At 40.1% G+C, this 68,513-nt stretch overlaps 1 long non-coding RNA gene across 5 annotated transcripts; it reads left to right on the forward strand.

The window, feature by feature from the left end:
• The first annotated feature begins 31,940 nt into the window (after nt 1–31,940).
• Nucleotides 31,941–57,830, forward strand: LOC125378576. Of its 5 annotated transcripts, none has more exons than XR_007220307.1 (3): nt 31,941–31,969; nt 57,160–57,278; nt 57,719–57,830. It is a non-coding gene; the product is annotated as an uncharacterized LOC125378576 (long non-coding RNA). The 5 variants fall into 5 exon arrangements; XR_007220306.1 differs by lacking the exon at nt 31,941–31,969 and adding an exon at nt 45,827–45,928; XR_007220303.1 differs by lacking the exon at nt 31,941–31,969 and adding an exon at nt 45,890–46,005.
• The last annotated feature ends 10,683 nt before the right edge of the window (nt 57,831–68,513 follow it).

The following is a 68,513-nucleotide window of genomic DNA, read 5'->3' on the forward strand; positions in this document are numbered from 1 at the left end:
AACACACACCCCTAGATTATCATTTTAGGTTTACCTAATTTACATTTTTTGGGGTCGCACTTCTTTATTTATTCATTATGCTTTTTTCCCCCAATAGTATAAGTGTTTCCCCGTGTGCGAGATACGCTAAAGTGTAATTTATTACACGCGGAAAGCGCACGTTAAATCTCCGAATGAACGAACGAGCACAGTCAAGACACTGACTTTTCTACGAGACTCACGGTATGTAGTCATAATCATCAGTTTATTACATTGTTGAAGGTGCATTTTTATTCAAACTCAATTAAATGAGCAAAACTATACGTTTGTGGACATTAGAGATCTGCCTAGATATGCGCGTTTCGTTTTATTATTCTGCAATCCATTTTTAGGATTACCCGCTGGCCCGGCCCGGCCCGACTTTTCTTGGCCCGACTTTTAGGCAATCCCCCCACTGACGAGTGCACGCCTGACCTGTGACCTCGTTGCAACCCTCGTGATGTGTTTGCCGAAGGGAGAGGTGTAGGAAATGTGTGCTCCAGCCCAGCGCAGCGTCATCGATGTATTGACATCGAACAATGGACGGCAATTCGAAATTCTTATGGATAGCTTCAATAGGGACAGCGCCGGTGTCAGTACAATTTTCCTAGTTAAAATAAGTATCTACAAAATATAATCTGAAGCAGACAAGAACAATATTTTTTTATTAATGCTTACTTTCATGGATAGAATTAAGGCAATCTAGGCTTGCCAAATCGTTCTAGACTTGAGCTGGATTCCTTTTAAATTTATTCTGTATGGTCTGGGAGACGAACGGGGGTCAGTATCGCATGGAGAACTGGGACAGCCTTAATCAGTGTAATCCGATATGTTGTGGAGTTTCGGTTTTGGGCTGTTTGCTGAATATATAGAATTGCGAGTTATGTATACTCTGTATTCTTTCGTCATGGTAGCATATATATTTTCTATGTTGCTTTTTGAATTATCCACAAATAATGAGAACTACAATGTAAACCTCTCTCTGGAGATATGCAATAATACTACTGAAGGGCATATCTGACAAAATGGGACTTCTCGACAAATATTTCTTTCTTAAATACTACCCGTTACAGGCATTCTGATCATTATATCATACTTTGTACAGTTTACAAGTCAAATAATGGCAAATTGTGTATCTTTCTACATTTTGAATTAATTATATTTTCTGAAATAAAACCTTAGCATCAGATAGTGATATACACGAATATGATCTATACTATTATAAATGAATTATCAATTTCGTATTATGAATTAGATAAACAGAAATATGATAGTAAAACAAATGATTTTAATCTATTCTTGTGAGTAGGTAACGAGAGGTCTAGGCAACGCACTAACGTAGCCATTATGAAAAATCAAATATTAAAAGTTTAGGGGTTTGAACATGCACATTGAATGACAGGGAAGAAAGCAACGCAATAATTAAATTATGAATCAAATTATGTTATAAATATAACAGAATATTTAGAAAATATAAGTTTAATTTCTCATTGTTGGAAGGTGTTTAATAATTATATAGATTTTGTTTGATTGTTTGTTGTTTAACGCCGCACTCAGCAATATACCAGCTATATGACGGTGGTTCGTAAATAATTCAGTCTGGACAAAACAATTTAGTCATTATCATCAAGAGCACCGATCTACGCATTTGGGATACGATGACATGCATCAACCAGGTCAGCGAGCCAAGTCGCCTTCGTAGAAGCATGGTTTGTTGAATGCCTATTCTAACCCGGATCTTCACGGGTATTTTTTTAAATAATAAGGTACAATGAAATTCTGTATATGTCCATAATAAGTGTGTATAAGTAGATGGATAATATGTCCATACACGCCAAGTAAATGGTATATGCATTAATTTAAATGCAAATGATTCAATGATGAGTTTATTCACAAGTCCATATTTCAAGGCATGTATTTGATATTCATAATAACTCCACAAAAGCAACACAATGGCAACAAAACGGTACCAGCATCACAGATACCAATAATACATGAGATACATATAATTACTTTAAAGTTAAAACATGTATCTAAATAGAAAATTAGAAGGATACACTTCCGACATTTTTCGTATTTTGTTTTGGTTTGGAGAGAGAAGTTGTGATTGGTATCTGATGGGTGCAAACAGGTGTTCCCTTCCGCCCAGGCCTTGCGGCAATGCTATAGCCCAAAATGAAACAAGCCTTGTTCAACAGGTTCAGACTCAAATTTCTATCCCACTTGGGCTCCTATTAAATTTAAATATAATTTCTCGTGTCGATATGTGTCAGAAGAAATGAAATATTACAGCACTGGTGAATAGGTTATATGCGCATGTCAGCGTCGATCCTATATAATATCCTTTTATGCAAAATACACATATACTGATGAATTAAGGTAGTAATACTACGCAAATATATGTCAAGATGCATACATCAGTATCATCTCGTGATCTTAATTCGTGCTTTGAGCCCTTTTTCTACCGGAGATTCTGGGGTGTTACATCACACCAGAAAGCCAGGTCCAAATTCAAGTCATAATTTCATGGTCCGTCTTGTATGTTGGAAACCAATATCGCAATATGGCTAAATATTGCTGAACGTGGTATTAACCCGATTACTCACATAATTATTCCATTTTCTACAGTCATCTACGAACACTATCTTTAAGGAGGTATATCTGTATCATCCAAATGTCCATACATATATGTCCACATTTATATGTATAAAGCAAGTCGTCCTGCACTCTTCCTTAAAAGATAAATGTTAAGCATTTCCTCTGTATGGATTTATATAATGTAATATCGTTTTAATGTAATGCTGATGCAGTAAACGTACCACAGACCTAATGCTAGAATAACATCTAATTTCTGAAATGAACATATTTTACAGAAAAAAACAGTTGTTTAAACAATACTTATAAAATATAAGAACAAGGAGCCAAGAGCCAAATATTGGGCTGTGTTGGACATATTTGTTTCGGGGTCTTATGACAGACAAACCTGAGGCCTTTAAGTATAAAGATAAGTAAGTATAGATGTTGTACATATTCAAATATGTTCGTGATTAACCCAACCTTGAAAAATATGGAAAGATGAGTGGTAACTATTTATGCAATTATTTCAAATTAGAATGAGAGCACATCAGGAAAGCATGGTACTTTAATATACGTATCTTGTTAACCCAATATTCTTTTTTAAGTAAGAGCAGCATGTATATCGAGAGTATAGGTTTGGTGCGTGACCTTTCACACAGTACTTTCAGAAAGTGTGCATATTCTGTTTATCGGTAATAAATAACATAAGACGATTCATACGGGTAAATACGATTTACTTCAGAACTAGTATAGATTATTTAAGGTTAGGAGGAAATGTATGTAATTCACAGAACTTTGGCCGGGTTTGAAGGATTTGGGTCCTTGCTTGGGCTTTGTGTTGGACGTGTAGACGGCATTTCCAGGTTTGACGTATCAATGACAAAAATGATGTCAGATGCTATTTTCTGCCTTTTCGCGTGAACAATTGGCTTGCCTTTGGATGTATTTGTGGCGGGTGCCACTAGTGGATCGGAATGAGCTCGCGTTTTTGCGAGCATCCAATGTCATCATTTATTATGATGAACCATGAAACATGCTCCTGATGTTGTCGCAATGGTGCAGTTGGCGCTACTTTTGGCAAGGGTTTCTCATGATAATGGAAATGCTTATGTCGCTTTTGTTGACCGATAATCATGAAAAGATATAATGTTAGTGTATATGGTCATGTAATTAAGGAACAAACGACGAGTGGGAGTTGTTTATTGTACGATAAACAACGACCGAGACTCGTTTATTTCTATATGAGATATCAACATTACGTACAGCCTCTTTTAGGGTGTTAAATTAGGAAAAAATACACGCTTTACAATATTTACCCGTACTTAAATAATGATGATTCCTTGAATAGAATCCGACAGCGGCCATGCTAGATAAATCCATTTTAGGATTTGAGTTTGGTCCCGCATATTCTCACAATTTTCTCGTCAATCATCTGTACCTTTTCTCCCAATACCGATTGTCATATCACTCTCATTTTCGGATTCTCCAGCAACATTTATTGGGAACAACTCACTAGACACATACCTCTCAAAAATAAGGTCAAATTTACAAATTTTACTTTTCAAGTTGCGAGTGCATGTTCGAATCTCAATAAATGACGTCATGATAGAACAATGTTTTATCGTGAAATAAATATCGCTTCCTTCTTTGTTCTTTGTGATTTATCGCGTAGCTATCTTATATCATCAAATGCCAATTTCTAATTGCTTTATAATGACGTATCCGTGTCATGTAGCAATAACATACACAAATATCGTTGACTTCGACGTTGAATAGTGTCATGAAATCTGATTATCCTCTTGTGTGCCATATTTCTGGTTGATAAATCTAACATATTCTAACTTTAAGAATAGCGACTATACATTATTATATATCCCTTATCAGGTCTCTGTAACATTTGCAAAATGATACATATATAAAAATACAACTGAACCTAAATGTAATGTTTTAATATCCTTACGTTGCTGAGTGCAGCATTTAACAACAAACAAACAAAACATAATATATTTAAGAATTATGTTAACAATTCCGATGCTAAAAATAATCTCACAATCTCCATACCTCTTATCTCTCTCTTTTTCTCTTTTTTTTTAATAATCTGAAGGAATAATAATGGCAATACTATCATAATTATCATCATTATTTATGTTACTTATCCTCAAGTGAAGTAGTCCTTCACACTATACATTCAGTGAAGAAGCCCATGAACATATGAACTATGTAACATACATTCATGGAAATTAGATGAACAGTTGAAGTAAGCAAATGATATTATTCGGTCGAACGTCTATCAGCCATCTATTCTATTCATGAAGAACATTTCACGTGGGACCAACAGAGGGAATTATGACTATCGACTTGCTAATTATTTTTTATATTCATGCCAGCTCAAACGATCTTTTGGCTTGATTTATTGTTATGGTATCCACAAAATAAGTAGCATCCGACTTTTTCCGTTTTTGTTGAAATAAAACTGAATAATATTTGCTGTTTACATATCAAAGTTTGCCAAATTGTTACAAAATGTTTGCCCACAGCAAGGCTACGTATCCCCAACATATTGTGCTAGGCACAGTATCACTGGACTGAGGGAGGGCGGTATTCCTCCTTGTGGGTCAGCTGCTTGGCAATATGGGACGGGAAAACTGCAGGGGGTGAGGGCAGTTAAGTTGATGGTACAGACAGATAAGAGAGATCATTTTACAAATGTGAAACCTCAGTCCACAATGGAAGAGGCGAAAGCTGAAACTTGGTGAGGTTTACCGAACAAAGGCAGTTATTTCTAGTTTCTTACTGACTCTCGAAGATACATTTAATAAAACAATTAATGCGTGTGTGTGTGTGTGTGTGTGTGTGTGTGTGTGTGTGTGTGTGTGTGTGTGTGTGTGTGTGTGTGAGGTAGAAGAAGAATTGTACACCATAAAAATGGCACACACACATCCCCCGCCCCCGCCCCAACACGCACGCACGCACACACGCACACACGCACACACGCACACACACACACACACACACACACACACACACACACACACACACACACACACACACATTCTTCTTTCCCCACCATTATGTCTACGTCAGCCATCATGGATCCATGCGCATGCTTTCATACATAATCCATCCTCCCTACATTCCCAAACATCCATCGAACTATAACTATATCCGCCCTCATGTGTCGGTATTCGTGCTTTCATACATACATACACCCCCCTACCTTTCCCCTACATCCATCGCAGTATAACTATGACTATAACCGCCTTCGTGCATCCGCACTTATGTTCACATTGCATTGCATATGCATCTAATTACACGTTTAACATATCGTAAATATTTTACAACATGTACATATTATATATCAGCAAACAGAGATTATTATAACGCAATAGATTTCATCCGTCAAAGCATCACAGAAAGGAATTTTACAATGGCATCTGAATGCACTAAGACGTTCAACTGGTCAGGAGGTGAGAGTTGCGGAAGATTACGGTAAACTTCAGTTACAGATCTCCATTACGAATATCTAAAGTTTGAATAAAGATCACAGCTTGCTATGACGTGTACTTCATGCCTGCAGAATTTGCAATGTCCTTAGCTCTAAATTGTATGTCTAAATACTTATGTTGACAAAGACCCAAATGTATATAGGCATGACCATATTATATTCTACGCAAATATCACAACATTTAAAAACAAAGCTAGATTGAGTCTTTGAAGGGTATTAAGAAAGAAGGAAAACTATTTATGGATGTCAACGGAGGAACACTGCGTTTCGGAATATATACTTTCTCCTTCATCAGGTGCATATTATTAAATGCTATGAGGCAGAGAACATATATTTGTACCTGTAAGAACAACAAAAGTAAAAAGATAGCAAAGAAGGGAACGCAACAAGGGAAGCCAACAGATAACTGGCATGGCGCTGATTACCCCGCCTCACGTTTGCCCACTGTCCATTTCCCATTACCAATCATTCATAAGTTAAGTTTTGGCTTTAATTTGTCCATTGATAATCAACCATCAACGTCTATTATCTCCACCCTAAAAATATGTAGTTTACTGAGAAAGTGGTATCCAAATATAATGTGTGTTACTATTGACCACTTTCTTAAAGGCATTGTTGGTTCAAAGCTTTCGGTCATAGAAGCCGTGCCATTTTTCTCTTGTCAGAGGAGTACACAAAGTATACGTCATCTGGACTAGCATTTTTGGTTCGGTGGCTGGGTTAGATCGCCAACTTTGTGTTCTGGCGATTGGGTGCCTCACTCACAGTGTGGGTTCAAATCCCGGACGGTACTCAACCCAAGAAAGTACGAGAATCTGTACTTTACTCAGAAAGTGTTATCCCAATTATAACATTTGTTGTCAAGAAAACACAATAAATGTATATTCGGCTTTGGATGGGTAATGATATCACAGACATATACGGATATTGATGATGACTTGGAGGAGCTTCGTAACGCACGTCTTCTCAATTCAGGGATTGGTAAATCCAAATATGTGTGTGCGCGTGCGTGCGTGCGTGCGTGCGTAAATGTGGGCCTGTTGGATGTTACATAAAACATTCATCTTGAGCGGGATGGTAGTTCGAGTTGGATTAGCATGTTAACTATATGATCTTCTTTAGGCAGAGAATGCCGCGCATGAATGTATTGATGAAATTCCTAGGTACATGGGGCCTTTTCGTCCCCAGGAATACCCACAGTGGAGACTTCAATGGGGATAGGGTGTACACAATGTGCTACCTGGTAGATTGTGTGTCATCAGACCGGACAACGTTGGTCTTTGACTGATTGTGGCGTAAAACACACTTATTCATTTACTTATATCGGAAATTGAATGTTCATCTTAATTGTTATTGTTGAACATGTAATATATTTTTAAAGAAATAAAACAGTGACATAATAACTACAACTTTATGTGAGCGCGAGTAGCTTTTTTGGAATGAGATGAATAAGTCTTATAAAGTTGTAAGCTTCTTCACAACCGTGTAACTATGAATTGACTTTATTGGGTAATCAAAAAAGAGATAGGACCTAAAATAGCCAAATTTCATACCATTTCACTTGTCCGCCATCTTGGATGCAAAGGCGAAAACATTTCAGCGCGTTTGAAGCCACTGAGAATGCCCCCTGCAGAGTTGGACGATCATTCTGCGGTGGCGCGGCTGCTGACCAGAGGCTATCAGCAGTATTTCCTGTCGAGGTTATTTAGGTCAGTTGTTTGTGTGTGTGTGTGTGTGTGTGTGTGTGTGTGTGTGTGTGTGCGTGCGTGCGTGTGTGTGTGCGTGCGTGCGTGAGTGCGTGCGTGTGTGTGTGTGTGCGTGTGTGTGTGCGTGCGTGCGTGTGTGTGTGTGTGTGCGCGTGTGTACGTGTTTGCGTGCGTGCGTGTGGGGGTGGGGGCGGGGGGGGGGGGGGTGAGATTTGGGGGATAGATGATAGATTTAGCAACATGTAAGGTCATCTTGAGTGGGAGGGTATTCGCAGATGGATTATCATATGAACTATGATTCTCTTTAGGCAGAAAATGAGGATCCACGATGTTCGACCTGGTAGAAGTGTGTTATCAAACCTCACATCATTGGTTTTTTGACTTACTGTAGCGTCAAAACAAACTCATTCATTTACTTGAACTGAATGTTCACCTTAATTGTTATGGATAGTCACGGAGCCATGATCCAGAGAACAGGGTGTCATTAGATAGAAATAAATTAAGTAATAATAGGATTACCAGAAAAACGGGGTTTTACACACAAGCCAATAAACTTCGCTCATTAACACCAGAGTAAGTCAGTACAAGATTGAAAACTGCCCCATAATTATGTATGACATGCTTTTCGGGTATTGCTACATATATATGTGAAAACAAAGTTATTAAAATGAAGAGCAAAACTGATGAAAGTTAACAATAAACGTGTATACGTGTCATATCGTCACTGCAAAAATAATGATTGTTTGTCTTTAGTATTAACATTCAAATACGTTATATCTGTATTAGCGATATTGTCTTTGTTCCACCGGTGAGTCAGCGTTAGCCGTACTATCTCGTAGTATAATTGAATTTCTGAAGACATCACGATACAGTTTTTACGATGCATCACGTCTACACTAGCGCTTGATAACAGCCTTGTGTTTGGGTGTTTCAGTGGTTTAAATCGCTGCTCTTGATATTGTTGATTAAACTTTGATACTATGAACAATATAATGTTATGTGAGAGGTTGACTTTAGAGCGGTAACATACTAATAGTATATAGGATGACATAAACAGAACAATGAGAAGTTCGTCCAGATTAGTGTATAGGCAACATTTAATAATTAAAATAATTACATTCAACAACACCCCTTTTAAGTCCATTTTCCTGACTAATAAGTAAATGCAAGAACAATCGGCCGGAATACAATGTATAGTTCTTGTCCACTTCCATATGACTATATAGCATACGATAAGCTATCGGGTCCCGTTTAGATTGGTTTGGGTGGCAGCCTAGATAGCCATAGAATAGTTTCATCTTGGAATCTCCCATATCAGTGGGGATCCTCTTCAATTTAAATGGAGTTACTAGTTACGATTCCGAACCTTCACGTGACTGTGTTTATGAAACATTGTCAAATAGTGGTGACATTAAATCTAGGAAACAATACGCGAAATCGCGCATGCACAGAACGGAAAATTTGGTCAAGGCATTAAGTAATCCGCATGCGCAGAACGATTGATTTCAGTACTTCCTCTAAGCGCTTCGAGTGCAGCGTCAAACGCGGGCCTGTAATCTAACACGCGGGACTGACCAATGAAATCTGAGAAGTAGAAACACCGGTAGACACTGTTGCTTGATTGACAATGTCAATCAAGAAAGGGAGAAGCTTAACGCTATCGTTCTCCCCCAGTAAATTCCGGTGTCAAATAACGACGTTATTTGGACGGAAAAACGATGGTTTGAAAACGTCCAAATAACGTCGTTTTTCCGTCCAATGACCATGTACGGAAAAAAACGACGTTTTCGTGTTTGCAGTGAATGTCACCTTTTATTTCCCCTTGAAACCGTTGTATTTCGACTTGGGTTTTCTGTGCACATGATATGTTTTCGTCTTGATTTAGCTTCGTTTGTGATTTTGTGTCTTTCAGTTCATTTTTCACTTGGACCGTTTCTTTCATCACATAGTCTAGCTGTAGTTTTAATTTTCTATTATCCTCTGTTAAGTGGTCCACTTTCTTGATTAAACAATCAATGTCTCGTGTGTATTCACCCTTCAAAGTGGCCATGTCTCTCTCCAAGCGGGCTATTGTCTCCGCAAACTGAATACCTAGGCTTGATTGGTGAGCGTCGTTCACAGACTCTGACGGGGTAGTGCGTTCATCCTGTGTGTTAACATCGAACGAGTCTTCACCATTATCTCCACAGATACTTCTGAATAATACAAAACAGTCTCTAGCATATTTTTTTCCCAAACATCCAATCAATATTCACGGCAGAACTAATGGGTACTGCAAACAACCAGAAACCCCAGAACACGCACTCATCCACTGCACACACTACCTAACACATCGAACCACATTACAAACCACCCTCAATCTAAACAAGGCTCTCACTCTAGAAGCAATACTAAACCCACAAAATAAACTAGAAAACTTCAAGGCCTTAGGCGTATTCTTAATAAAAACGGAACTAATAAAACGCATCTAAAAACACAATAACCTACCAAATCAAAATCACATAAACAAACAAACATCCGCCATACCCAGCTCCCTTAGTTCTACTCCCCAACCCCATCGGCATCTATTCCAAATCTCAAAATTCCCAAATTCTATATAAGCAACCCCTAAAGCCCCCTCTTGGGTTGCACAGACCACTTTCGCCCCTTTCGGAAACACATTAAATAGCCTGGCCGTGCCCATGTGCGAAATACGCATCAGTACTTACCTACTTACTTTGGAGATTTAACGTGCGCTTTCCGACTGATGCGTATTTCGCATCTATTTTTAGCCATTGATTCCTTTACTTTACATAATTATGTAATAAGCTTGAAGTTAGGGATATTGGCGAGATTATTTGCTTTTTGGGCGGGGTTGGTTGAGTTGTTAATGTTAGGTGTATTTTGATGTCGTTTTAAGCCTCTAATGGCGTGGATTTTGCGCCAGACCGTTCTGACATCTGTACGGTTATTTATACCTTTGTAGAATTTTTTCCAGTCTCTACTTTTGGCTATTTGGACTAGTTTTTGAACCTGGTTGTTTAGTTCATGGGCTAAGTTTAAATTTTTGTAGTCGCGTTTTGCTTTATTGAAGGCTGATTTACGTTTTCGTCTAGTCTGTTCTATTTCCTCATTCCACCATGGTACCGTCGGTTTGCCTGTCTTAGATGTTTTGAACGGGATGGAGGTTTTGGCTGCGTTTATTATATAGTCTGTTAGGTTTTTACAATAGGTTTCTGGATCATTATTTTCTATTTAGTTAAGTTAGCTTCGTTGCAGATATCCTCGAATTGGTCCCAGTTAGCTTTATTGTAATGGAATTTTGGTTCTTGGTTTTCTGTTTGTATTGGTACGTTTGTATTTCCTATGGTTATGTTTATGGGGAAGTGGTCACTACCTAGCGGGACGTCGTGCACTTCCCATTGAGTACTTTGAGCTAGATCTGCGGTGCATATAAGTAGGTCGATAGCTGACATTTTTTGGTTTATCTTATCGTACCTCGTGGGTTGGTTGCTATTTAGGAGTACTAGGTCGTTTGTTTCAATCCATTCGGAGATTAATTTGCCATGATTATCTATTTTATCATCTATGCTTCATGTAGGATGGTGAGCGTTAAAGTTTCCTAGGAATATAGTAGATTTATCACTTATTTGGAGTAGTTTGTTTAGATCCTCAGGTTGGACTTTTTATTCCGCCCAGTGGTAAATATTTATGATGTTTATGTTTCGTTTATTTAATGTGATTTTAATGCCGTTGGCTTCTAGGTTTGGCGTGTCTATTTTTATTTCTTCGTAATTTATATCTTCCCTGATAAATATGATTAGTCCTCCTGCGGCTCTTCTTGTTTTTGGTTTAGCTCTGTCAGTTCTAACTGAGTTGTAGTTAGGTAGTGTGAATTTGGATTTTTTTGAGAATTTGGTTTCCTGGATACAAGCAATGTGAGGGCCTGTATTTAGTTTAAATTTAGTTTTTAGTTCATGGCCGTGGGAGGTGAGTCCGTTGAGCCCTTCCATTATTGGGTTCGGGTGATTGGGGATTTAGTTTTTAGTTTTTATTTTATTCGGTGAGTTCTTTTGGATGGAGGTTAAAGAGGAAGAAGGGAAGATCGGTTAATTTTAGATTGAAAGCTACTTTGTGGAAGGATTTCATGCTAGCTTTTGGTGAGTTTTGACTATGCATGTATGCTAGGAGTAAGGTGAGGTTATTTAGGTTTTGGGTGTTGGCTGGTTGGGAAGTTTGGTTTGTTTTAGTTGGAATAGTGTCTATTGTTTCCTCAGTAGTGGAGAAATCTTCGTCATCGGTTAGATAAGGTTTAGCTGTTTGAGTTTCAATGGGGGAGGCATGTGATGTGGAGGGTTGTGTAGGTGTTTGCGGGATGGGTGTAGCTGATGATTTCTTAGTGTTTGTGTTTTGTTATTGTGCTTGCTTGTGGGAGAGTGTTGTTGCCATTTGGGATGTAGGGTGCTTGGATGAGGGTCGTGTTGTGGCGGTCGTTTTGTGGTTTGTTTTGCATGCGGGGGTTGATGTTTTGGCTATGTGAGATGTGGGAGGGTTCGTGGTTGATTGAGTGGCTGCTTGTGTGTGTGAGGTAGGTGCGGTTTCTCGGTAGTGGCCCCAGACAGAGCTGTCGGTTATGGGTGTGGTGTTTGTTTGTGGGATGGTGTTTGGGTGTGGTGTAGGGAGGAGTGGTTTAGATGCAGGTGTAGCAAATTTTCGTGTTTGGATTTAGCCATATCTATGTTTATGTGTTTGTTGGCCTGCTTGGTGCGTGTGTGTCTGTGTGGGCATTGGTTTGAAAGTGAAGTGTGTTTGGTGGATTTGCAGTGGATGCACCAGGGTGTGCATGTGCCTGGGCAGTCTGTTTGTGCGCATTTTTTACATTAAGGTTTAGGGTATGTGCATTGGGAGGCAGTGTGGTTGTATTTGAGGCACTTTGAACATTGCTTAACCTGCTTTATATAGGGTTTGACTTCTAAGTTGGTGTGGGCTCCGAAGGATATGTGTTTGGGGGCGTCAGGGAATTTAGCGGTTTTTTTTAAGTTGATTATGACAATGGAGGTTGGGACCGTTTTTTCGTTTCTAGTTGAGGTTATTATACGCGTGCTGGTGATTAGGGGTTGAGGGTTTTGGTCTTGGTTTATGTTAGCTTCTGGAGAGTATAATTGTAAGTCCTGAGTTGTTTCCCTTGGGTTAACCCTAATTACGCCTCGTGTATATTGTTGCCAATTAGGTGTTTGTTTGATTACCGTGACGTGGAATATTTGAGTTATTTTATTTGTTGCATTGTAAGATTCTCGGCTAGGGAAGATTATCTGGTATCCTTTGATCGCTTTTTTAATATTGTTGTAATTTATTTTTTCTCTTTTAAACCACCAGAGTCCTATTTTATCTGCCGAAAATTCTAGTGAGAGAGTGGTGCCTGAGCCTGCTGAGAAGAAGTAGAGGGCGAAGGTGGTGATGTAGGTGGCCGGAGAGGGTGTGGGCGATGGAGGTGGAGTGGAGGTGACTGACTGACTGATATAGGAGATTTAACGTGCGCTTTCCGACTCTAGCGTGTTTCGCACACGGGCCTGGCCGACCATTTATTGTATTCCAAAAAGGGTGAAAGTGGTGTGTGCAACCCAAGAGGGGGCTTTTAGGGGTTGCTAATATTGAATTTTTGGAATTTTTAAATTCGGAATAAATGCCGAGGTGGGTGGAGGAGGGAACTAAGGGAGCCGGGTGAGGTGGGTGTTTGTATGTTTATTGGATTTTGGATTGGTAGACTAATTAGTTTTTAGATGCGCTTTATTAGGTCTGTTTTGATTAGGAATACGACTAGGGCCTTGAAGTTTTCTAGTTTATTTTGAGGGTTTAGTATTTCACCTAGAGTAGGAACCTTATTTAGATTGAGGATGGTTTGTAGTGTGTTTCTGAGTGTTTGGTAGTTGGTGCAGTGGATGAGTGCGTGTTCTGTGGTTTCGGGTTGTTTGCAGTGGGGGCAGTTGCCTGTGGTGTGTCTTTTAAGTTTTTTTAGGTGGTTATTTAGGTTCGTGTGTCCTGTTTGGAGTTTTGTAATTAATCTGTCAATTTTTATAGAGGGATGTAGGAGTTTAGGTTTGGCTAGTGGTTTTCTGAGCACTTTTTTGATTTGGCTATTTGAGTTTTGATATTGATTATGCCATTTTTTGGTTATTTTTTGTTTGTTTACACTTTTAATTTCTGATTTTGAGATGGGTAGGTTTAGGCTTATTTCTGGTATTTTGAGAGATAATTTAGCTGCTTTATCAGCGCTTTCGTTGCCGTAAATTCCTACGTGGGCGGGGATCCACAAGAAGGTTATTTGTTTGCCTGCTTTTGTTAGGTCGTTGGAGCTTTTAAGTATTTGATTTATTATTTTAGGTCGTTTTTTGGTATTTTTGTTTTTGAGGGTTTGTAGTCCACTAAGGGAGTCGGTGAGAATTAGGATTTTATTGTTGTTTTTAGATTGTTGGTTATGCAGGGCTGAGGCCATGCCTATAAGTTCGGCCGTGAATATAGATTGGTTGTTAGGGAGTCGGTAAGATTGTGTGGATATAACTGGTTGTGTGGTATGGACTCCGAAGCCTGTGTGGTTGGAGATCGGGTCTGAAGATCCGTCAGTGTATATGTGACACCAATTTGGCCATTTTTCGTGTATGTATGCAAGTGTGGTGGTTTTAGCTATGTTTGGGTCGTTTTGTTTATTTATTTGTTTAGCTAGCGTTGTGTCTATTTTGGGTATTTTGAGTTTAGGGGTGAAGATATTTGATTTTTTGCAGTTTTGTTTAAGATTTTGTGTTTGGTGTTCATTGAGGTAGTTAGTTATTCTTTGGGATATTGGGGTGAGTAAGGGGTGTTTGCGAGCTAGAGCTTGGTTTCTTGGGCTAATGTTTTGGTTAATTAAGTTTTGGATGAGAGGGTTTGTTTGGGACGCGGCCCAGAAATTAAGGCTTAGATGTTCCCTGCGTAGATTTAGTGGCATTTCCTCTGTACGGGCCTGACGTGAGGTGTAGGAGGTGCCATGTTGGGTGCGTGTAATTAGTTTAAGGGCTTGGTATTGTATTGAGTCAAGTGTTTTAGATAGAGAGTTGTTTAGGGTATTGTATATGGCACAGCCGTAGTCTAGTTTTGATCTAATTAGTGCTGTATAGAGTGAGAGGAGAGTATCTTTGGAGACTTCCCAGTTAGAGCCGGTGAGACATCTTAGTGTGTTAAGGTCTTTGCTGCATTTAGTTGTTAGGTTTTGGACGTGAGCTTACCAGGTGAGGTGTTGATCGAAAATGAGTCCTAAGAATTTGGTTTGTTTTTGGAATTTGATTGTTTGGTTGTTTAGCTGGAGGATTGGGTAGGCAGGTTTCAAGTTTTTATGTTTGAATACTACTCCTGTTGTTTTATCTGAGTTAAGGGAGAAGCCCAATTTGTCTGCCCATTGTTGTATTTTAGTTAGAGATTTTTGGATTAAGTTTTCTGCCATTTTAATGCTTTTAGTGCGGATCCATAGGGCTCCGTCATCCGCGAATTTTGAAGTGTTTAGTTTAGGGGATATGCCCTCGAATAGATCGTTTATCATTATATTGAATAGGGTTGGGCTGAGGATGCTGCCCTGGGAACTGCCATTTTCTAGGGGACACTGGTCCAATAGCTTATGGTCTATACCCACGGTTATTTTGCGATTGATTAGGAAATCTTGGATGAAGTTTAATTATTTGGCCTTTTAGACCTATTTTTTTCAGTTTTTGTATTAGCCCGTGGTGCCATACCATATCGAAAGCTTTTGAGAAGTTGAGGAATATGCCCATGGTGTATTGCTTGTTTAGCTGTCCTGTTTTTATATCCTGTTCTAGTCGGGCGAGGTTATCAAGAGTTGATCGGCCAGGAGTGAAGCCGCTTTGGTCGGGGTTTATGATGTTGTTTTGGTCTAGGTAGAGCTGTAGCCTATTTTTAGTCATAAGTTCCATTATTTTGCAGAGATTTGAGGTTAGGGAGATGGGCCTATAGGAGTTAGCCTGATATGTTGGTTTATTTGGTTTAGATATGGGGATTACTAGAGCTTCCTTCCATGAGGATGGGACCTGTCGTTTAGGTAGACTAGGTTGTATAGTTTAAGTAAAGTTTGGAGTAGTTTGGTAGGTAAGTGTTTGATTAGGTGAGGTCTAGATCTAGGCCAGGGGCTGTTCTTTTTTTTCTATTGTTTAGTACATGATTTAGTTCTTCTATGGAGTAAGGTTGGTTTATTTCTAGGTTGTCTTGTCTGTTTTCTTTGGAGAATTTGGTTTCTTTTTTTAGTTTATCTTGGAATTTCTTACCGAAGTTACTGTTGCTACTAACTTTAAAGAAGTGTTTGGCTAGGTTGTTGGCCTTTTGGGTGGGGTTAGTTGAGTTGTTTATATTGGGGCTTTTTTTGTGCCGTTTGATGCCTCTGATGGTGTGAATTTTGCGCCACACCTTCCTAGCGTCGGTGTGGTGGTTTAGCTCCTCACATAATTTTTTCCAGTTTTTGGTTTTAGCATTTTTAACTAGGTTTTGGACTTGGTGGTTAAGTTCATGGGCTGTTTTGAGATGAGAGGGGTCTCGTTAAGCTCTGTTGAAAGCTGATTTGCGTTTTAGTCTAGTTAGCTTTATTTCCTCATTCCACCAAGGGACAGTGGGTTTTCCTGGGTTGGATGAGTTGAAGGGGATTGCGGATTTGGCTGCGTTGATTATGAAGTTAGTTAGGTTTTGACAGAATGTTTCGGGGTCTTTTGTTTCTAAATCGTTTAGATTAGCTTGGTTGCATAATTCTTGGAATTTGTCCCAGTTGGCGTTTTTGTACTGAAATTTATTTTCCTGTTTAGGGGTTTCATTTGTTTTTTTTAGATTTCCTAGGTTTATATTTATGGGAAAGTGGTCGCTGCCTAGAGGTACTGGGTGGACGTCCCACATCAGACTTTGTGCTTAGTCTGGCGTACATATTGTTAAGTCGATAGCCGACATGGTGTGGTGGATTTTGTCGTATCTAGTTGGTTGTTTATTGTTTAATAGTATTAGGTCATATTTTTCGATCCACTCTGATATTAGTTGTCCATGGTTGTCTAGTTTATCTGCAATTCCCCAGGTAGGATGATGGGTATTGAAGTCTCCTAGGAAGATGGTTGGTTTATTTCCTAATTGGTAAAGGATGTTTAGGTCTGTATCTTTAATTGGTTTTAGTGTTGAGTGATAGATGTTAATGATTTTTATTTTTTGGTTATTGATGGTGACTTGGATTCCATTAGCTTCTAGATTAGGAGTGTTTACTTCAACTTCCTCGTAGTTAATAGTGGAGGCGTCAAGTTTGCGCTTTTTAGTGTTCGCGTTTTGAGGTGGCGAGTCGGCTGGTTTGGTGGGGGTGGTATGTACCGTGTTTTCGCCATACTCGGTAGGGACGATGTTTTGAAGTGACCTCCCGGAAGTGTTGTGTGCTTCCGCGGGCGTGGGTGAATCAGGAGCTGGGATGTTTGCAAGTTTGTCTCTGCGGGTGTCAGTCATGTTGTTTTGGGTGTTTGAGTTGGAGTGTTTGTAGGCGTGAGTTGTAGTGCGTGGTAATCGGGTGGAAGCTGGGAGGGTTGTTTTGGGAGGTGAGTATATTACAGCGGGGTTTGTTGGTTTATGTGGATGAGTTGTGTTTAGGTGGTAGAGGTGGGCTTGGGTATTAAGTTTTAGGTGTTGTGTTGCGGTTTTGTGTTGTGTAGAGGGTGTTGTTTTTAGAGGTTTTAAGGTTTTAACTTATTTGAAAGGTGGCTTGGGTGTGAGTGTTGTTTGTGTGGAGTAAGCTTTGTATGGAAGGATGGATGTGTGAGATATTTAGTCGAAGGAGTGGAGGTATGTATTTAAAGAGGTGGACGTGGGTGGTGAGTAGGAAAGAGTGTGGGTTGTGTTTAGGAAAGGGGGGGATTAGGTGTTTATTGTTTTTAGGAGTTGGGACAAAGGGTGTGTTTGAGCGTTGTTATAGAGGTGAGTGGTGGGCGTGGATGGAGAGTAGAAATGCATGCGAGTTGTGTTAAGGAGATGGGGGAAGATAAGAGTTTGAGGTGAAAGGGTGTGTTTGAGTGTTGTTGTTTTTAAAGATTTAGGGGTTTTGTGATTAATTGTGTGAGAGTGATTTTAAGAGTATGTGATTAATTAGGTGAGAGTGATTTTAAGATATGTGAATAAGGATGAAAGGAGTAGTATAGGTGATGCGGGTTCTGGACCACTTCCACTGGAGCCAGATTTATATACCTATATTGCTACTACAGATGGAATTTTGTATGCCAAAAATGATGATGCGATTCAATGATAGTCATGAGTTTAAGTTAAATTGACTCTAGCTCACCACTACCTGGAGCCAATCAATGATATCATTAGTATAAAAACGATGATGATATTAAACTAAATTGTAATGAAAATATTCTCTATTATTTTTACTAATACGTATACCATTATTTCTAACAAAGTGATATTCAACATTCTTACTAAGTTCTTCGTTCACTTTACTAGGAGACCAGACTATATACTCTTCTTGGTAATTGGTAAGAAACAATTGATGACCGTATTTGGTTGGTTTGACATCACAATTATGATATATACCTTGTGGTAATTCTCTCCATTTGATAATTTTGTCCTTGAGCATAAATTCCATTATTATATACTTACGTAAGCATTTGTCTAAATGTGATCTAATGATAGTAAGCAATCTATTTTTAATCTCCAACCAGTTCTTTGGTTTTGGCATGGAATAATTGCCGCCCTTGTTGCCTCCCTTGTTCTATGAACTTTTTTTTTCGTCTTCGCTAATACCACTGGTCTTACGAGAATTTGACCGAATCTCCTGCTTCATTGCATTGTATTTGGTGAGTTCCGACAGCACTAAACGAAACTCCTCCTCGGATATCTTACAATCAGCCATTGCTGTTGAAATATGATCCTCAATGCTGTTCAACTTTGCTTCGGCGAGTATCCTAATATTATCGTGTTTTAATGCTTTCTTTTGCAACTTCTTGCAACGAGAAATGAATTTTATCACTATTCCTGCCAGTCCTGAGACTCCGGTGGCTATTTCCATGCCAAGTACGATAGGCGCGGCGATAATAGTTGATAATAAACCAACACCGGCTACACCGAGTCCCATGCCAGCTGTTACAAGCGCGGTGTCAACTCTGTCGAGAGCATTCACGGCTCTGCGATACTTTTTATACAATCCAAGTCTAAACTCTCTCTCCCTCTCTATTCAATGTTTTATGTCGCTTATTTGATGTAACCTAAATCCATCAACAGTTTCCTTCTTTTCAAATGCCTCATCGAGCGCCGGATATAAACTCATAGTGTATATTATGGTCATACAATAGTCTTTAATTTGTCTTGCTTAAATGTTGTGAGAGTATACATCAACCGTATCAAATTAATATTATACGGCATGAATATCTTAGTAAGAATCGCTATATGGCTGAAATATTGCCGATGCGATGTAAAATTTAACTCACTCACTCTTAGTAAGATAAATGCTGTCACTTTTAATAATTTGTACCCCCTCAAGGGTTGCAACGGGTGATGCTCCAATATGAATAATACTGCAACGTTGACGTTGGTGTTTCTTTAGCCATTTAATCGATAGACCTGGTAATATTTCGAAGGCCTCTTCCGGTGCATCTCCGAACAAAACGTCAATAATAAGCATAGAAATATTAGGTATTTCACTCAAGTTTAGTTTTATATCATTGAATTCTGTAACCAAATTTAAACTAACATTTTTTACTGCAGGACGACTATATAACATATGACCTGGGTTTTCTGGCAGGGGGGTGACTAGCACACTTTTTTGTTTTGACAGGATATAAGCCGCGAGTACGATGCCACTATTTATTATCTTAGTTAAATTATGTGCTTTACCCATCATCACATACGGTGGGGTAATGACGATATTCAGTAGCCACTCGATGTTTGCTTCGACCATAGTCCATTTATTATCACCGTTGAGAATAAGATTGTACAAAGTGTTTTTATGGAGTCTACTTACGTCGACATCACTTAAATCTACTAGATTACCTGTGAATGTAACTTCTTTCCGCTTGTATACATTATCCTGTAAGTGTAAAGCATATAACTTGCCATTGGTACCGGGTTTACCGAATCCTTCTGTGTCTCCGAGATCGGAAAGCGCAATTGTATTACATTTTCTGAGCATTCCGGGGCCTGATGAATCAACCATTATTTATAATAGTGTTACACTTAAGTATCCTATATGTACAGGTTGGTGTTTTACATCTAATACAGAAATTTTGAGGTCTGAAATAATACCTCGCTTTAATTTTTTATATTGTAATGTTGAGAAAGATTCCGTTCTACCACTATTGTATTTTTCATCTTTGACTGGAACAGATCTGAGTAGAGTTGAAGGACTTTCGAGTTGAATATTATCCGTCATGCTGATCTAAACAAGATGAATGCACAACTCTTTACAGGGAACTAAATCGGGTAATGTATATCCCTTATCTGATGTCTTGATTATTCTTACCTGTCTGCGTGCAAGTCCAAGTGTAATTCCTAATTTCCATACAATCTTTACACCCTTTTCTCCAGGGTTCAAAATCAGCATCCCATTCGACTCATTTAGTGTGAGACTAATTACATTAGGTTTAAAAATTTCATCATTGAGTGAGCATACACTGTAATACCCATCAGGTATAATAATGTTTTCAACAACAACATCGTTTTCATCTGATATAAACATCTCATTATTTTTTTCACAGCACCTGATCCACCGTGGGTAATAAGTTACATCGCATAGGGCGACTTCAAGTTGTCCATCCGAGTTATCGATAGTATGAAGCAGTTGAATAAACTGACCATTTGTTATTCCTGGGAGTGTGACAAACATATTAAATATACAATGATACTATATCATAACTTAAATATGAAATCAATTTACATTACTAATCAGTCAATTTTAGTAAGTGCCTCTGGTGCTGAGTTTTTCGTTGAATTCCCTGATAACTTTAAAAAATACAGGGTCACGACAACTAGCGATAAAATGGTGCACGATTGGTTTCATAATCCAATACAATTTTGGCAGAATCAGTTAAACTTTGCCATATGGTGTGCCACAACAGAATGTGGTGTATCTCTTTATGCTCCAGGATTTGAACTAAATAAGTCTGTTGTAACATTTCACGAGTACTATCAGATTAGACGTATACTTAAAGAAATTAGTGCTCAATTACCGCAGGATCGAGCATGGAATTCCACAAATACCTTACAATAGGTGGGCATTCGAACGTATTTGTCAGGAATTTAATGTTTCTACGAGTTAAGATTGGCGTATTAAAGGAATTAGCCATGGTCTAGGTGTTCCGTATGATGGACAAAGAACTGTTAAAGAAGTCAGCGATGATTTAGTTAAAAAAAATCATCAACCATTCAATCCATTTAATTTTTTACAGGTAGGCAATCTTATTTTAAGAATGCATAATCTTAATCATGGCTGGGAACTTTCGAGTAACGATTGGAGAGGGGATATTATGAGTTTTAAGCATGGTTTGGCTTACATTGTTACAAAATTTGTACAACTGAACGATACCGCAAATGCTTGGAATGAATTTCTTAATGATAAAACAGAAAATAATTTTACTAACCCAGGATTTGAAAGAGTTAATGAATCAATAAGAACTTATATATGGGCAATTCTCGGTGCACAATCGCAAACACGAACGTCCATTATTGGTTCTGGGATGGCGCTCGATGCGCAAAGACAGTTTGTCGCAAATGTGGAGGATGCTATTAAATCACCAGTTGACATACCATCTTCTATAAAACGTTATTAAGATGTATTACAGTACGCTCAATCCAAGGTAGACTACGTTTATGCGCCGGGACTATACATGTCTCCTAGTAATATGAAACTTAAGATTGGTCAAGTGATAGGCTATAATAATAAAATTGTTATTGCTACCGATCAACAAAAACCAGGTATAAATTCAGATATCAATACCGAATTAATAACGCAAACAAACACAGGCGAAACGGGAATAGTCAAGCCACACATTGTAGCTAAAAATCAACAGCATATCGATGAAAAAAACGGCGCTTGTAGTAGATGGAGTCGCGGCTGGTTTACTCATGATTTGGTGAAATAGTCTTTAGCGAATACGTACAACAGCCCTGCAATTGCTATGATCAGTGCCCACAAGTTTTGACTAAGCCTAATGGTGGTCTTAGCTAATAAATTCAAGAGCTAGGAAACTATACTCCCTATTATACCGGGAAGTGCAGACGCGGCTTTCCCAGCGAGCTTTCCCAGCGAGCTTTCCAAGTGCTAAACCTTATGCTTTTAAAAAAAATTGTATCCACTCTTTTATACCATCCGACCTAGCAGGTGTACCACCTCCTGTACCACCTCCTGTACTTTAATAAATCCCAATGCGGTTAAAATACTGGCCACGGTTATTCCCTGTTCTCTGAACAATGTTTTAATTTTATCGGCCAGTGTAATCTCATCGTTGAGGACTTGATCGATAGTTTCTCGAATTCGACTGATTTGTGAACGAAGTGCCTTTCTATTACTGGAAGCAGCTTCAAGGCGGGCCGATCTTTCCTCTTCTAAGTTACACAATCTTTCTGCAACGCGGCGTCTACTGAATTCATCACCCGCCTGTTCAAGTTTTGTCTTCTCATAAGCTATATGCTTGTCGATTTCGGATAACTTGGCTATATTATTGATGAGTTCTCCCCGCATTGTTTGCATTGCCTTGTCAAGACCTCGTAATTCCCTAATACTGAACTCTGAATATGGTGATACACTGACCGTGGAATTATCATAGTAGGTATCCAAGATTTCTCTGAGTCAGTCCGAGGCCTACCTTAGTAGTCTTCGCGGAAAGTTTTTCTCCTCGTGCATAGTCCACAAAACCTAATTCATCACGAACAGTGCTAATGCCGTGTTTAGCGGCTATCCTAGGCAAGGCTAGGGGCTTACGAGTACGAGAATTCATAAGATCAATATCCGGAGCGCCACTCAGTCGCAATATTCCTTTACTCTCTATTGCAAACTTTGAATAGTCACGAACAATAGGACTAACATCTTTAAAGGTATCGTAATAATCATTAACGGTTTATTGTAAAAGTTCATCGTTAAGATTCATGCCACCAAAGCTGGTTTCATCAGTACCCTCTTCAATTGCTAGGGTTATCAAAATCATCTAGATTAAAATCATCCATTTTTATATTAAACATAATTTCAATATGACAATGTCTTCACAATACAGACGCAAGTTAATCCCACAACGCAGACTTCGACATCCATTAGGGATCAAAGCAATTCGTCAGTCTGTAACTATAACTAATAACCCGAGTACCACTGATCAGAATCCAACGCTTCTGGTTCGCTTTCCTAATCTTGGCGCACACGATGTGTTAGTTCTGGGGACTGTCCGACTAGCATTTACGATTCATTTGACTTCTAACGACGTTAACAGGGAGCCCGTTCAGAACATAGGTCATGCTATCGTTAAGAAAATCGCGATTAAAATTAGCGGTAATGAGGTTTTGAGTATCGACGATAGCGATGTATACTATTGTTACATGGATCTCTGGAGAACGGATAAAGAGCGGGAAAACTTACAGTACCAAGGTATTTGTAATCGGAACACATTGAAACTGCGTGTGGGTGCTGAAAATGGTGATAATACCATCGTAAAAGATCTCGCTGTTGCCGACGCATTAGGTAACCGATTCTATATTCCGCTTGACTTTGAATTACTACATTCCCACATGCCCTTTTATCAAGCATCCCTAGGCGATAGGTTAGAATACAAACCCACTTTTAATGACTACGCCAGAGTAATCAAAACCGTTGGTGAAAATGCTGGCTATTCCATTGACAATATCTCACTGGAGTATCATATGATAACAGATCCCGAATTAGCCAGAAAAATTCGTAACCAGTATACAGGAAGTTTAGCTATTTTGTACGATCGAGTGCTTCGACATTGAAAGATCATGAGGAACAAAAAGATACGACGTGGAATATCAATCTAAACGTCCCCACGAGGTCGTTGAAGGATATTTTAATGTTGTTCGAGGACCCCTCTGATGCATTTAAAAGAAATACCGAGAAGTTCTACAATCCCAAGATTACAAAAGTAGAACTGACTATCGAAGGCGTTCCTAATCAACTATATAGTCAAGGAATGCTAGCGTATCAACAGTGGGATGAGATTAAAAAACTCCCTTCCATAAAACAAAGCCCAGAAGTTAACGCGGTCGTGAAAGATCTGTCTCTCGGAAATGTATCGATGGGTGAATACCTCACCACGAAGTATGCGCTATGGCTCGACATGCGAACAATGGACGATGACCAACTATACGGCAGTGGGAGGAGAATAGAAAATGTGAGGCTGTCACTATACAGATAAGAAAGCTCCAGGAATCAGCTGGTAAATTAAACATATATTTGTACGTGATTATGGATGCGCAACTTAATATACAGAATGGAAGATTCGTGCAAGCAATCTATTAATAATCTTTTACCTAAAGAACCGCACTGCACTATCATATGCGGGCAAACAGGTTGTGGAAAAACATCTTTTATTCTAGATATTTTACTAAGTCATTATTGGGACGTTTTCGATCATATTATTATTCAGTGCCCGACTATAAACGTTAATAAAACATACCTATCGAGAGATTGGGTAATGAATGACGACGGGGTACACAGAGTTGATCCGGGCGATCGTTTACAAGACTGTTTACGAGTATGTCACGAAAAATACAAAGGAGAATCAACCCTTTTCGTAATAGATGATTGCAGTGCGAGTAAAGAACTAACCCAAAAGAAAGATATGCTTTCGTATTTAGCATTCTCCGGACGGCATACTCAGCATAGCGTTTGGGTACTTACTCAAAAATACAACTCTGTCCAGAAAGATCTCAGAGAGCAGACCAAATGGGTAGCCCTGTTTCATTGCAAAGACCGAGATTCATTCGAGGAATGTCTACGCGAAAATTATGTTATTTATACCAAGCTCGAACAAGATAAAGTCAGAAAACTTTTAGCAGCAACGAAGCACTGTAAACTCGTATTAAAAACCAATCAACCAGCTGCTTATGCAATTGCTTAGCAAATCATGGAAAAAAATTAAAGCAAAATGTGGCAAACTAATAGCAAAATTATAGCAAAATGTGGCAAAATTATTGCAAAAAGATGGCAAAATTATAGCAAAATGTAGCAAAATTATAGCAAAATGTGGCAAAATTATAGCAAATATAGCAAAATTATAGCAAAAATACGATAAATTGAACATTAGCGGTTAATATGACATAATGTGGTTTGAAATACTCATTCTTTCGCAACAGTTTATTATTACGGGATGTATTGGATATGTCATATTATATTATGTTAGACTTAAATATCTCCTTAGGTATTACATTATGGAATGCGACAAACTCATCGAACAAATGCTCAAAGAATCTGATCAACATGCAGAAGAACCTATGAAAGATAAATCTTTAGATAAACATAGAGAAAGACTTGCGCCTTTGGTAGCCGGTGGAAAATGTTCCCAATATTTTTGGGAAAAGTATACCATCGAAAAAATTGATAACATGACCGACGAAGAAATTAAAAAACTGTACGCGTGTTACGAGTCTAGACTGGGAGCTACCATGACTACAACGATAGGGTCGGCTATATTACAACTATACACAGTCGTAGCTAGTACGTTTCTTCCTATCCCGGCAGAACATCGCATGTATTTATGCGAATCTTTTGAGAAAGACCCATTCATCGAACACGCTATAAGCTCAGTGAGCTGTGAGTTTTATCATAGATACGGAATGTTCTTAGCTCCACTCACCCCAGCTTTAATAACGGCTAGGTATTGTCAATTTAAACATACATCCCCACTTAATAATAATGGAGACACAACAAGTGACACCACAACAGACTGTGAACGAGGAAATAATAACCCCGATTGCACAACAGATAGTGAATGAGGAAATACCACAAACACAAAAACAAGCCAGGCGAGAAAAACGAAACTAATGAATAACTCAAATATTGATCCGATTAAAACTTGGGCACTAGTAGGAGTTGTTGCTATAGCGGCTGTATGGTTGTTTTATAGGACCGGAGAAGAGAAAACGTCACCCACAATGTCACAACAACAAGTTCAATTAGAGGTTAGCCCTCATATAATGCTTTAAGAAGCATGACTACTCCAGTTACAGATGGTAAAATGTTGGTTAACGCAACGTATCATTCAGCGGTGGTCAGCGGCTTGGCCATTGGCTATGCCCGTATAGCTAAAATGATTATTAGAGCCACACCACCCAAGCTAGATTTTAATGGTTATGATATTGGTATGGTCATTCTTGATATTGGATTGGCTATGGCAACAAAAGATATGCTCATCAAACAAGGGCTTATCCCAGGAGACATAATGAAGTAATTAAACATTTGAATATTTTATATTCATATAAACATGGCATCAATTGTGATGATGGTCGGTGGAGCTATTGTCAATGCTTGAGCTTTTTCGGGGAGTAGTTGTTTTTTTCTAGTATGAGGGGTTTGGAGCAGAAAAGACATAATAAAGCGTTAGAACAACTCGAAGCAGCCCAGTCACAATGGACCCAGCGCAGAATAGAGAGATTAGATTTTATTAATGAAGAACTGCGTAAGCAGGGACATTCAATTCAAACGTTTAAGGATGTTGAATCTGCCATGCACGAATACTTCCTCGTTTATGGGAAAAAACTTGACCCAATGCCGAGACCAACAATAAGTCAGTTTTATACACCGTCAGAGGCTTAGAAAAACCGCGAGGTAGCATTCATACTAATTGGGTTGACTGCTGTATCAATTTTAGGTTAAACAATAACTACACATAAACCATGACCTAGTTAGGGCAGGCGAGCGAGTCAGAGTGACAGCTTATCAATAAATAGCCATGTCTCACCAGTGGAGATGTGATTTGCATTTAGACAAATGATATGATAGATGTATAACCATGAATCTGTGCAGATTTACACTCATGGGGAAGCAGACTCAATGTAACCGACGTTCTGTTGGTATTTACTGTGGTATACACTCTTATTACATCAGGCAGGGAAATATAAACTATACATGTTCTGTATGTGGGATAGGGGTCAAAGGTCGTTATTGTTTATGTAAGAAACACGGTGCTGATAGGGTCAGGAACCTGATTATTTATGCTAGGAAGAGAGATTACATCAATGAGAGGAATAGGTTGGGGAGAATACGTATTTAGATATATGAAAAACAACCAATTAGACAAATGAATCATTTTGCATATACCATTAAACCATTGGCTTTAGAAAAACAATGCGGTCTACATGGATATTCTCGAATGAGAAAAGCTGAATTGATCGATTTACTCGGTTTGGAATACAACAAACCCCAATCTCTTAGAGAACTCAAAGCTCAAGCAAAAACAGTGGGCTGAGAGGTTATTCTCGAATGAGAAAAGCTGAATTGATCGCTTTACTAGATAATGATAATAAACAACATGACGATGTTGATAATAAACAACAAGAATTAATATTTGTACCCACATCTGCCGGCGTTGGTAAATATCTAAGAGGTTGGAAGATGGATATTAATTCCAACATGGCTGTTAATGATGTTAAGCCCATCATATCAAGCAAAATTAATGAGGAATTAGATGATTTACATAGTATAAAATACCAGCTGACGATTAAAATGTCATTGAGTAAAAGTAGCACAGACGATAGCACTGAATATACCGAACCATATTTCCGAAGCAATCAAGAAGTTATAACCGAATCCGATACTATAAACGCATCATAAGATACATCAATTCAGAGGATACAGGAAACTTTAGAACGCTGGACTAATAGAGGTTCGGGTTGGGGTGTGGATAAAATCGATAGTTTATATTTAGATATAGCAAATTATATGCCCTTCAAAGGTGGATCTTATATAGATTTACCCGCGTATTATAAAAAAGAAAAAAGCCATAATTAATGTAAAAAATAAATCCGATGACTGTTTAAGAATGATGATAAGATCTGCATTGTTCCCCGTAGGCAATCATCCGGATAGACCTTCGAGCTATCCCCAAAACGATGGACTCAACTTCGATGGTATAGAGGAACCTACACCAATATCACAAATTGATAAGGTGGAAAAGCAAAATAATTTAGCTATAAATGTTTTCTGACTTTCTAAAGGAATTGTTGTACACAGGATAAGCTCCGCTCCAGAACATATTCCCAGAATCAATTCATTTCTGATCGAAAAAGATGGTAAATATCATTATACATTGATAAAGAGTTTAAGCAGACTATCATACGATCAAACAACCCTTAAAGAAAAGAAATATTTCTGTGAAAGATGCCTACAAGGGTACAGCAGATAAGATCTATTAGAAGCGCATAAAGAAGACTGTAGAGGTGTTGGACAGAATGCTATCAGGATCGATATGCCTAAGAGGGAAAAATATATTAAAATTTGAACATTATTGTAATCAAATGCCAGTACCGTACGTAATTTACACTGACTTTGAAGCGCTTATCAAACCTATAGAAAATAATCAAGATAATAATCAAGATAGTAGTTTTACATACAAACCTCAAGAACATATTCCTTGTGGGTTTGGATATATAGTTGTAAGGTATGATGGGAAAACAAACCCGCCTGTGATTTACAGAGGCCCCGATGCAGCGGGAAAGTTCCTAGGATATCTACAAAATGAAGAGAGAATAATCAGGGAAAATGTATCGTGTAAGAAACCCATGTGTATGACAAGGGATGATTGGAGGGTCTATAAGAGGTCAACGAGTTGTCATGTTTGTAGAAAACCCCTGAATGGGGATTCGGTAAGAGATCATTGCCATGTCACGGGTAATTATCGGGGAGCCGCGCATAACGAGTGTAACTTGAAACTAAAAATGAATTCTCAAACAATACCCATCCCCGTTGTGTTTCACAACCTTAGGGGATACGATTCTCATCTCATCATGCAAGCTATCTCAAAGACCGACGGCGGCTTAACATGCATTCCTAATAATATGGAAAAATACATATCATTTTCGTTGACTAAAACTATACATTAAACGGACAAGAATGGGAAAGCCAGACTAAAGCAAAGTAATGGGCTTAGATTCATAGACTCCGTACAGTTTCTGTTATCTTCCCTGGACAATTTAGCTGATGCGAACAATCCCGATGACTTTGTGATAACAGATCAATATACCGATAGGTTAACTCGTCATTTGTTGCTGAGAAAAGGTGTATATCCTTATGAATATATGCATGATTGGTCTAGATTCGACGAAACTAAATTACCACCCCTTGAATCATTCTATAGTAACTTAACAGAATCTAAAATAACAGATGCCAATTATGAACACGCTCTGACGGTGTGGGATAAATTAGGTTGTAAGAATTTAGGCGATAATCACGATCTGTACTTAAAAACTGATGTACTGTTACTCGCCGATATATTTGAGATATTTAGAAAGACATGTTAAAAACAATACGGCTTGGACCCGGCATGATACTATTCCAGTCCCGGACTATAGAGGGATGCAGAAGACCGGCGTAGAACTAAAACTACTCACCGATTACGATATGCACTTGTTTATTGAGAAATGATTAAGAGGTGGAATATCGATGGTAGTGAAAAGGTATTCTAAGGCTAATAATAAATTGGTGGAAGGATATGATCTGAGAAAACCCGACACGCACATATTATATCTCGACGCCAAAAATTTGTACGAATGGGCTATGGGTCAACCTTTACCCACAGGTGGTTTTGAGTGGGTCGATGTGAATGATATCAAAGTGGATGATATCCCCTCAGATTCCGATAAAGGGTACATACTAGAAGTTGACTTGGAATATCCAAATTCATTACATAAAGATCATAACAGTTATCCGCTAGCTCCCGAAAGATTAATGGTTAATAAAGATTGGATGTCGGAATATCAACACTCCTTGATGGGTAATACTAGGTTAGCTAACGTAGAAAAACTCGTACCAAATTTGATGGATAAGACAAAATATATAGTTCACTAGAGAAATCTCCAGTTATATCTATCGTTAGGTATGAAACTAAAGAAAATACAGAGAGTTCTTAAGTTTGATCAAAGCCCTTGGATGGAGCCCTATATAAGGCTGAACACAGATTTACGAAAGATAGCTACCAGCGATTTTGAAAAGAATCTATATAAGCTCATGAATAACTCAGTATTTGGTAAAACTATGGAGAATCTAGGAAGCGTGTTGATGTTAAATTGGTCAGATCTAATGAGGAAGAAAGACTCAGGAAACTTATAGCCAGTCCAGCTTTTAACAGAAGCAAGATATTCGATAACGACTTAGCCGCATTGCATATGCAAAAGAGAAATATAAAATTCAACAGACCGGAGTACGTCGGTATGAGTATTCTCGACTTGTCAAAACACTTAATGTATGACTTTTATTACAACGAACTTAAGAAGCAATACGGCGATAGATGCGAGGTGTTATATACCGACACAGATTTTTTGTTGTTGGAAATACAAACCGAGGATGTGTATAAAGATATGGCAGAAAAGATAGATATGTACGACACGAGCGATTACCCAAAAGATAATCCACTGCACAGCGTAGTAAATAAAAAGGTATTAGGTAAGATGAAGGATGAATGTGCTGGGACCCCTATAGCGGAGTATGTAGGATTAAGACCTAAGATGTATTCCATAAAGAAGTCCGATAATGGAGAGATAAGAAAAGCTAAGGGTGTTAAGAAGTATGTGGTAAAAAAGCATGTCAAACACGAACAGTATAAAGAAGCATTATTCAACAGTAGAACGTTCAAACACGAGATGAACTCTTTAAGAAGTTACAATCATAGGATATATGGATTAAGAATGAACAAGACATCATTATCCCCCTTAGATACAAAGAGATGGATTGATAATGATGGTGTAACTACCTATGCTTATGGTTATTTAGGGCGGTAATACTGTACCATTGGGAACTATGAACAACTCTTCTCATACAAATGCCTTGCCTGGTTCATCTTTAAGATAATAAAGAATAGGCTCTCCTTCTTTCATAACCAATCGACTAATGTTATATGTCTTAAGAGACCAAATCGAATCGGTTGCGCGACGTAGGCCTCCTTCGAGTTCACCGGGCTGGTATAAATATCTTACGCTTACTCTATCCGGAAGTTTTTGTTCTTTGCTTCTCCTCGGTGTTGAAGTTTCGGAAGTCAGCGATTTCTTTTTAATCGCATCTGATGGTTTCTTCCCGATTAATCTCGTTACTTCATTATTCAACGCTGATACAACAACTGATAATCGTGTCACCCATTCAGCTGATCTCAATCGCTCCGATTTCATTTCGCCAAACAAACGTTCCGCTAATGTCCTGTTAAATCTTTCGACGATAGCTTGACTACAGTGGGCCTCTTTTTCACCGTGCCTGATTTCGACATCGTGCTTTTTTAACAGTTCAGTTACTGATCCCATAAACTCGCGACCAGGATCTACTTGAAATAACTTAGGCCATTTTAGTGGTCCGCGTTTATATATACGACTCAGTGCATCAGCTACTTCTGTTGAATCTTTCGAGGTTAATGGCTCAGCCTCTTTGTATCGACTAGCCACATCCACTATGGTTAAAGCGTATTTATACGTTTTGCGTCTTACCTTATCGTGGGGAAGAAACAAGAGGTCAGCCTGACGAACTTCATTCGTTGAAAAAATATCAAACTTCTTCCTTGGTATATAACGCGGTGCTGGTAAATATATTTGCCACATCGCTTGTTTCTTTAACCAATCCTTGGCCACATCTTTAGATACCTTAGCTGCGGTGGCTAATTTTTTTATTGCTCCTATACCTTTCCAATATCCTTTATTCATTAATAATTAATATTGATGTTTCTTTTAATATGACTTATGACTAACGTTGAATCGCATCATCATTTTGGCAAAAAAAAAATCCATCTGTAGTGGCAGTATAGGTATATAAATCTGGCTCCAGTGGAAGTGGTCCAGAACCCCCATTACCTATACTACTAAAGGATAACGTGATGATTACCGATGGTGGAGTTCTCCTTGGCTGGCTAACAGTCAATGCTCTGTGCTGGCTTGAAGTACAAACTGCAACTGGACTGTACGCATCAGTCGGAAAGCGCACGTTAAATCTCCAAACTAAGTAAGTAACCTAATTAACCTTTACTAATTCATGTTAAACCAATACTGGATGTTTTCTGGAAGTGGATATTTGCGAATGTCATAGGGCTGACACGACACGTGTTAATAACTGTCCTAGCACTTCTAAAGTTACTAAACATTCTTTATATCTAAAGACTAGTATTATATCTAATTTTATACCACTTTATTGTCTCAGATTTCCGTAGTTAATAAAACAAGGTGCTTAAAGTGGAGCCTTTTTCCCTCTACATACTCAACATAGTCTCTATCAGAAGTGTTTTGCCTGTGTTGGGTCCGACTTGGCCCGGGCTGTCAAAATCATCTTTAAACACACAAATCTATCATCAAATATGTTTACATCTATAGATTAGTATTATATCTACCTGTATACCACTTTATAATGTCACAGTACATCGTATCTAAAGAAAACAAGGTGCTCAAAGTGAAGCCCCTTTCCCTCTACATTCTCAACATAGTCTCTATTAAAAGTGTTTGGCTTGTGTTGGGTCCGACATGGCCCGGGATGTCACAATCAACTTTAAAGAGACAGATGCATCATCAAATGTGTTTACATTGATAGACTAGTATTATAATACCTAATAATAATTATATCTACCTATGTACCACTTTATAATGTCACAGTACACCGTATTTAAAGAAAACTGGTCCGTTAAAGACCCAGCTCCCTTAGTTCTCCTGCCCCATCGGCATCTATTCCAAATCTCGATATTCCCAAATTCTATTTAAGCAATCCCTAAAGCCCCCTCTTGGGTTGCACACACCACTTTCGCCCCTTTCTGAAACACATTATATAGCCTGTCCGTGCCCGTGTGCGAAATACGCATCAGTCGGAAAGCGCATCTCCAAAGTAAGTAAGTAAATAAGTTAAAGTCAAACACTTTTACTGTATTTTCTTAAGAAATCTCTGTTAGAAGTGTTGGGTCCGACTTGGCCCGGGCTGTCAAAATCAACTTAAACCTCACAGATGTATATTCAAATGTATTCACATCTATAAACGAGTATAACATCTACCTATGTACCACTTTATAGCGTCTCAGTACATCGTATTTAAAGAAAACTGAACCGTTAAAGTCAAACACTTTTACCGTATTTTCTTAAGAGAATCTCTGTTAGAAGTGTTTGGTCCGACTTGGCCCGGGCTGTCAAAATCAACTTAAACCTCACAGATGTATATTCAAATGTATTCACATCTATAAACGAGTATAATTTCTACCTATATACCACTTTAAAGTGTCTTAGTTCGCTGTATTTAAAGAAAACAAGGTGCTCAAAGTGAAGCCCTTTCCCATCTACATTCTCAACATAGTCTCTATCTGAAGTGTTAGGCTTGTGATGGGTCCGACTTGGCCCGGGCTGTCAAAATCAACGGGTGATTTAAGGAGATCTATGACAGATAGCGGATTGTTTTAGCAATTTAGCAATTCTTTCTTTTAGCAGAGCCCGGGCTGGGGCATGGTTGTGACATTCTAGTAACACGTGAGCAATTGATTCAGGTTGATTGCAAGATGGACATACCTTGTCATAGTGCTTTTGGGGACCGAGTCCGAGGCGTGAGATGGCAATTTCAACTTTCCTTTCATTTGAGTACGAGTATGGCTTTTGGTGGATCTTGGGTTGAATTTTGTATACAGTCGATTTTACTTGCATCCCCGTGGGCTTGCAATCTTTGGGCTATGGAGGCTTTGATTTTCATTTTTATCTCTAGTTTACTAAAGGGAATAGGCTGTATCTCCACTTTCTCTGGAGCTAGCTTCGCCAGTGTGTCTGCTTTTTTTCATTTCCATGAATTTCTATGTGAGAGGGCTCTACCTGTTGCCCAAAATCAAAATCAACTTAAACTCACTGATGTATCATCAAATGTGTTTATAACTATACCTTGTTTTCTTTAAATACGATGTACTGTGATGGGAACATAAACATTATAATGATAATGATGATGATAGTTGTTTATGATGAGGATGATCACCATATTTTAACGTCTATGGTGTGATTAACAAGGAGGCCTTTCATGATTGAATTTAATCGTGCACTATTGCACATATTTATTTATCTGAAGATCTTCTTGTGGAGCATGTCAAGACTGAAAACAAGTCATTCAATGGATTCCCTAAACGACCCACTGGTGCAGTACTGAATATCAATGTTAATGTTTATTTTGTTGATGGTGCTGGACGGTACAGAAATGAGTGTCAATCAAGCGAAGTGCCATCTCAAATCAACCCAGAACCAGTCACTTGCCACTCGAAAACGTCAATGTGTGATTTTGTGTCAAAGTTGATGTCCAGCTTGACACAAACACAGTATCTTTGGCATGGTTCGATCCTCTTGTTACCGTAATGTGTGGTTTTGACTCCGAGACCATCAATGGTACGACCCAGAATATGCAGAGGGCGTCGGGTGAAATGATAATTACATATAAACTTCTTTGGAATACGCCCACGTACAGAGTCAGACGTATCCAAGCGAACAAACCTGATATGGTCCTTTTTGATAAATCCGATGAAACCATTGTATGACCGATTTATCTGTTTCTTTTGAAACTAATGAGATTCAGGAGAAACAAGGCAAAGACAGTATGAGGACCGTACTAACGAAATGTCAAGCTAGCTTCCCAAGTTGTTATACTCGCCATTCATGACAAGAAAAATCCCGTTTCCTGATGCTTAAAATAGTGTTTATATTAATTAAAATGCACACATTTCCAAATATTCGAAATATTCCAGTGTCCATTCCGTCCACTATCCTTGAAGGATAATGATGACGTAGACGACAAAAACGACAACGACAACAACGATGTGCTGGATTGACTTTCAGAAAGCATATGATTCTGTCTGTTTGGGAATGTTTAGGCATGTTGTAGAAATTTACGTCAGTGTCCACATCGTCCACTATCCTGGAAGGTGTATCTTGCCACATATGTTAGCGGGTAGAGACACAAAACTAAATAAAGACTTGACACATGTGTATGCATACAATTTGGAATAATATGGACAGTTTACAATCCTCATTAAGCCACATTCCACATTAAGCCATGATAGATCATGTTTTAACTGCTGTTTTATGTATGAGAACACAAGAAAGTACGTATTTGTCATTCAAATCTCGGGTTCAGCAAACATTTTCGTATCTATTTTTAGTAAAAACCGTTAGGAGTTTTGCGATCAGGGTGTTAGTTGGCAATATTAGGTGCTTAAAATGCACTTTAATGAATCCTTGGAGTCTGTAACCTTGAGAAACGTTGTAATGTTATTAATACAAAAATCAGTAAAAGGTAAAGCATATATTTTGTGACCGGAACTAGCATGTTCGAGGTAAAGCTTAGGTTTTGTGTACCATCAAAAGCATGACAGTGATGATATTTCTTCAAAACATGACAAAATCCCTATCATCCACAACATGAGAGATATTTACCACGAATGTGTGTACCGACCTCTTGAACCTATTCTCCGATCACGACCGCCTCACATAAAAATACATATAGATTTGGACCTGTGAAGATAAGGGTTAGAACAGATCTTCAGCAACCAATGCTTGTATTAAAAGGTGACTGTGGTTGTCATTAGAGGCGACTAACGGGATCGGGTTGGTTGTCAGGCTCGCTGACTTGGTTGATTGGATGCATGTCATCTTATCCCAATTGTGTGGATTGATGCTCGTGATGTCAATCACTGGATTGTCAGGTCCAGACTTGATTATGTGCATGACCTCCGTCATATAGCTGGCATATTGCTGAGTGTGGCGTTAAATAAAAAAACAAACAAACAAAACATATAAATTTAACCGTTTATTTCAAATTCGAGATAAAACTACATAGCGCCATCTCGAACTGCCAATCAGACTTTACAATAGAACTGTGTACCATGATATCGAAGTTTGATTTTGCCACTGTGACAGCTTTAACAGGTTGAGGAAGCCGTAATGAAGTCAAAGAAAGTGATCATTTGCAACATTGTCAAACTTAGTTTCATCAAAAGAAACCACGAACCTTTTTCGCAAAACTAAAACTCAACCCAATCGATATCCTTCACTTGTTTTTCTGTCTCAATGTTTATTGATTAGTACCTGCGAAATGCATTTCAATTTATCATCGAGATTACATTTCAACTAGCCACACCTTACACCTGTTGTATTCTGAATTATTCATCTATGCAATCGTATTACTATGGATCTATAATACATAGTCTGTTACATAGTCGCGTATTGACTTTCTACATAGGTGAACAGGGACATTTATTTTACATGCAAACAACATTTTATTCAAGAAAATATAATTACATGATAGGGGTTTGTGAACACACAAATAATTTTTTATTCAAACACCTCTTCCTTTAAAAACAATAGTTGATTTTATGCTTCCAAACAAACCACACGCAAGCTATTGTTGAATTTTAAAATATAGCCAAGGTAAATGTATCCACAATCAAATTTAATCACAAATATCGTTCTGTTCTATATAAATGTAACAAATGAACTAACCATTTCAGTGGATCTCAACATGGACAAAACTGTTGGAGATGTTGAATGAGTGTATGTTTATTTAATGAAGTAAAAACGTAGATTCTTTCTTTTGGTAAATACATGTAGCTGTACATCTTATAGATGTTTCAAGAGAAAATGATATAATATCTACCTATATACCACTTTATAGTGTCTCAGATCGCGGTTTGTAAAGAAAACTTGGTGCTCAAAGTGAAGCCCTTTCCCCACTAATTAGATGTTACCAAAGATAGTCCATTTTATGATCTTAGGCACATGTCGGCGCACTTACATGTAAGCCGTCTAGACGACTGTCTGTTTTATAATTAAATGGCAGCTGCCATCGGTGAGGGATGTCGGTGAGGGAGACCTCGGTTGAGTCGGTTATGAAAGCCTTCCAGGTTGTTGTTCGTCCTGGGACCTGTTGTACCGTGATGGTTCCACAGTGGTAGGGGGAGTCGTGCTTCGTGGTCGACCCAGGTAGTGACATCATTCCTGTCTCGTCGTTGTTCAAGTTTGAGAGTTCGTCATTGTAGAGGGTGTGCATCGGGATTGACTCTTCTCTCGCTCTCTTCCTCAGGGTGCTCATAAACCGGACCTTCTGGCTATCCGCAGGGGAATGGTTATGCTCTGTAGCATTCCCCATCACGGTTCCTACTGTCATGAGTCTTCCTCTACATGTGGACTTGACACACTTCCAGTGTACGCAAGTCAGTCTCTCGACGTTCTTAGTGTGAAGATAACCGTCAAATATGACTTGGGGCTTTCCTTTCTGTGACATAACAAACTCAACATTGCGAAGACCAGCCATGTTGATGTCATGTTAGCTACTTACTTTAATGTGTTTCCGAAAAGGGGAAAAAGTTGTTTGGCAATCCAGTAGGGGTGTTTTAGTGGTTGCTTATATAGAATTTTGGAAAATTTGGAAAAAATGCCAAGAGGGTTTGGGGGACGAACTAAGGGACCTGAGTATGGAAGTTTGTTAGTTTGATTATGTGGTCTGGTTTTGGTAGTTTATGGGGGTTTTAAATGCGATTTATTAGTCCTGTTTTGATTAAGTATACGCCTAAGGCTTTGAATTTTTCTAGTTTTTTTGTGGGTTTAGGATTGCTTCTAGAGTAAGAGCCTTATTTAGATTTAGGGTGGTTTGTAGTGTAGTTCGGTGTGTTAGGTAGTGGGTGCAGTGTATGAGTGCGTGTTCTGGGGTTTCTTGTTGTTTGCAATGTGGGCAGGTTCCTGTTGCGCGTTTTCTTATTATTTTGAGGTGGTTATTTAGGTTGGTATGTCCTGTTTGGAGTTTAGTAATTTTGACGGATGTAGAATTTTTGGTTTGGTTAGGTTTTTTTTTAGAACCTTTTTGATTTGGCTATTTGAGTTTTGATATAGGTTATGCCATTTTTTGGTGATTTTTTGGTTGTTAACACTTTTAATTTCTGATTTGGAGATGGGTAGGTTTAAGCTTATTTCTGGGATTTTAAGGGATAGTTTAGTTGCTTTATCGGCGTTTTCATTGCCGTATATTCCTACTTTGGCGGGGATCCAAATGAATACTATTTGTTTGCCTGCCTTAGTTAAATCGTTTGAGCTTTTTAGTATCTGATTTATTAGTTCAGGGCGGTTTTTGGTGTTTTTATTTTGGAGGGCTTGTAGTCCACTGAGCGAGTCGGTAAGAATTAGGATTTTTTGTTGTTTTTTAGATTGTTGATTATGAAGGGCTGAGGCCATGCCCATTAGTTCTGCCGTGAATATTGATTGGTTGTTTGGGAGTCGGAAGGATTGTGTGGCTTTAGTCGGTTGTGTGGTATGGACTCCGAAACCTGTGTCTTTGGAGGTCGGATCTGAGGATCCGTCTGTGTAAATGTGACACCAATTTGGCCAATTTCATGTATGTATGCTAGTGTGGTAGTTTTAGCTATGTTTGGGTCGGTTTGTTTATTTATTTGGCTAGCTAGTGTTGTGTCTATTTTGGGTATTTTAAGTTTAGGGGTGAAGATATTTGATTGTTTGCAGTTTTGTTTAAGATTTTTAATTTGGTGTTCATTTAGGTAGTTTGTTATTCTTTGGGATATTGGGGTAAGTAAGGGTGTTTACGAGCTAGAGCTTGGTTTTTGGGGCTGATGTTTTGGTTTATTAAGTTTTGGATGAGAGGGTTTGATTGGGACGCGGCCCAGATATTTAAGCTAAGCTGTACCCTGCGTAGACTTAGTGGCATTTCTCCTGTTAAGGCCTGAAGTGAGGTGTAGGAGGTGCCATGTTGGGTGCGTGTAATTAGTTTGAGAGCCTGATATTGTATTGAGTCAAGTTTTTTAGATAGAGAGTTGTTTAGGCTGTTGTATATGGCGCAGCCGTAGTCTAGCTTTGATCTTATTAGTGATATGTAGAGAGAGAGGAGGGTATCTTTGGAGGCTCCCCAGTTAGAGTCAGTTAGGCATCTTGGGGTGTTTAGGTCTTTACTGCATTTAGTTGTTAGGTTTTGGATGTGAGCATCCCAGGTGAGAAGTTCATCGAAAATAAGTCCTAAGAATTTGGTTTGTTTTTGAAATTTGATTGTTTGATTGTTTAGCTGGAGGATTGGGGAGGCAGGTTTCATGTTTTTATGTTTGAATACTATTCCTGTTGTTTTTTCTGAGTTAAGGGAGAAGCCCCATTTGTCAGCCCATTGTTGTATTTTATTAAGAGATTTTTGGAGTTAATTTTGGGCCATTTTCATGCTTTTAGTGCGGATCCAGATGGCACCATCATCCGCGAATTTTGATGTGTTTACTTTAGGGGATAGGCCCTCGAATAGATCGTTTATCATTATATTGAAGAGGGTGGGGCTGAGGATACTGCCCTGTTGAGTGCCATTTTCTAGGGGACATTGGTCCGATAGAGTTTGGTCTATACCCACGGTTATTTTACGATTGTTTAGGAAGTCCTGAATGTGGTTTATTATCTGACCTTTGGGTCCTATTTTTTTTCATGTTAGTCAGTTTCAAGTATCTATATACTAAACCTAGCCATCTCCACTGCAAATCGTCTCAAATCAGTTTCTCAGTGTAATAATTGTTTCTTCCTATTGTTATTTTGTAATTCTTAAAAATTGTCTTCTCATCATACAGGCATCTTTCATTACACTTACATTAATTCTTTTTAAAAAAAACTTGCCTTGAAGTCCCCTAATCCCCTAAAGCTCTACCCCTTTCATTTCCACTACCTCTACTCCAGACCTTAATCTCTCCTTTAGGTGAGTTCATAATGCCAGACAGGTAAATGCCGCGTGTTGTTTTAACTAATTGTAGGGGACTGGGTTGTAGGGGAAATGGGATGTAGAGGTTTTGGGAGATAACCATCCAGCCGAAAACTTAATCTTGAGACCTATTATTGTTTTGTCGAGTCAAGTGCGGGTCTCTCTCACCTTAGGGAGAATGCGACTGTAAAAGCCCCTCGCTAGACAGACAAGTAGTGAATGTTTGAGATAAGTTTATTATTTATTATATATAGTTTAAACTCAATAGATAATTCATAGACTTTTTATCGTTCAAATTACTAATAAAACATATTTTAACTTGTTCCTTCTAAACATACTTCCAAACAATTCCAAACAATTCCAAACAATTCCAAGTCATTATAAATCGTCTCAAATATTTCCTGTGTTGGAGATATGTTTGGAAATGTTGCCAATCCAGTTTTGAAAGGTTGGAATGAGCGATCTTTCCAAAGCAATCCAACGTTCATTCCAAATTGGAATGGTCGCTCCTTGGTCTTGTGTTAGTTCCCATCTCTCAGCGTATCGTTAACTACGTAAACACACACAATCAAAAGGATTTAAAACTAAAACAATCACCAAATAATTCCTTCATACCCAAACTCAAAACCCCAAATATAGACATAACTCTCTCCACTAAACTAAAAAACGAAATTGACCCAAATACCGCCAAATCCACGACACCAGCATACATATACGAAAAAAGACGAGATCGGTGTCACATCTACACAGACGGGTCCTCTGACCAGGACACAAAACGTACAGGTTTCGGCACCCACACGCACAAACATACACGAGAAACCAAATTCTACAGGTTCCCCAATAACCAATCAATCTCCACGGCAGAACTAATGGGTATGCAACGGCCCTACACAGGGCTGTTGTAATCAAACAGCAAATTAAAACACTTGCTACAAAAGCCACTAAAAAAAACAATAATCTATCACAGAACCAAGAGAATTGATAGGGCAATAACCAGACTTCAAACAGGCCACACTAATAAAACGCATGCCTACACCTTATTGGAAAACATCAAACTGGTAAATGCCCACATTGTAACCTAACAGAAACCCCCGAATACGTATTACTACACTGCACACATTACCAACAACATAGAACAACACTCAAAACTACACTAAACCACAATAACCAGTTGACACAACCAACTCTTCTAAACCCATTAAACAACTTACAAACCCATAAGGCACTAGTCATATACCTAATCAATACAGGTCTACTCGGACTCATCTAAAATAATCAAACAATCTGCAAATAAAACGAAAATCCTAAATCTATAAACACTCAAAAACACACTAACTCTTCCGGTCCCCCCCCCCCACCTTTAATCATACGAAATTCACCAAACTTTTGGCAGAATGCGAAAGACACCCGATATATGTAAACTGTCAATGAAGAGTTAACTCATACTGAATACGTTTGCTCAGACAGCCAGACACACGGTATTCTAGACGATGTTATTACATGCTTAAGCGCCTTGATGACTTGGGGGATATAAACTGGGCCTCAGTTGGGCCTCAGAATATCCGAGGATTTTGGAAATAAAATTCTTAACAATGTTTAGACAACGATGTGAAGATATTTAGGCTGGTCAGCTGATGTTCAAAATCGTTACATGACTATTCCATGTTTAAGATGGAAATAATACCAGAAATGTATTTAACAACTATTCGATATACACTCTGAAAAAAAACCCGCACAGGTAGTATGTAGTTCATTGAACCTGACTACACAAAAACTCCGGTATATAAATATTATATATGTTATTGGAAAATGTTGTTGGCCTGATATTCGACAAACGGTACGTCAAAACACAGCCATTGACGATTTGCAATGTCTGATTGTTTTCACACTCCTTCAAAAATGTCATGGAGGAAAACAGTAAAGCAAGATACACGTGCAAGTTATGGCATTCGTAACTCGTGGTAGTGGCTATAAAAAGGCAAGCATAAGCCAATAATGTGTCATTTAATTGTCAACATTTTTTTACAACACTGTTGCACACCAGTTCAACGTCCACCACAGCACCATTTGCCGCCTTTTGTGACCGAGACACACAGTTCAATTCCACTGCAGACCGTCCGAGAACCGGCCAACCAAGACTTACCACCCCTGCACAGGATCGCTACATTCGACATTTCAACCTACGTCATCGCAACGCCACAGCTACTGACACTGCATGACGCATCCCTGGTTTGAGGAGGATATCGGACCACACAGTCAGGAACCATCTTCGCTAGGCTGGAATCCGACCCAGAAGACCAGTTATCGTCCCTGTTTTGCAACAGATCCATCGACAGCGACGCTTGCGTTGGTGCTATTGTACCTTACAGCCTTGGGATTTGAGAAACTGGAGACGAGTGTGGTTTAGCGATGAATTACGCTTTCCTCTTCCGAGATGGAAGACAATGTGTTTATCATCGTCGAAGTTAGCGTTTTGCCCAACATTGTGTACGTGAATTCGACAAATTCGGTGGCGGTAGTGTCATGGTGTTGGGGGCCATATCCTACACCACGAGATCTGACTTGGTTGGGGTTCAGGGAAATGTGACAGCAAATCGCTCTTTGAATCAAATTTTTCAACCTCACCTGCTTCCAATCATTGACCGCCAGAGGGAGCTGTTTCAACAGGACAACGCTCCACCGCACACATCCCGTGTCACGGTAGACTACCTTCATAATGCCAACATTAACGTTTTGCCCCAGTCGTCGAGATCTCGAGATCTCAACCCAGTCGAGCACCTCTTGGATGAAATCGATCGATGTGTACGTCAACGTCAGAACACGCCGCAGACACTCCCACAACTGGCCAACGCGTCACAAGCAGAATGGCGCAGAATTCCGCAGGACAAAATTCGTACACTTATCCAGTCAGTGCCGAAGAGATGCAGAGCCGTGATTACTGCCCGGGGCGGTCACACGAGATACAAAGTTCAGCGCAACCTTGTGGCCTTAAGTGACATGACAATGAACAGTTTTCAATGCCACTGCACAACGACAACACGTGACTATCGAGCACCAAAAGTTCGTATTTGTATCTATGACATTGAATTTAAATATATCGGCTTTATTAGGTTCAATACATTTACTACAAATCTACCTGTGCGTTTCTTTTTTTGAAGAGTGTATGTGTGTTTATATGTTTGTGTCCCAGTGTAGGTTGGGGGCAGTGGGGTAGCCTACTGATTAAAGCGTTTTCTCGTCAAGCCGAAGGCTCAGGTTCGATTCCCCATGTGTACAATGCGCGAAGCCCATTTCTGGTGCCCCTCATCGTGATATTGCTGGAATATTGCTAAATGCGTCGTAAAACAATATTCACTCAATCACACATCTAGGTATGTGTGTGCGTTTCCGTGTCTCTGTGCGTTTCTTTGAATGTGCGTCTGTGTGTATCAATGTATGTATGTGCATGTGCGTATGGGTTGCATGTTTGCCCATGTGATGGTGTTCGTGTCTACATGACTATACCCAATAAATAATAATATGGTTTAATTAAAAAAACATCCTTTTAATATGCATATCAACACAAAGGGGAAATAATATTACAACTGAATGCACAGGTCCAATGGTTAGGAGTAATAGTTCCTCATATTCACAAAACAATTGAGTACGCACCGATAAATCTATTCACCTAAGTCACGCTTATGCGCCAGACAAAGGGACTTTCAGCAATGCACACCGATATATTGGCGGCATAGGCATACAATCAATGAATAATTATAAACGTTAACAAGAGCGTTATGGATTGGTGAACATAATCGCTAGCAATTATAATATATTTTACAAGGAATCGATGACAGCCAAAACGGTTGCTTCAATAACAGGTGGACAATAAGAAGATAGCGACGTGCATGCATGCGTGTGTGTGTGGCTGCTTGTACTTGTCCGGACTGATGCCGATTTATAGTGCTAGCACACGGAGATACTATGCCGCAGTCTAACATGAATACCCAACTCAGACACAGTATACTGACTCCGAGCCGACCAGTCCTTGTTTTAGCCCCTTAATGCCGAGCGCCAGACAGGGTAACAACAAGTACCATCTTTTGACGTCTTTTGGTATGACGCGACCGGAAATCGACTCCCGAACCTTCCGCTCACTGGGCGGACGCTTCGCATATCTCTCCAATCCTTTATTGACAAACAGTCACTGTTACTACTTGGAAAACTGTGCTGGTCCAGTTACAGCTATGTTTTTAAAAAGGTATTCATTACTCGCCTTGGGCAGTTTAGATACGAAATAGCGTTGGATAATCTCAGAAAACGATGTGCTTTGTCACCTGTATATAACATATATAGACTCGTCAAAATATACAATCTCTATGCAGAAATTGAAGATTATTTAATTAAATGTAGCTTCCCAAGTAAAAAGGCATGGTCTGATATTGTTAAGGAAAGGATTATTTTTGCAGACCAGGAAGCTGTATGCTCTAAGCTGCTATCTAGACTTAACTTAAATAGATATGTTTCGCTACGTAATGATAAAGAACATATCTGGCTGCTTGCACTTGAACGTCCTGAACAGTTTCAAACCTGTCTCATCTTGTACGGCTGGGATGCCTAAATATAGAATCTAGGGAATATCGATGTAGAATTGTAGCTCATGATATTATTAAGAATGTCTTTTTGTATTGTACATTGAATATGAATGACAGAAATGAATTATTTGAAATCATTTGTGATGTGATAGATGTCTCTACACTTGCAAGACTATGTAGTGAGGACGATGATATAATCCTGTCTGTACTACTTGGCGGTATGCCTGAGTGTGTTAGCGCTTAGTCCCAAAGTCTATGGGGTGACCTTGTGGTTATTGTGTCAAGATAATGTAGGAAATGGCTGTATCTGTTACAAAACAGTTATAAGAATGCTTGATTGTCATGCATTTTGTATTTATCATTTCTCATAATATTGTTAAATTGTACTACTATTATATGATATGTATCTTCAATATCTGGAGGAAATAATTAAAGAATATCTGTCTATCTATCATCGCCACTAGACCACGGAGGCGGTCTAAAGCCCGGAGTGACACAGTGACCCATAGATTAAACTCTCGAGCGCTCACGGATATGACAAAACAAGATCATAATCAGAGCGAATCTGGGATTCAAACTCACAATCATCGGATCCTAGAACGAATAAGGGACGCAACTCTCCACATGAAAAAGGCTAAATGCATGCATTGAAGAGAAAAGGGGGAAGGTATGGATATATTGTTATAGCATATACAACATAGGATGAATGCTCTGTTCGGTGCACACTACCATGAGCAGGCCTGTGTATTGTGTGAGTGAGTGAGTCTATGTTGTTTTACCCACTGGTGTGCATCAAACACTCCACAGTTTTAGATTCAGAAGGATTTTCTCTCTGTTTGATTATATGTCATGTAAGTCAAAATCAAATTACTAAACGACGTCTGGAAATTAGATTCATCGTAAATGTAGCTATTTTCGCCTTTTTAAGAAGTAAATAATTAAATCTACACTGATTCCTTGCGTTATTTCTTGTAGGTTTTGAAATGTAACTATCGGAAGGTTACTCAATTACAAAACTAGCACACTGGTGATCACAAGTATCTGCACTTTATCTGACGCTGAGTGAGTTGATGTCTCCACTTGAGACACCGAAACTTTTTAATCTTTGAAAAAACCCGACTAAGGGTAGTATGCAGGACAACCTACTCGCATGTCGGAATTATTGATTATCTATCTCGTGAAATAATGTTAAAAACGAATTCCCTAGGGGCAACAATTTCCATAATAATTCCTAATAGCTCGCAGGTTATTCTCTAAATCTTAGTTGAGGACTGCTGATTATCTTCGCCCACCACGACACTAATGTCATTTTATATCACTAGCTTGTTTATTTTGTCTAGAGTCGCTGACATTGCTTGACGTCTGTATAACGACAAACGGACATTATATTCAAACGATAACAGCGGTTTTGATTCTTTCCTCACTCGGGCCACTTTACGACTGTTGAATAACAAGGAAATGTAAAGTGAACTTTTGCAGGCTGCGAAGTCCTTTGAAAATACATGTCATCTCACATTTAAAACCCAGACGTTAACAACCGATCGATAGCCCGAAGTCCACCTACCAGCCAGTCGAGCGAAAAGCGGATGTGTTTAGCCCTGACATGAATGTATTGCACAATACCTATTTACTTCATGGCGAGGCTTTCACGCTGGTACGGGTGGGTATTGCGTGTGTGTGGCTCGTGTGAGGTGTTTGCAAACTGTGTGAAGGAAGCAGAGCACGGGAGACGTGGTGGTAAGTGTTCTTCGCTGTAAATGTATCCACATATCCTGCAGTCGATGTCAAGAACCGTAACCCGAGAGAATAATGCTGTTGTGTACGAGGACGAAATGAAATGAATTACACAACGAAGTGACTGAATTCTAGATTTACTCCAGAGCCAACTGAATTCTTACAAAACCCGTATAGGTTTATGAAACGGAGAATGCACATAAATGGAAAGTGATTTTACATTATATTTAAAACACCACATATTTTCCTTCTCCCCGGGGAAAGTCCAGGGAAAGTTTATGATATATGGCGGACTCAAACACTCTGTGTAATTTTTTTAAGGCCCCATTACACAGGGCTGCGACCTTTGTGCCACCTTCGCGCGATCAAAAACTGGCCAGGACGCTCAATGGTCGCCTAAACCCAGGAAATCATGTTTCTATGTAACTGATCCAGCAGTCGTTCAGCAGTAACTGCTCGAGTTGTTCAACGTCTGCAACAACAATGAAACACTGCAGGTACAAGCCCTCCATTTATAGGCAGGCTGAGGAGGCACTACAGGTAGCTCAAAGGAGGCAGAAAAGAGGCAGAAGCATTGCCTTGGTGTCTCAAGTGTTGCTGTGGTCGCCGAATGGAGGCACGGCGGTCGCCACACTCATCGTTCAATGCACGCTGTTGGTCGCCCAAAGAAGGCACAAGGGAGGCAGAAGCATCGCCCAGATTTACGGGACAATATTTCAGCAGAACGCATCTATTACCTGACGACCATTCTGCAACAACGGCAATGATTGTGCCTCACTTCTGCCTCCTTTGAGCCACCTTTCAGCAACCAACCTCCTCGGCGACCTTTGTGCGACTGTTTTGAACATGTTCAAAACTTCACAGCGACCATGGCGTCCATGGCGATGTCTCAACCTCCTGTGTACGACCTTGGAACGACCTAGGCAACAATTCTGCCTCCTTTGAGCTTCCAACGACGACCTGGCAAATTCTATGGTCGCACACGGGAGGCACAAAGGTCGCCATCCTGTGTAAAGGCCCCATAAAGGCCCCATTACACAGGGCTGCGACCTTTGGGAGGCCCCATAAGGAAACACAAATTAACCACAACAGTCATAGTCAGCCAGATAGGCAGGTCTCCTGATCATACGTTGTGGTCTTGGAGTCTTGGTCCCAGGATGTTCTGCTTGTGGTCTACTTGTATTGCAAGTCGCGAATGTTGACGAGTCAGTGCCGTCTGAAACAAACTTCCTGTTTTGATGGAATCAGACGTCTGGCATTCCAAGTGGTACCATCAGTCAACCGGTAGGAAGCGTTGTTCAATTGCTTCTCAACTTGCTTTGGTATAGACAAAGCTGACTGAAGCTTGTGTCCATGAATGGGACGCTTGGTGCGAACCCAATCTCCAGCCTTGAATGTTGGTACCTTGGATGAACGTGTGCTGTCTGTGTACAACTGTGACTTGACCAGTCGGCGAGTGATGTCAGAGGCATTCGGAATTTCGACTAACTTGTGTGGCACTGGTCTGAGTCTGTCCAGAGGGAGTTTGATGTTGCGACCAACCATCAGCTCTGCTGGTGTTTGCTTTGTAAGAGCATGACGCGTATTTCTGTAGGTCAGCAAAGTAGTTTGGATTGCCTCTGACTGACTTCCCTTCTGTCATGTTTGATTTCAGGCCTTCTTTGATGACTCTGTTGAAGCGTTCAATACCACCACTGCTCTGCGGATTGTATCGAGAGGTCTTCCGGTGTTGTATTCTCAGACCTGTGAGGAACTGTTCGAATTCATACTTGCAGAACTGTGGCCCATTGTTTTCATCTGTTTTGTTCTGCATAGTTTTAGCTTCTGAGATAGCTTCCTCAATCTGACATGCAAGTGTTGCAGCTTTTTCTATTGTCAATGTATCAGGTCCCATCAGTATTCTTTCACGAATTTGTTGGTGGCAAGTTTTCTCAATTAGCTGGTCACGAACAAGTTCATTTGTCAGAGCCCCAAAGTTGCATGTGGAGGCGAGTTCGCGTAATGCCCTTAAGAAGTCGCGAGTTGTCTCCCCTGGCAACTGGTCGCGATGACGAAAATGCCATCTTTCGAGAATAACGCTTGTTTTAGGACTGAACTGTTTCTTCAATGCATCTCTCGCACCGGTGTAACTATCAGCTTCTTCCAAAGAACGAAATATTCGCTGCCCTTCACGATCACTTCCCAGACAGTGAATCAAAATAGCACGCCGGCGATCTTCACTGACCGTCTTGTCGTCAGCGAGACCGCTAGCCACTATGAATTGCTCAATCTATCTATTCCACGGAATTGGCGGCTCACCTGGCGTTGCAAGAAAGGGGGACGGTGAACAAAGTCCGTAATCCGCCATCCTCGTCGCGAAAATATGTTGTGTACGAGGACGAAATGAAAGGAATCACACAACGAAGTGACTGAATTCTAGATTTACTCCAGAGCCAACTGAATTCTTACAAAACTCGTATAGGTTTATGAAAAGCAGAATGCACATCAATGGAAAGTGATTTTACATCATATTTAGAACACCACAAATGCTATGGCTAAAAGTATTCCGTTGTCTGGGTGTGCACTGGTATGTAGACATTGTGTGGAGGTGAGCAGTCGGGCCGGGTGGTATCGCTGAGTGTAACAGGGACTTGAATGATTAGGGACTACCACACAGGCAGGTCACGCTGGCATGACGAGACGCCCGCGGTGCAGTGCCGTAGCCAGCCATACCGTAGGACGTGTTGAGGTAAGTGTTGTGTCAGGATACTGTAGGACGTGTTCAGGTAAGTGTTGTGTCAGGATACTGCAGGACGTGTTGAGGTAAGTGTTGTGTCAGGATACTGTAGGACGTGTTGAGGTAAGTGTTGTGTCAGGATACTGTAGGACGTGTTGAGGTAAGTGTTGTGTCAGGATACTGTAGGACGTGTTGAGGTGAATGTTGTGTCCGGATACTGTAGGACGTGTTGAGGTAAGTGTTGTGTCCGGATACTGTAGGACGTGTTGAGGTAAGTGTTGTGTCAGGATACTGTAGGACTTGTTGAGGTAAGTGTTGTGTCAGGATACCGCAGCACGTGTTGAGGTAAGTGTTGTGTCAGGATACTGTAGGACGTGTTGAGGTACGTGTTGTGTCAGGATACTGTAGGACGTGTTGAGGTAAGTGTTGTGTCAGGATACTGTAGGACGTGTTGAGGTGAATGTTGTGTCAGGATACTGTAGGACGTGTTGAGGTGAGTGTTGTGTCAGGATACTGTAGGACGTGTTGAGGTAAGTGTTGTGTCAGGATACTGTAGGACGTGTTGAGGTAAGTATTGTGTCAGGATACTGTAGGACGTGTTGAGGTGAGTGTTGTGTCAGGATACTGTAACACGTGTTGAGGTAAGTGTTGTGTCAGGATACTGTAGGACGTGTTGAGGTAAGTGTTGTGTCAGGATACTGTAGGACCTGTTGAGGTAAGTGTTGTGTCAGGATACTGCAGGACGTGTTGTGGTAAGTGTTGTGTCAGGATACCGTAGGACGTGTTGAGGTTAGTGTCGTGTCAGGATACTGCAGCACGTGTTGAGGTAAGTGTTGTGTCAGGATACTGCAGGACGTGTTGTGGTGAGTGTTGTGTCAGGATACTGCAGCACGTGTTGAGGTTAGTGTTGTGTCAGGATACTGCAGCACGTGTTGAGGTAAGTGTTGTGTCAGGATACTGTAGTACGTATGGAGGTAAGTGTTGTGTCAGGATACTGCAGGACGTGTTGTGGTAAGTGTTGTGTCAGGATACTGTAGGACGTGTTGAGGTAAGTGTTGTGTGAGGATACTGCAGGACGTGTTGTGGTAAGTGTTGTGTCAGGATACTGTAGGACGTGTTTAGGTAAGTGTTGTGTGAGGATACTGTAGGACGTGTTGAGGTAAGTGTTGTGTCAGAATAATGTAGGACGTGTTGAGATAAGTGTTGTGTCAGGATATTGTACGGCGTGTTGAGGTAAGTGTTGTGTCAGGATAGTGTAGGAAGTGTTGAGGTAAGTGTTGTGTCAGGATATTGTACGGCGTGTTGAGGTAAGTGTTGTGTCAGGATACTGTAGGACGTGTTGAGGTAAGTGTTGTGTCAGGATATTGTACCGCGTGTTGAGGTAAGTGTTGTGTCAGGATAGTGTAGGAAGTGTTGAGGTAAATCTTGTGTCAGGATACTGTAGGACGTGTTGGGGTGAGTGTTGTGTCATGATACTGTATCACGTGTTGAGGTAAGTGTTGTGTCAGGATACTGTAACACGTGTTGATGTAAATCTTGTGTCAGGATACTGGGGGACGTGTTGAGGTGAGTGTTGTGTCAGGATACTGTAGGACATGTTGAGGCGAGTGTTGTGTCAGGATACTGTAACACGTGTTGAGGTAAGTGTTGTGTCAGGATACTGTAACACGTGTGGAGGTAAGTGTTGTGTCAGGATACTGCAGGACGTGTTGTGGTAAGTGTTGTGTCAGGATACTGTAGCACGTGTTGAGGTGAGTGTTGTGTCATGATACTGTAGGACGTGTTTAGGTAAGTGTTGTGTGAGGATACTGTAGGACGTGTTGAGGTAAGTGTTGTGTCAGAATACTGTAGGACGTGTTGAGATAAGTGTTGTGTCAGGATATTGTACGGCGTGTTGAGGTAAGTGTTGTGTCAGGATAGTGTAGGAAGTGTTGAGGTAAGTGTTGTGTCAGGATATTGTACGGCGTGTTGAGGTAAGTGTTGTGTCAGGATACTGTAGGACGTGTTGAGGTAAGTGTTGTGTCAGGATATTGTACGGCGTGTTGAGGTAAGTGTTGTGTCAGGATACTGTAGGACGTGTTGAGGTAAGTGTTGTGTCAGGATACTGTAGGACGTGTTGAGGTAAGTATTGTGTCAGGATACTGTAGGACGTGTTGAGGTGAGTGTTGTGTCAGGATACTGTAACACGTGTTGAGGTAAGTGTTGTGTCAGGATACTGTAGGACGTGTTGAGGTAAGTGTTGTGTCAGGATACTGTAGGACCTGTTGAGGTAAGTGTTGTGTCAGGATACTGCAGGACGTGTTGTGGTAAGTGTTGTGTCAGGATACCGTAGGACGTGTTGAGGTTAGTGTCGTGTCAGGATACTGCAGCACGTGTTGAGGTAAGTGTTGTGTCAGGATACTGCAGGACGTGTTGTGGTGAGTGTTGTGTCAGGATACTGCAGCACGTGTTGAGGTTAGTGTTGTGTCAGGATACTGCAGCACGTGTTGAGGTAAGTGTTGTGTCAGGATACTGTAGTACGTATGGAGGTAAGTGTTGTGTCAGGATACTGCAGGACGTGTTGTGGTAAGTGTTGTGTCAGGATACTGTAGGACGTGTTGAGGTAAGTGTTGTGTGAGGATACTGCAGGACGTGTTGTGGTAAGTGTTGTGTCAGGATACTGTAGGACGTGTTTAGGTAAGTGTTGTGTGAGGATACTGTAGGACGTGTTGAGGTAAGTGTTGTGTCAGAATAATGTAGGACGTGTTGAGATAAGTGTTGTGTCAGGATATTGTACGGCGTGTTGAGGTAAGTGTTGTGTCAGGATAGTGTAGGAAGTGTTGAGGTAAGTGTTGTGTCAGGATATTGTACGGCGTGTTGAGGTAAGTGTTGTGTCAGGATACTGTAGGACGTGTTGAGGTAAGTGTTGTGTCAGGATATTGTACCGCGTGTTGAGGTAAGTGTTGTGTCAGGATAGTGTAGGAAGTGTTGAGGTAAATCTTGTGTCAGGATACTGTAGGACGTGTTGGGATGAGTGTTGTGTCATGATACTGTATCACGTGTTGAGGTAAGTGTTGTGTCAGGATACTGTAACACGTGTTGATGTAAATCTTGTGTCAGGATACTGGGGGACGTGTTGAGGTGAGTGTTGTGTCAGGATACTGTAGGACATGTTGAGGCGAGTGTTGTGTCAGGATACTGTAACACGTGTTGAGGTAAGTGTTGTGTCAGGATACTGTAACACGTGTGGAGGTAAGTGTTGTGTCAGGATACTGCAGGACGTGTTGTGGTAAGTGTTGTGTCAGGATACTGTAGCACGTGTTGAGGTGAGTGTTGTGTCATGATACTGTAGGACGTGTTTAGGTAAGTGTTGTGTGAGGATACTGTAGGACGTGTTGAGGTAAGTGTTGTGTCAGAATACTGTAGGACGTGTTGAGATAAGTGTTGTGTCAGGATATTGTACGGCGTGTTGAGGTAAGTGTTGTGTCAGGATAGTGTAGGAAGTGTTGAGGTAAGTGTTGTGTCAGGATATTGTACGGCGTGTTGAGGTAAGTGTTGTGTCAGGATACTGTAGGACGTGTTGAGGTAAGTGTTGTGTCAGGATATTGTACGGCGTGTTGAGGTAAGTGTTGTGTCAGGATAGTGTAGGAAGTGTTGAGGTAAATCTTGTGTCAGGATACTGTAGGACGTGTTGGGGTGAGTTTTGTGTCAGGATACTTTAGCACGTGTTGAGGTAAGTGTTGTGTCATGATACTGTATCACGTGTTGAGGTAAATCTTGTGTCAGGATACTGGGGGACGTGTTGAGGTGAGTGTTGTGTCAGGATACTGTAGGACGTATTGTGGTAAGTGTTGTGTGAGGATACTGTAACACGTGTTGAGGTAAGTGTTGTGTCAGAATACTGAAGGGCGTGTTGAGGTGAGTGTTGTGTCAGGATACTGTAACACGTGTTGGGGTAAGTGTTGTGTCAGGATACTGTAACACGTGTTGAGGTAAGTGTTGTGTCAGGATACTGAAGCACGGGTTGAGGTGAGTGTTGTGTCAGGATACTGTAACACGTGTGGAGATAACTGTTCTTCTCAGGATACTGTAGCACGTGTTGAGGGAAGTGTTGTGTCGCGATACTGTAGGACGTGTTGAGGTGAGTGTTGTGTCAGGATACTGTAGGACGTGTTGAGGTAAGTGTTGTGTCAGGATACTGTAGCACGTGTTGAGGTGAGTGTTGTGTCAGGATACTGTAGGACGTGTTGAGGTAAGTGTTGTGTCAGGATACTGTAGGACGTGTTGAGGTAAGTGTTGTGTCAGGGTATTGTAGCACGTGTTGAGGTAAGTGTTGTGTCCGGATACTGTAGGACATGTTGAGGTAAGTGTTGTGTCAGGATATTGTAGCACGTGTTGAGGTAAGTGTTGTGTCAGGATATTGTAGCACATGTTGAGTTAAGTGTTGTGTCAGGGTACTGTAGCACGTGTTGAGGTAAGTGTTGTGTCAGGATACTGCAGGACGTGTTGAGGTAAGTGTTGTGTCAGGATACTGTAGCACGTGTTGAGGTAAGAGTTGTGTCTGGATACTGTAGCACGTGTTGAGGTAAATGTTCTGTGACTTGACATGACTTGAGTATACCCAATAAATAATAATAATATGGTTTAATTAAAAAAAACACCTTTCAATATGCATATCAACACAACGGGGAAATAATATTAAAACTGAATGCACAGGTCAAATGGTTAGGAGTAATAGTTCCTCATATTCACAAAACAATTGATTACGCACCGATAAATCTATTCACGCTTCACGAGTCACGCTTATGCGCCACACAAAGGGACTTTCAGCAATGCACACCGACATATTGGCGGCATAGGCATAGCACCCGGAGATACTATGCTGCAGTCTAACATGAATACCCAACTCAGACACAGTATACTGACTCCGAGCCGACCAGTCCTTAGGCCCTTACTGCCGAGCGCCAGACAAAGGGACTTTCAGCAATGCACACCGACATATTGGCGGCATAGGCATACAATCAATGAATAATTATAAACGTTAACAAGAGCGTTATGGATTGGTGAACATAATCGCTAGCAATTAAAATATATTACAAGAAAGCGACGCCAGCCAAAATGGTTGCTTCAATAACAGGTGGACAATTAGAAGATAGCGACGTGCATGCATGTGTGTGTGTGGCTGCTTGTGCCGATTTATAGTGCTAGCACAGGGAGATAACATGCCGTAGTCTAACATAAATACCCAACTCAGACACAGTATACTGACTCTGAGCCGACCAGTCCTTGTTTTAGCCCCTTACTGCCGAGCGCCAGAGAGGGTAACAACAAGTACCACTATGTGTCAGTCTCCACCTACAGACCACCATCAACACACCATGTCAGTGTCTCCACCTACAGACCAGCATCACCACACTATGTAAGTGTCTCCACCTACACACCACCAACACTACTACACGTCAGTGTCTCCACCTACAGACCACCAACACTACTACATGTCAGTGTCTCCACCTACAGACCACCATCACTACTACGTGTCACTGCCTCCACCTACAGACCACCATCACTACTGCATGTCAGTGTCTCCACCTACAGACCACCACCACCACTACATGTCAGTGACTCCACCTACAAACCACCATCACCACACCATGTCAGTGTCTCCACCTACAGACCAACGTCACTACTACATGTCAGTGTCTACACCTACAAAACACCATCACTACTACATGTCAGTGTCTTCACCTACAGACCACCACCACCACCACATGTCAGTGTCTCCACCTACAGATCACCATCACTACTACATGTCAGTGTCTCAACCTACAGACCACCACCACCACTATGTGTCAGTGTCTCCACCTACAGACCAAAATCAGCACACCATGTCAGTGTCTCCACCTACAGACCACCATCACTACTACATGTCAATGTCTTCACCTACAGACCACCATCACTACTACATGTCAGTGTCTCAACCTACAGACCACCATCACTACTACGTGTCAGTGTCTCCACCTACAGACCACCATCACTACTACATGTCAGTGTCTTCACCTACAGACCACCACCACCACTATGTGTCAGTGTCTCCACCTACAGACCAAAATCAGCACACCATGTCAGTGTCTCCACCTACAGACCACCATCACTACTACATGTCAATGTCTCCACCTACAGACCACCATCACTACTACATGTGAGTGTCTCAACCTACAGACCACCATCACTACTACGTGTCAGTGTCTCCACCTACAGACCACCATCACTACTACATGTCAGTGTCTCCACCTACAGACCACCATCACTATGTGCCAGTGTCTCCACCTACAGACCACCATCACCACCACATGCCAGTGTCTCCACCTACAGACCACCACCACCACTACATGTCAGTGTCTCCACCTACAGACCACCACAACCACTACATGTCAGTGTCTCCACCTACAGACCACCACCACTACATGTCAGTGTCTCCACCTACAGACCACCATCACTACTACATGTCAGTGTCTCCACCTACAGACCACCATCACAACACCATGTGAGTGTCTCCACCTACAGACCACCATCACGACTACATGTCAGTGTCTCCACCTACAGACCACCACCACTACATGTCAGTGTCTCCACCTACAGACCACCATCACTACTACATGTCAGTGTCTCAACCTACAGACCACCATCACCACTATGTGTCAGTGTCTCCACCTACAGACCATAATCAGCACACCATGTCAGTGTCTCCACCTACAGACCACCATCACTACTACATGTCAGTGTCTACACCTACAAAACACCATCACTATGTGTCAGTGTCTCCACCTACAGACCACCATCAGCACACCATGTCAGTGTCTCCACCTAAAGACCACCACCATCACTACGACATGTCAGTGTCTCCACCTAAAGACCACCACCATCACTACGACATGTCAGTGTCTCCACCTAAAGACCACCACCATCACTACATGTCATTGTCTCAACCTTCAGACCACCATCACCAATATGTGTCAGTGTCTCCACCTACAGACCACCACCACTATGTGTCAGTGTCTCCACCTACAGACCACCACCACCACTATGTGTCAGTGTCTCCACCTACAGACCACCACCACCACTATGTGTCAGTGTCTCCACCTACAGACCACCACCACCACTATGTGTCAGTGTCTCCACCTACAGACCACCATCACCACCACATGCCAGTGTCTCCACCTACAGACCACCACCACCACTACATGTCAGTGTCTCCACCTACAGACCACCACAACCACTACATGTCAGTGTCTCAACCTACAGACCACCATCACAACACCATGTCAGTGTCTACACCTACAGACCACCATCACTACTACATGTCAGTGTCTCCACCTATAGACCACCACCACTACATGTCAGTGTCTCCACCTACAGACCACCACCACCACCACATGTCAGTGTCTCCACCTACAGACCACCATCACCACCACATGTCAGTGTCTCCACCTACAGACCACCATCACAACACCATGTCAGTGTCTCCACCTACAGACCACCATCACTACTACACGTCATTGTCTCCATCTACAGACCACCATCACTACTACACGTCAGTGTCTCCACCTTCAGACCACCATCACCACCACATGTCAGTGTCTCAACCTACAGACCACCATCACTACTACATGTCAGTGTCTCCATCTACAGACCACCATCACTACACCATGTGAGTGTCTCCACCTACAGACCACCATCACCACCACATGTCAGTGTCTCCATCTACAGACCACCACCACCACCACATGTCAGTGTCTCCACCTACAGACCACCATCACCACCACATGTCAGTGTCTCCACCTACAGACCACCATCACCACCACATGTCAGTGTCTCCACCTACAGACCACCACCACCACCACCACATGTCTGTGTCTCAACCTACAGACCACCATCACCACCACATGTCAGTGTCTCCACCTACAGACCACCATCACCACCACATGTCAGTGTCTCCACCTACAGACCACCACCACCACTATGTGTCAGTGTCTCCACCTACAGACCACCATCACCACCACATGTCAGTGTCACCACCTACAGACCACCATCACTACTACATGTCAGTGTCTCCACCTACAGACCACCATCACCACCACATGTCAGTGTCACCACCTACAGACCACCATCACTACTATGTGTCAGTGTCTCCACCTACAGACCACCACCACCACTATGTGTCAGTGTCTCCATTTCTCAGCGACAATTCATTGACTCGATAGCCAGGTATTAAGACGGTTATACCCATACGTGAATCAATGACGTCTGCAAGGTGAATAGTGCCCTACTCAAATCCTTTTCGAGATCGCAGTTCTTTTTGTCATATGCGACAATGACGCCTCGCATACAAACTAATAATACTACCGTGCAGATTTTAGCAAAACATCAGCCCACTCATTCAAGGCACATTCATTATTTTGCAGCTTGCTGTGTGCATAAACCGTTACGGGGCCAGGGTGTAGCTTTTTAGCTGTAGATATTCCGGTCTGGCCTAGACGGATAACTTCGACAAGTCCTTCAGCTGTCTTCTCTCACGCTGAAGGTATGTGCTCAATCGTTACTTGTATAATTTGTGTTACAATTTGCTTAAAACGTACTCTGTGTTTTAAAGGTATATCATTTTAACCAGTTTCATATACCAGGACAATACACTTATGTAGTATACGTACTGAGAAGAGGCACGCATGCCCAACAGTTACGAACAGGAGTGTGAGATGACTAAAACGGAAAAGAAATTATTCAAATAATGTTCCTCGGTGCGTGTTTCTTAATCGCACAAACATAATATGATTCAGTTATATGTTTTTACCGAGTGACGATAGAGCCATGTGATATGGTGTCAAGTTTGTATCTCCAACCCCCATGACTAGTTTTGTCTGTATTAATGCACCTTATAATGCTAATGTGGATCATTTCCGGGTGGTTGCTATGGCAATTATATGACGTCGAATCGATTTATGTTCATTTTTATCCTTACCACAGGCGGATATTTAGACTCCTGGATACAATGAAGCCAAATGCAACAGTTTCCGGATTTGTGTTTGGAATAGGATGTGTCGCCCTTCTTCTTATGCTCTATAATACGCAGGTAAGTTGCTGTCAAATCTACTTCACGCTCGATACAGCTTCTTAGGAGAAGGAGAGGTGTACACGGAATTATAAAACGGGTAGAATGGATGGATGTTACTTGCTTATAATCCGGGAAATAAATTGCGTTTTTTACCCAAACAGTGGTTAACGAACATGATTAGCAGTATGTTTGAAATAAGAGGGGTGGGGGGTGCGCACCCCGGGACCCCCTTTCTGTGTCTACATGTGTATTGGGTCACTTCGGCTGGTGGTGTGGTGGTAGGGATATTGGTGTTGGTCACTGACAGACTGTAAGGATCCAAATAACATTATGTTTTATAAACCATTAGGAAAGCCAGCACATTTAGCGTATAATTTTATTCACTATTTGTAAAACCTGAGGCCAAAATATCTTTTTTTATATCTTGTTGATAGCTCGGACCGACAGGGCTCAATCACAAAACCAGATTTTGCACCAATAACTCTTTACAACGAAATACTACGGAAATTAGCAATCTCCTTACAACAAAACTATCATTGTCTTTCAAATAAAACATTAATGTGTGAAGAAATATTACACAAGACATATTTTTACACAAACTATTTATTCATATACCGTTTATCAAAACAATGCAAACATTGTTTTTTTATAGATCTGTTATTAGCGATACCGATTAAATATTAGTATGGTCGAGGACGGCAGTATACAAATTAACAGTCTCGTTAAAACAAAGGCATTACAGAGATGGTTAGTCAAGTTATCAAACAAAACTGAATCCATAACAATTGTAGATATAACCTTTATACAGAATACATAAGTATGTTAGAACCAGAAAATATATTTATGCTGTAGGTGTAGCAAAGCTTCGAAACATTTTAGAGAATTTCAGAGGGGAGCAGAAAAAAGAAGGAAGATATTCGATGTACGTGTATAAGAAAGTGTCCTAATTGTGATCGAGTTATAAAGGCTGAATAAAATCCTTTACTTCTTTGTCTATTTTTGACGGTATTAGAATGACATATTTAAATATGTGTCACAAATGCATTTGTTACAAACGATCCTGAACAAATCAAATCTTTTTGCCTGTTTATCATCCTTTTTAAAGAAGAAAGTATTTTCGAAACAATATTCAAAAACTTATGTATATTGCCACTAGAATGTGAATTGTTATTTGTATATGAACCTGTGATTGGTTTGTTGGTTGGTCAGTTTATTTGATGGATGGATGGATGGATGGATGGATGGATTGATGGATGGATGGATGGATGGATGGATGGGATGAATAATCCATTCAATTATTAGTGTGTCAAGTATCAACACTGCATACTATGTTTTCAATATAGAGTTAATCTTTTAGTTAGTCTTCTGTCTGTCTGTAATCTTTTTTATGCAAACAAAATGGTTGAATACACATCCTTTTTAATGGTTTGACTGGTATATGTTGTTTCTTTTGTGTACAAATTGATATTTTTTACTGAGTTACTATTGTGAGAAAACAAAGGTACAGACATTTTGAGTAATCTATAAAATGTGTTTACAAGTGAATCAAAGCGACAAACACTTTGCCATGATGACAATAACTCTCTGCTATAAGCAGAGTCCATTATGCGATTCATTAGCATGTGTTTATGCATAACTTAGGAGATCAACCCACTGTGTTTTGAAATTTGATGTAGTCCTGCTGTAGATTAGACACCCCTTATCTTAATTTGGAAACGTGCCCTGTTATTGGTAATCATCGCGACAAGTCATTTCGTGGAAATATATCCCATTGCAGGGGTAACTGGTTATGGAAATAGTGACACAAATGCAAACTTTATTGAATAACAGGATTATGCACATTTGGAAGTATACTTTTGTAGCACTTGGTTTGAGATATCTCCCAACAGTAATTCAGTAATTCATATTATCAATCTCCCCACCCATACTTCGACCTGTTTTAACTTGACATACTTCAGTTTCCATAGCGCTGTCCTTGGTTGCCAAAACATGTGCTTGCATTGACAGTGCTCTTTACAAATTCCATAGGGCATGTAGCACATTAATCTCGTTCCCGGGTTTGATTTTCTCCGTCAAGTCTGGCCACATGGCCCATGGTATAGTTGTAATATAAATAACATTTTAGGTCACACGTCCAGAGGGTTACATCTCTGTCGATCTCATTTTAAATAATTTATATAAATATAAAGCTATCAAGCGTAGTAAATTAATATCACGTAATTTAAATTTGCAAACGTAACATTACCTTTATATTATTTCTGTAATGAGGTATGAAGAAGTATTTCTCAAGTGAATATATTTCGTACATACAAAAAAGACATGGTATTCATCCTCTACTACATGAAGGTCACATTCTTTATATATAGATTCTGTATCAGGTATATTTAAGAATTGAACGTCAGTTTGGATTGGTTCATTGAAGTGTGAACGATTTAAAAGCGCTGGTTAAACTGTGTGAATCTCCGAGCTTTATCAATGTGTTGCTTGTGTTTGGATAATCGCAAACCATTTCGGACGATGGGGAATGGCTCTGAATCTTGTTTTGTGTTAATTTTCAACGTCAGGGTGTGTTATATTTTGGATTTGTCGCGTGTGCTGTGATACTTTGCTTAGCTGGTGTTTCTTGTCACCTGAGATGGGCCTACTGTGTGACCTGATGCCAGCTTCATTACTGTGCCCCGTCACACCTCATGTGCCGCGCCGCTTCTCGGCCAAGAACGCACGGAGAAGGTTGCCCAGTTCAGAAACCGGAATAGTAGATTTCTAATTCTGTCTAAGGATATTTTCTCGTCCCCGATGGCCAATCGATAAAACAGGTAGGCAAGTTGTTTTTATGGTATTTTTTTTTAGGGGGGGGGGGGGGGGGGGGGGGGGGGGGGATTTAAGTTTCTTTCCTTATCTTTTTGTGTTTTATGGTTTCTCAAAATCTTAGATATTTTCCCCGATACGATAGTGAATTGGATTTTAGTTTGGGATTGATCAGGAGCAGTCGCGTTTGCTCTGTGTCAGCGGCCACATCTGAGCAGGGTACGACATTGTTTTCATTGGTGCTAGATTCCTGTCATTTCCGAAAACAGGGGATCAAAGTCAATATCGCTCAATAAATCAATTTCGTTCACCTAAGTAATTTTACAGAATTAGTTTTCTTCACTTGCGTTATTAGAATTGAAGATAGTCATTCCATATCCAAATCACCGCAAAGACAATCCATTTTGTTTCATGTAGCAGCTAGACGACATCAATCACCAGAACCAAAGCATTTATTTATTTATAAGTCAGATGAAATGTTACAAGACCAGGCAAAAATACTAAATTAATTATATTGCTGATAAATGCAGGTATTAAAAAGAAAATAGAAAAACGAGTTCATCGTAAACACCGATAGAGAATTCGGGGAAACCCCTGAAAGTAGTTCCGGCAAAAGTTCACACGATCAATTTCACAAAAAATTGTTCACATCGTGTGAACTTTGTTTGTTCGTTCACAGGTGTGTGAACTCCAAATATCAGATCACGTGACTACCCCTTCAGCCAATCAGCATGAAAGAAACAGTGTAAAGTTCAAAGTATGAAATTATTTAACAATGACCTTTAACGAATAATGTTGACTCAAAAGTAGTGAAGATATATTCGAAATTTACACATTGCTCTAACTAATCGTTTGTCTCTGAGTACTGTTTTGTATAATTCGGGTTGCAGAAGAGATTTTATACTAGCATAATGCATTAAAAAAGTAGACGACTCTAAACTGTGGTACCATGATTGGAAATATGTTTCTCTTAAGCATCTTCTAAATGCAGATAAAACATGTTATTATCACCAACATCTTAGAATAACCACACATACACAACACCGCTATGAAATAACATTTGTCTCACATACGATGCCCAAATGACTTTTCCATTCTCATCTACTTTAAGCATAACACAACTTTGGAAAGGGTATCGATTTGCAAAAGCTTAATCAAGAACTTAATTACCCTTATTTGCGCATTTATAAACGTATACTGAAAGGCAAAAAAAACGTCACTTAAAATACTGATAAAACTTAACAGACACTGGCAGTAACATGTTCTGTGGTCAATAAACTCATTTATCGTTCTACTGCTTCTTTTTGTTGCCTTAAAGTCCATTTAACAATTGAGTTTAAAATGGAGTGCTTTGCCCAAACGCAGCCTACAAAAGTGCAATGGGACTCAGTTGCGGAAAAGTCTTGTCAAAAACATGATGCACGTGCATATCGTGAATGGTATGGGTATAAAAGACACCCAAAACCGTTAAGCTGGCTTTCGTTATTTCGATTCATCAGCAATGCCAAGATTATCAGGAAATGAGAGACAACAAGGGATCGGAAGACTGGCAGGCCAGAGTGCACAGGTCGTTGCAAATGCATTCAATGTCAACGTCAGAACGATATATCGTTTGCAACATCGCCACAACACCACCAACACCACCGACGACCGACCGCGTAGTGGTCGTCCTAGAGTCACTACCCCAAGACAAGATCGGTTCATGATACGCCAACATCTGCAGAACCGATTCCGAATGGCCACTGAAACAGCTCGGCAAACCATTGACAACCACCAGCGTGCCATCAGTGATCGTACAGTCCGACGTCGCCTAACTGCCAACAACATCTCGTGCCACCGTCCTGCTCGTGTACCTATTCTGAGATATCGTCACCGACAGGCCCCGACTGCAATGGGCCGGGCAGCATCAAAATTGGCGTCAACAGCAATGGAGAAGAATCATCTTCACTGATGAAAGTCGCTACTGTGTTTCAACGGTGGATGGCCGAGTCAGGGTCTGGCGAAGGAGGGGCGAACGTTATGCTGATTTTTTTGTTATGGACCGAGACCCGTGGGGCGGCCCAAGCATCATGGTTTGGGGTGGAATCGGACTGAACCAAAGCGTGGGACCTGTGGTCTTTCAGAATATTGTTTCAGGCAGGGGTAATGGAATCACAGCTCTCCGCTACATTGACCAAGTCCTCAGACCCCATATCGTGCCTTTTTTTGCCCGTCATCAAAACCACACCTTTCAGACACCAAGACAACGACCGTCCCTACACAGAGACTTCCTCCAGCAGCACAACATCCTAATCATGCCTTGGCCTGCCCTCAGTCTGGATTTGAATCCCATTGAACATTTGTGGGATGAGATCCAACGCCGACTCAACGACGTACGCCCAAGGCCCAAGGCCGACAACTGCAGCAGAACTGCGTGTAGCGTTCCTGAGGATATTGGCCCATATCCCAATGGCCTTCATCAACAGGCTAGTCAACCCCACATACAGGAGATGTGTGGCTTTAGTCAACGCCCGTGGTTGCCACACCAGGTACTGATTTTGAGCCCCCCAGCTGTGATGTCTTCTGGTGCCTCCCCAAATTCACAATTCGCGAAAACATTCCCCAGACTGTTAAATTCATGTTGGTCAATTACTGACTTTCTCCCATGTCTTTACTTACATATATAAGCATTTGAAAATGAAGATATTTATATGATACATCCACATGACGTTTCTTTTGCCTTTCAGTATACAAGGACGTCCCGTTTCACACAGAATAGCTTTGTTTGCTGCAAATTTTCCCACAACAAGGAAACGTTTAAAATAGCATGTTTGTATCTTTTCAATTGTATCATAATATTTAATACCCCATGTTGCCGAACCAATATAATATTGGAGCGATTTTACAGTCAAATATATTACAAGCAGTCTATAAATCTATAAATCTGTTATAACTAAACAAATAAAAAACTGGCCCTTCTGTTCTTGCAAGGCAAGAGTTTCACATGCTTTAATCGTGAGAAGAACATAGTTCCAAGATATTTATGGTACGTTACCGTCTTTATCGTCACATTTTCGAGTGTCCATGCTTCATACATAATTACAATATCTCCATTTCTAAATACAATAACATTTGATTTATCAATATTTACTCACAATCCCCATTTCAAACAAAATGCATTTAAAACACCTAGCTGTCTCTAAAGCCCCAAACAGTACACGAGAAAAGTACAGTGTCATCGGCAAATAAGAGTCACATCAAATCTTCAATATTTTGCAACAAATGATAGATGATATAATGAGATGACATAGTACCACGATCGCAAGCAGCATACATTTCCAACACAAATACATTTATAAAGAATATAAATAAGACAGGGCTCAAAACGCAGCCTGTCTTATCCCACTAGAGATGTTAAAAATAAGTTTTAAAGCAACAAATCTTAACACCTGCCTTTTACAGATGCAAACATACTTTTTAACAAATTGTACATTTTACCATGGTATCCTTTTTCCGGGAGTAAATATAACATTTTTGTCCTGTTAACATAATCAAACGTCTTTCTAAAATCAATGAATGCACTATAAAATCTGCCTTTTGGCTTACAGAGATATTTGGAACATAATGCATGCAGCGTAAAGATATGGTCAGTGGTAGAATATTGAGAACGGAAACCTGCTTGGGATTCTGAAATAAGCTCATTTACCTCTATCCAGATTCTAAGGCGTTTATTCTAGGATAGACGTAAAAACCTTCCGTAATATGTTCAAAAGAGAAATGCCCCTGTAGTTGTTTGCAACTCCACATTTGTATAATGGTATTATCATCCCTCAATTCGATACCTCAGGAAACACTCCGCTATCAAGAACTTTGTTAAATATTTAACAAGACTAGAAGTGGTACAAAATAAAGTTTAAAGAATTCAAGCGGTATACCGACCTCACCTGGTGCTTTCCCCAACTTTAAGTCCGCAATAGTGTCCTGGATTTCTTTCTTAGTAATACGACTAGATAACAATTCTTCAGTAAATGGCAATTCGTTACAATCACGACATGAATGGCTTTCAATCAAATTTGGAACAAAATTGATCAAACAGCAAATGATCAGTTCGTTGATCCGGCTTAACAAATTCTTAAAAAAGGAATACCCCACTTCTGGGGTAATAGATGATTCGCCTTTATCACTATAAATACGGTTTGATGTACCATCCGGGTAAGTGTGTGCCCCGAGCTGTCGGAGCATTCGTAAAACCATATTCCCTTAGAAGAATGTATCATGTACTACTATTTGAAAGCAAGGAGAGTGAGGATGCTAAGCATTCTTTTTTGCAATATTGCCAGATGACAATTCGTCATGACGCTATACATCATGATCGTGTACATACACTATATGAAGTAGGGTCTTAATGACATTACGTTGTACCATTTCGTTGTAAGGAGCATGAATGAGAGTGTTATTCACAACGTCACTGACCAATAAAATTCAAGCACTTTACACAGAAGGTAAGGTACACTACACAGTGTCAATCAGTCTATCATTTATGTCAGTGTTAAGGCCTCAGGCCTACGTACAGTTAGTACAATGAAGGGAATATGAACACGAGTGTAACAGCAAATATTTACAATTGTGAAGATCTGAGATTGATGTCTTTCTTTAATGTTATTGACTAAATGTTTTTGAATGCTAAAATCAGGGGACTGCAGCAACAGTATCAAACTATTCCTTAGATTAGCATAAGCAGGGACAATAAAAAAAATGACAACTATTTTGAACGGATATTAACATATTACCAAAAAAAATTCATTTTCAGTTACATATAAGTTACATAATGGACAAAACCGAAATGTCTAATCGATGTCCGTTCTCCTCCCTAAATTATTCATAATTTCCAGTTGACCAGTCCTTAATATAATAAGCAAACGTCTATTTTCTTTTGATACTATACTTAACAAGAATGACTTGAATGTGAGCGAAGTCTTTAACACTTAATATGATACTAAATTTTAATAACTCTACATCTCAGAATACCATGTTTGTGTAAAACAAATTTTAACTCTGCAGATACATTCTGTCCGAATATATAAACTTATATGAAAAGAGATCAATGTTTTCGTCGTGGATAATGAGTAAGTGACAAAGACACTGGTGAAACCCACGGGTATGGCGCTGACATCCTAGAAACAAAACCAAGATTGGAACCCACAATCCTAGGTTTCTGGCATGTTAATGTTGCACAGCTAATTACGGCGCCTTAGACGATTGGGTCACCGCCTCAATATTAAAGCATGAAAACAATCATACCGTATTTGACGTAATAAGCGCCCAGCTCTAATAAGCGTCCACAGCGATATTTGTTAATATATTGGCTAGTGAACAATCGCTATTAGCACCCATTCCGATTGATCAATGTACACAAGACTTATATATTCGTGTATAATACATGTGTTATATGCATCCTTAATTTAGGGAAATTAAACTCATGAAAAATATATCTGTCGTATATAAACATTTCAGGCTGTCAGCATAAACAACGAAATTAACGATCTTTCAACTCTGTTGTTTTTCGCAAAAATAATATTCTGATTTCTAATTTTGAGAGCGCCCTGGGCGCTTATTATGTCGAATACGGTATGTCTTTGTTGAGCCCGCCGTATGAACGACGTTTCTGCCACCTCCTAGTAGTTATATACTTTTTCACATGACATGTGTGCCCCCTCTGAACACAAACAGCAACATGATAAGGCATGAGTGTCCCAGAGGACAACAGTGTCTCCTTTATTTGGCTACCTATAGAATGACCATACAATAGAGACCCTGGTCGTCTATTGTTCAGAGATACACTATGACTGGGCTGTCTAACCATGCATGAGTGGTATCTCAATGGCTCTGTGTAATGAATGCGCCGGATGATTGTTGTCTTCAAGCTTCAAGGGGTAGTGCAGCCTATTTTGATGTATGGTTCCGCTATTTGGGCTCTTAAAGAATTTAGTTGCGTTAATGCTGTACAAAATAGAATATTTTTTGTCAGTTGGTAGTAAAACCCTTAATTTGGGGGGGGGGGGGGGGGGGGGGGGGGCGGGGGGGGGGGGGGGATGGGTTGGTCTTCAACACGTTGTAAACAAAATATTGTATATTTTCGATATTGACCCACTATTTATACAACTTCCACCAGTTGACCAGTTTATTCATTTAATGCAAATTTGTGATAGTTATTCATGTAAACTCCTATAAAATATTTCAGCGTCGTAAATTCTGTGTTAACATTAATATTTAATAAGAGGTTTTAAAATGTTAAATGTTTTATCAATTATTTAACAACATGCACTTTGTGAATTTTTCTTGTTATATTAGTGACACGGGTGTGACGAGTTGTATGTTTTTTAATATGAAGAAAAATATAATTTATCTGCTTATGTACAACATGTGACACTTTAATAAAATATCAGTCTTCTTCTTCTTCTGTAATACGTGTAGTCACTGACCCGTATAATCTGTTTGTGAGAGACTATCAGCGGGCACAAGAGTGTTCGGGTTAGGACAACTTAAGATAGCGCTACAATATAGAGTTCAATTCAATTCACGCACCTGAAAACATACCCTGAAGGTTATCGTTCCAGTACGGTATCTTTCTGTTGCGCTTGCTCCTCTGTGCATATGGTCCGATGTACACAACTTTACACGGCAGTTTATCACTCATCTCACTCACTATCAAATAAAGCTGCAAAAACGTCGTACGCCAGATCAACACCATTTCCATTTAAAGCACTTTCTATACGGGCTAAACAATGTTTATCACAAGTATCCCCCTCTTATAATGCATTTTAAAAGTGCCATACCGCCTTTCCGTTCTGGTCTGATCTGCGTCTGAGCTCGATATATCAGCCCCGATTCTAATGGTCCTTTGTGGAACACTGTGATCGGAGATCTTACTACAAGGTATAATGTTGTGCTTACTGATAACATGGGACAATATATGAACCTGAAAGTCTTCACATTAAGAAATATGTTCATGTGGCACTACCACATAATCTACAACAGATCTGCCCCTGTAAGAAACGTGTAATAGAAACAGTCGACCACGACGCTGATGTTGACAAACCTGCTCGTGCACACACACACACACACACACACACACACACACACACACACACACACACACACACACACACAAAGACACGGGCTGTATGTTTAGCCTCGAACTTAAGCCAGAGAATAAGGCTCATAAGACTCATCTAATATGCTAACATCAAATAACTTATAAAAATCATGCTTCATGAACATGCCAACGCCACCCGACCCCCTCCGTGTCGACTTGAGCAGTTTCGTCCATACCATAGTTCATATTATCCTTAACATTATTATCTGTTAAAAACGTCTCACAAACATATAAATATCATAGTCAAGAATATTAAAACACTCTGTCTAAATTCCGAATTATCGCAGTCCTTTGGGACGAACCACCAACATTCAAAAAACCGCGTCGGGCACGTTCCTTATGTTGACGGTGAGTACTGCCCTCATTGATTTCAACAATTCGGCCCCTCTCAAAGTGAGATCTTAATCTTTGCAGATTTCTCGAAGAAGAGTTCTCGTGTTCGAATCCTGTTTCTGATTTCACCTGGAATGGTATTTTTAAAAGTATACCTGCTTTTAGGTTTTGTGGTCCCGTAACTTAGCACTGCTTTTCATAACGAGGCTATTCTGTTCCTGTGTTTGGAGTGTTGCTATAACGACACCTGGGTTAATAGCAGTGTATTTATTCAACTACGGGACAAGATTGATTAAAGGTGTGTTTTTTTCAATTAGGAAATTTAAGTGCAATAAGATAGTTTGACAATATAGAGATTAATAGTACATAATAGATAAAAAAAATTCGTAATTGGATAAGATTACTGAAATTGTGTTTCAATAAAGAACTAT

This window comes from Haliotis rufescens, unplaced genomic scaffold (assembly GCF_023055435.1).
Source record: "Haliotis rufescens isolate VD_foot unplaced genomic scaffold, xgHalRufe1.0.p SCAF_128, whole genome shotgun sequence".
Taxonomy (NCBI): domain Eukaryota; kingdom Metazoa; phylum Mollusca; class Gastropoda; order Lepetellida; family Haliotidae; genus Haliotis; species Haliotis rufescens.